Raw genomic sequence first — 72,089 nt, 5'->3', positions numbered from 1 at the left:
TCCTTGGTCTATGGTCAGAGGGGATTCACCATAGGCTTAGTCCATTGGGTACCCTGAAAATATACTTGGGGCTTGTATTCCACCCATAGGCTTCTCCAAACCAGGTCTGCCCAATTAAAGCCCTGCTGCCATTCCCTCATTCAGATTTGGATTTTATTATTTCTAATCCTTGGATCACACAGTGTGGTGTGCTTCTGCTGTGTGGACTTAGCTGACACCTCACTTAGATGGCTGCTTGTTTTATTATTTATTTATCTATCTATTTATTTATTTTTGGCTGTTTGTTTTAAGACTTTTAGACCCCAGACACTATTCTGGTACCATCTTGTTTCTTCACCACATTTTTCTATGGCACTCATATCTTTAGTGATCTCTTCATGAGGCCAAGCATCAACCAGGGCCATGTCGTCAGAACTAGTTAGGTATTCATAGCTTGTTGTCCATGGTATAGAATTTAAAACACTATTGAAATAAGGATAGGCCTAAGAATTGTTGCATCTGAATTGAGGTGCTGAAGAAGAACATTGAAAGTACCATGGACTGCTAAGAGGACAAACAAATCTGTTTTGGAAGAGGTGTGACCAGAGTGCCTCTTAGCAGTGAGGATGGCAAGACTTACATATTTTGGACATGTTGTCAGGAGAGACCAGCTCTGGGGGAAGGGCAGCATGCTTGATAAATAGAGGGGCAGTAGAAATGAGGAAGGCCATCAACAAGATGGCTTAGCACAGTGGCTGCAATAACAGGCTCACACATAGGAACAAGTATGAGGATGGTGTAGGGCCAGGAAAAGTTTCATTCTATCATGTATAGGGTCTCTACGGGACGGAAACAACTCGAAGGCACATAACAAGGAGCCTAATCCTGATCTCTTTTCTGATGAGTTTGGATCCACATTTTTCTCCATCCTATAAATCATGTATTCATTTTTGAACATTTACTAAATGCGGACAGCATCATAAGGAGTATTTAGTGGCAAAGTACTCCCCTACTAACCAAAAGGTTGCTGGTTGGAGCCTACCTAGCAATGCATCAGAATGAAGAGCTGGCAATGTACTTCCAAAAAGTCAGAGCTCTTGAAAACTGTATAGACAGCAGTTCCACTTTGAATTGTATGCAAACCCGATGGGGCAGATCTACAAGGGGGGACAAAAAATAACATGGTAAAAGCCCCACCCAGTGGAGCTTTCATAGCACACATTTTCCCCACTAGGCGAGCATCAAGCAACTCGCTCTGAGTCAGTGCACCCAGTGGCATCACCTGGGAAGGTTCTCTCTAGTCACAGTGAATTTCTTATAAAAGCCGTTTCACTCAAACCTCTTTTTCGGGGATAGCCACTTTAGGGGAAGAGTGTGTGTCTATGAAATTTTGTTTCCTGCTTGGGAAAAATGCTGCAGAAATTGTAATGTTAAACAAAGCTTTCAAGGACAGCACATGGGATAAACTCAAGTGTACGAGTGGTTTTCTCATTTCAAAAATGGTGAAATGTTGACTGATGACAAACCTTATTCTGGACATTCATCAACTTCCCGAACAGATGAAAATGTCAACTTAGTGCATTTGGAGTTGGTTCCACCAGGTCAGACTGTTGATCAAGCTTTCTCTTTAGAGGTTCTAAAAATATAGTATAACAGGTCTGATTTGTGGCAGGCGAGGAACTGGTTTTGACACCATGACAATGCACCTGCTCATGCAGCCATCTCAATGCATCCATTTTAGGCACACACACAAAAATAGCATGCCTCTTTTGCCCCATGCTCCTGACTCACCTACCCTCACTCCATGCAATTTCTTTATATTTCCGCAAATGAAGAGGGACATGAAGGAAAGCTATTTGATGACATAGACAAGGTGAAGAAAAAACTAGGGAGAGGCTGTCAGCCAGCCAAACAGATGAGTTTAAAAATGTTTCCAAGAATGGAATCGCAGTTTTGACAAATGCATTAAGTGTGATGGATGGTTCTTTGAAGGTGATAAGGTTGTTTTGTAAAAAAGAAGAAATTTAAATATATGGTTCTGGGGGTGTAAATCCACATCTTGGGTCAGGGGTACCCCCTCATACTCTGTCCTATCGGATTGTTATGAGTGGGAATCAACTCAATGGCAGTGGGTTTTGTTTGAGCTCATCTTCGTTGGAGCAGATTGACACACCTCTCTCCCAGGAGTAGCTGATAGGCTCCACCTGGCAACCTCTAGTCAGCAGCTGAGCACTTCCCCATTGCACCATGAGGGCTCCCTCCTTGAGGTTGTTTGCACCAACTTTGGAACTGTGTGTTAGTCTGGGTTGACAAAAGAAACAAATGCATAGACACTCATGGGTATAAGAAATAACTTAATTCACATCAAAGAGCAATTGTATATTGAGAAAACAATTCAGTCCAGTCTAGGTCAAGTCCTTAAGTCCAATATTCGTCCATATCGCTGATACTAGTCATAAATTCCTCTTCAGACTCACACACAACATGCTATGATCCCAAATGTAGGAAGATCACAGGCCAGTGGGTAGAAAGTCATGTGGATCCAGCGGCAATAGAAGCATCCCAACCCTGGCGCGGGTCTCCACATGTCTCCTCCAGCTCTCTGAGTGTCTCAACAGCAGGAAAAGGAAGGCAGAGCCTGTGTCCCACCTCCAGGGAGAAAAAGAGAAGTTCCCAGAATCCTCAGGGGAAGGCCATCGCCACACAGAGACATCATTGGCTATGGCCTGATGGACAGACTGGACTTCACCTTTTGTTCAAGTTGACAGAAGAGTATGTAACTGCCACACCCAGTGTCTGGAGTCTGTTCTTCCTGAGGCCTTCAGATTACATCTGAGGGATTATGCTAGGTGACTGGTGGGCCAGAAAGACCTCAGGGAAGGGGTCTGGAGATGGGACTCAACAAGGCAAGCAGAAGTTTCATCAATGACACCTATGCAGGGGGGACTCTGTAAAAGTTCTGGACACCGAATCTGCGGTTTGGAGATAGACACAAAGAAACATGCATGGGAGAAGATGGTGCATCCTCTGAAACATGGAAGCTTAGTTAGAGACTCTCCTAGAGTTTGGTCTCAGTCTCTCTTCACTTATATCCTACAATCTTGAGTATAAAGAGCCCTGGTAACATAGTAGGTTACGAGTTAGGCTGCCGACCACCAGGTCAACAGCTTAAACCTGCCAGCTGCTCCGCAGGCGAAAGGTGAGGCTGTGCGTTGCTGTGGAGAGTTATTGTCTCGATAACCCTGAGGAACAGTTCTGCTCTGTCCTTCAGGGTTGCTGTGAGGTGGATTCAACTCGATGGCAGTGAGTTTGGTTTTCTTTCTTTTTGTTCGGGTTCTTTAACCTTGAGTTCTTTAATGCTTTGCTTAGTTCTGCAAAATTTTCTAGTGTGTGTATGTGCAAGGGACTAATGAAAACACCAGACTCGTAGCCGGAGGTCAGAAGTGAAGTTGTCAGGGAAGCTCCCACAAGCTTAAGGAAGTCGTGGATTTAGTCAGAGTTCATCTGGAGGCCCGTGGCCTTCACCTTGTGAGGTTGAACCCAGTTAGGGTCAGAGAGCGAAGTGCCGTGTGCCGTGCGAAAGCATATGTAGAGCTCGTCTGAGGATTTAGAGTCCGTCTTAGACAACGTGGGCAGAGGGAAACCCTTTACCTGTGCTCTCAGCATGATAAGAAATCAGGAGCAGGAAAATCCCCACTCCTACGGAGAATGACAAACAGCCCAGTTCAAGGTTGTGCAAAAGGCGGTGTCAATACAAGTTTGAGTAGACAACAACACAATACTGCTGCGACTGACAGCAAAGACAATAACAAACCTTCTGGGGAACAACAAGCATGTTAAAAACAGAGTGCCTGTCACTGTTTGAGGAGCACGGCGATGCTGGTGTACGTGCTCACTGCTCACAGAAAGGTAAGCGGTTCATACCCAGCGGTGGCTCTGTGGGAGAAAAGGCCTCTCCATCGACTCCTGCCCATTGGGCAGCCTAGGACGCCTGATGGGGGTGCTCTCCTCTGCCACTCAGTCACACCTACTCACAACAGGGAATAAAAAGCATCCGGGGGTAACTTCAGGATCATCTTTCCCTTTTTGGGGGGTGGGGGTGGGTGGAGAGCTGACTTCATTGCGTTGGCTTGGAAGCTCCGAGTACCCTGGGAAGAGAATTTTCACCTGTTTCTCGCCAATCTGTTCTCACTCGGGGACCCCTGGGACGGACGCAGCCCTTCTCTGCTTTCTCCCCCTCCTGCTGCTCCCGGGCCTGCTTCGTCTCCCGTCTCTGGCACTTAGCTGGTTCTTCTGGACTGACTGTTCAACTGTTTACGCTTCACTTTCTCTGCAGCTCTCTCCCGGTTCCAGTTCTCCTAACCAGTTACGATGCTGTTTGTGCACGTTAGAAAGAGCTCGCCTACGTACTCCCAGAGACATCTCCGCAGAGCCAGTGAAGGAGGAGCCACATTTGAATGATCTTCCCTCAGCCTTGTGCAGCGCCACCACGAAACCACTGCTTCCATCTTTCCCCCAAAATCCAGTTACAGAAATAGTGAAGGGACATGAATTTCTCTCTCTCTCTCTCTCTCTTAATGATCATACATAAAACTGCGTCTTCCTAGGGTAACATCAACTTCCATTTGGCAGCCTGGATGACAGAATCAAGCTCCCCCAACACTGGTGGCCATTAATCACCAACTCTGAGCTTGTCACTCACCAGATTGGATCATTCGATTGCTCTAATATCTGCAATTAGGCAAGGGAGGGAGGGCAGTAGAACACCAGGTGAGCTCAAAGAACACTCTCTCGACTGTTGTTTACCTCAGCCATCCCTGTCATCCCAAGTAACTTCCACCCCAGGGCTCCTCTTCCAGGCCAGACGCCACACCGCATGCTTGAATGTCTATAGCCCAGATGCCGCAAAGAGACACATTGACAAGCCTCTAAAAGTCATGTGTCACTTAGGCTTTTAAGGTAACTTGATTTCAGTGCTCTTACTGTCAGCCCTGAAGTTCGTCCCAAGAAGAGCAGGACACAGTGTCTAAGAGGTTGCTAAAGAGGAGCTCTGTAACAGCACTTGGTGGCCGAGGAGAAACCCCGAGCAAACCACGCATCCCAGTTGAAGCAAGAGAGCAAACCACGCATCCCAGTTGAAGCAAGAGGCGAAGGGCTTGGAAACCGTGAACCCAAGCCGATTACTTCGGGATGAGATGCGTGTGCCTCTGTTTCCGGGGGAAGCCTCCCATTCTCCTGACACGGCAGAGGCAGCTCTGAACACTGCTGGGATGGGCGGCAAGCCTACCTGTGTGATACACTGCGGTCATGTGGTAGCATTCACATTTTCCTTGCAAGGACCTCGTTCTGATTCCTACTGAACACACCACATGCACGGCCACGGCCACCACCTGTCTATCAATGGAGGGTTACGTATTGCTCTGATGACGAAAGGTTTTTATCACAGCTTTCGCACTAAAAAGGCCAGACGGTCTCTTTCCAAAACTCAGGCAATAACCAAACCGAACAAACAAACCATACACCAAACACATAAAACAAACACCAAACACCTGACCGCCACGCAGTCAATTCCGACTCAGAGCAACCCTCGAGGACTGGGCGGGACAAGCCTTAGGGCTGGCGACACTGTAACTCTTGTCGAAACCTTCATCTTTCTCCCTTGGAGTGGCTTGTGGTTTCGAACAGCTGAACTTGAGCAGAGCACATAACCCACTATGCTACCAGGGCTCCTTTAGTGACAAAACAGCTGCCGATGATTCCCGCCGCTGCCGCCACCCACCGGGGCCTCATGACTTGATATGAGATGGCTTCAAAAGGTTCATGGAAAATTAGAATTAAAAGATCATGGATTTTTTTCACAACCACTTTGAAGCACCCTTATATATCATCTCCTCCAACATTACATCCGCGTTGAGGGGTGTGTGTGTGTGTGTGTGTGTGTGTGTGTGTGTGTGTGTGTGTGTGTGTGTGTGTGTGTTCAGGAGACCACAGTACAAGTTATGATATGGCATATCCAAGATTAAACTAACAAACAAACTCGGTGCCATCAAGTCAATTCTGAGACATACTGACCCTATAGGACAGAGTACCCTGTAGACCCTTGTGGCCTACTGATACTATGACACATTACGGGGATAGAGAGCCTCATCTTTCTCCCTTGGAGCAGCTTGTGGTTTCAAACTGATGACCTTGAGGTTAGCAGCTGAATGTGTACCTCCCTATGCCACTCGTCCTCCTCATTGCTCAAGATTAGTTAGTTAAAACCTCTGTGACTTCGCTCTCTTTCTCCTGAGTCACTCTTGGGAACCCCGTGTCAGGAGCGGCCCTGCCATGAGTGCCACAGAAAGAGGCTCCGTGTCAACTCGCATGAGTGAGCCTAGAAGCAGCTCCTCCGGCTCCAGGCAAGTCTTCAGAGATTGTCAGCCTGGCCGACAGCTAGATAGCAACCCCCGGAGAGTGTCTGCGTCAGAACCCCAGGCATGCATGGGAACATTTGGAAGAGGATGTCAACTGTGATTATATCCCAGTAATGAGATTATGCTTGATTGCCCACCTCCCAACACTGCTCCCCCCCTTTTCCTGGTGCTCTGTTTTTCGCTGCTTTGCAATAAGTCTATATTACTCTGAACTGAGAAACAGTAAGACATAAAATTTTTAAACTTTCTACATGGTAGCTGTACACTTTGGGGTAAAGTAAGATAACCCAGTTCGTACAGCTGGTTAGGCCTGCCCCCGCTTCTGAAGCTAGTGTAAACACTTCCTATTTACTTCCCAGTTTATAAGCCTGAGAAAGTCTCCATTAGCTGCCTCCCAAAGCCCTGAGACTTCGAGCCACCACTCACAGCCATCAGGACTACTCCAGCTCAACCTGCTTCTGAAGGCCATGCTCTTCAAGGATGGTTAGCACTTTCTCTGACCTCCGGGAGCGCTCAGCAATGTACTCATATCACAGACCCGCGCGCTCTCTTGAAATCAAGCTAATGGCTGAGCGCTGTGCCGCTTCCTGATAAAACCACTGCCACGGGGCCAAGCCCAACTCATAGCAACCCAAGTGCACCCAGAGCGGGCTTCTCCACAGCATTTCCGAGGCTGTAAATCTTATGGAAGCAAGCTGTCACATCTTCCTCCTGTGCAGTAGCTGGTGGGTTCGGGATTCTAAGACAGAAATTAGTAAGTTGGACTTTATTAAAATTTAAAATGTCTGGTAGTTGCATCATTTCTTGTCGACTTGATAAATAAGTATAGGAGTGGAGCCTAGCCTGTCAATCAGCCCACAGCTTGATGACGCCCTCTTGTGGGCGTGGCCTTCTCATGAAGATTCGTGGACTTCCTCTCTCTGCCTTCATCTTCCAGTGGAAGAGCCACACTCCAAGAGCTGGAGGAGCCACATGGAGACCCATGCTAGTGCTGAGATGCGGCCACCGCCATTGGATGCACAAAATTTGTATCCACCGGCCTGTAATAGTCCTGAATTTAACAGCACTACATGTGAGTCTGAAGAAGGATTTTTGGACTAGTATTGGACTTATGGACTTGATCTGGACTGGGCTAGGATGTTTTATTAATATGCAATTATTCTTTGATATAAGGCTCTTCCTTATACATATGAGTATCTATGGATTTGTTTCTGTAGTTAACCTGGTCTAACACACCTGCTCTGCCAAAAATACTGTTAGAATGAATTGATAAGCCACAGATTAAGGGAAAAAAATTGTAAAACATGTATCTCATGAAAGCACTTGTACCCAAGATACACAGAGAACTTTTAAAATTCGATTGTAAGAAAACAACCTTATTTGAAAATGGGCCAAAGAGCTGAACAGTTACCTCACCAGGAAGATTCAGGCAGTCCTGCCTTACAAACAAGACAGGTTCCTAAGTGTGTCTTAAAGTTAACTAGGGCATTCTCACCCATTAGAACTGGTACCAGTTTCACTTAGGGTTTGCCACTTCCCTTCTAGCGTGGTGCTCACCTTGTCTGATGTCCTGCCTGCTTGACACCCCTGGATCCTTGCTTTGGACAACTGTGCCCTGTTTCATTGACACCCAAAGCATGTACTTACCTTGCTTATTAGATCATCTGTCCCTGCTAAAAATTAAAAATCTGTTAATACCATACCCTACAATAACCTCACTCTTAAGTATCTAGCCAAGAGAAATGAAAACCTATGTCCCTTCCATGCAAAACCGTGCACATGAATGTTTATGTGGTAAAGTGAAGTTTCGTAATGGGTTCTAGTCATGCTCTATAACTGATTGTGCACACTACGAAAATTGGGTGTGTGAGACACTACTTGTAGAGGGGACTAGTCAGTTTGGATTGCCATTCCTTTTAAGAGAGTCATCCCAGAAGCAGAAAGAGAATTCCCTGGACAATCACGGAAGAAGAGACACCAGTGGAGCCTCTTGGAGATCCCTGCCTAAAGTGGCAGAGGCCATGCCATGCTGAGACCAGGGGCCAAGACAAAGAGACATGAGGCAGAGGATCAGCATGAGGCTACGAGACTGTGAGGCAGAGCAACGAGAGGGCTGTCTGGCCTATAGAGGCAGCGGTCAAGGGACCACGTGGCTGAGAGGCTGAGGACTGAGCGAGAGCCGTGTCTGCTGGCTGGGGAGAGAGGTTGCTGTGAACCAAAGGCGGTGTCCTTAATGCTGTCTGATCCTGGCTTGAATAAGCCACCGTGATTGGGAGTTTGGCCTGTGAAGTCCGTGTGGCTATGGCAAGGATTATCGAGCCCAGCAGAGAAGTAGAACATCATAGAAGAGCAGTCGGCATGAGGACAGGATAAAAGAAGGATGGAGGGTGGAGACGTGTCTGATATCTACCTCGTGGCAGTTGGTCTTGGGCTGATGAGGAACTGGATTCTCCTTCTCTGTGTAATCTATTTGTGTAAAGTCATTTCCAGTTTACAACACACTCACTCAGAGTTAGCCAAATGTCCTTCGTTGGAGAAGAGAATGCGGTGCTCTCATGGATGAAGACTACTCACTCAGCACTTAAAAGGAAGACGCTTCTGAGGATGCACACAACAACGTGCGTGACTTTGCAGCGCATTGTGCCAAACGGGAGAAGATGATTCCATTTATATGACGTTCTGGAAGAAGGCAAAACTATAGGAACCAAAAACTGACCCGCAGTAGCCAGGAGCTGTGGGAGAATGTGGGGTGGGGACGGGTTAAAAGCATCAAGCTTATTTTTCCCTTAAGGAAGATCGGAAGGTGTTTGTGTTTGGGGAAGGCTCCTGGGATGAGCGGGAGCTATGACAGAGCTATGAACCAGATTCAGGGTCCGGATCCAGCGGAAGAAGCAAGATAGTTTCTGCACAGTGTTACTTGATACTACGATCTAGGCCACACTCTGAATGAAACCTTCCCGCAATTGTGGCCAGGATACCCCACCCTCTCCTTCCCACAGAGAGCTCATCCTGGAGTTGACCTCTCTACCTGAGATCACATCCTGGGAGGCTCTGGCCCACCCAAGTTGACAGAAAACTTAACAATAGAATCCTCCCATGTGGCTATTTCCCAGGACTTCTCGAGCTTTCTCAGGGGGCTCTTTTTCCAAAGGTGGCCGCCTGTGTAGTGTCTGTGTAGTGTACTTTCAAATCATATTAGGATGGTGGAGCATGTTTACTCTATGATACTTCACCCCACGGAGGTTGGATGTGGCCCCATTTGGTATGAAAAGGATGCAGCATAATTTTGGAAGGTCTAAATTGGTTTCTATTTGCAACGTTCCTTTTCTGCACGGTAACCAGGCTTCCTTGCCTCGGTGGAAAGTAAACCACTTCCTTTTCTCGGTTTGTTTACAGGAGCCCTGGCCATTGAGGCAATTATGTGAGGTGTCTCGAAGGAGGAGAGTGTCTAGTTCTAGGAAGAAGATGCTCTTGAGGGAAAGCGTTCCTCTGAGAATAAAAAGAGATTTTCCCTGGGCTCTGGAGGAAACGGGAAGGCTGTGGGCCCCAGTGGGAGGAGGGTGAGCCTCCCAGTACTCAGCTGACCACTCCCAAGAACTCAAATGTCTAACCTTTTCTTGGCCTCCCCAGCCTCGCTCATAGACTAGCAGTAAGCCCTCAGGTACTTTCCGCACTTGGGTTTTCTACCCTCCCCTTTTGTGTGTCTTTCCCTGCATTCTCAGCATTCCCCATTGGATGCTGCATCTATTGTCTTGAGGGGAAAAACAAACAAACAAACTCACTGCCTTCAGGTGGCTGCTGACTCCTCATCACCCTATAGAGCAGGATAGAACTGCCCCTGTGAGTTTCTGAGATGGTAGCTTTTTATGGGAGTAGGAGTGGGAGGTGGTTTTGAACTTCTGACCTTGCAGTTAGCAGTCCAATTAGTACCCAGTATACCACCAGGGCTCCAGTATTATGACCACAGTCAAAACAGTGACATGTCATAGGAGGAGTGACTGAACGGAAGTCCACCAAAGTCCAGCGAGTGATTGCAGCACTTAACGCAATGCAAACTTTGTCCTCAAACATTCATGTAGCTTCAGGTGTCTCAGTAATGAGCAACACAGAGGAAAGGTGCTATGTTGTTGCTTGCTTTTCTTAGAGAATTCCCCCCACTGGACCAACTCAAGCGTGTCTCTCTCTCTCTCTCTCTTTTTTTCTGATACCAAGTCCTCAGTTGCAGTTGGCTTCTGGTACTTTCCATTCAGCATGGACTTGCTTTCCTTGGTAATTAGCCCACCTACATGTCAAAAAAGACTAAATGCCTGGGCTTTGACGTGAACGTGAGTCAAAGGATTTTCTTGAGAATGCCAAGGAACTTCTTGGTTGGCATCATCACCCTCACAAAGCTTCTCCAGGATACATTTAGTGCCAACTGAATAACAGGCCCATCTGTCCCTTAACTGAGGGACACCAAGTCACCATGTGCTGGTCCAGGGGGTCTCATGGGATAAAAAAAGAAATGATCTCTTTAAAGCAGTTATTGGCCAACATCCCTATCAACAACTTTCCAGTGATTGAAAAAGGGGGGAGGGTGGCCCTCACAAGTCCTCCCTCAATGCAAGAACACTTTGTCCTATTAACAGGCATTTCATGATGCTCACCTTCCCAACACGATCACTGAAGACAAAGCGGATGCATAAGCAAATTGATGAAGAAAACTGATGGTGCCCGGTTATCAAAAGATATAACATCTAGGTTCTTAACGGCTTGAAGATAAATAAGCAGCCATCTAGCTCAGAAGCAACAAAGCCCACATGTAAGAAGCACACCAGCCCGTGTGATCACAAGGTGTCCATAGAATCAGGTATCAGGCATCAAAGACCAAAAGTCATATCATTGTGAATGAAAGGGAGTGGGAAGTGGAGACTCAAAGCCCATCCCTCAACAGGCAACTGGACATGCCCTTACAGAAGGGTCACAAGAAAGAGACAAACCAGTCAGGGTGCAGTGTAGCTCCACAGAAACATACAACTTTCCTGTAGTTCTTTAATGCTTCCTCCCCCCACTATCATGATCCCAATTCCGACTTACAAATCCAACTAGACCAGAGCATGTACACTGGTACAGATAAGAGCTGGAAGCACAGGGAATCCAGGACAGATAAACTCCTCAGGACCAGTGGTGAGAGTGGCCATACCTGGAGGGTGGAGGGAGGGTGGGGTAGAAAGGGGAAACCGATCACAATGATCTACATATAACCCCCTCCCTGGGGGACAGACAACAGAAAAGTAGGTGAAGGTAGACATCAGTCAGTGTAAGACATGAAAAAATAATAATAATTTATAAATTATCAAGGGTTCATGAGTGGGGGAGGGGTGGGAAAATGAGGAGCTGATGCCAAGGGCTCGAGTAGAAAGAAAACGTTTTGGGAATGATGATGGCAATACAGGTACAAGTGTGCTTGACACAACTGATGGATGGATGGATTGTGATAAGAGTTGTATGCGCCCCCAGTATTTCTAAAAAAAATTGGCCCTCAAACATTACCTAATGCCATGACCTATCTGCGCTATAAACCTTCACTCAATGCACAATAAAACGTTTTTAAAAGAGAGAGAACTTTCCAAGCTTTTATTATACAACTGTTTGATCGTGGTAACTTTTCTTCTTCTTCCAGCAGGACTTGAATGCTCTAAAATACCGTTTGGAAGAGATCTCGGGATCATCAGAAGAAGAGATCTCTGTCAGAAATGACAAAGGGCGAGCCCACAGGCATGAGAGGCTGAGACAAGGAGACCGTGAGACAGACCAGAAGAGAAGCGCCAAGACTCTGAGACTACGAGGCCGACAGCGGGCTGGCTCCCACCGAGGCAGAGAGCAAGGCCCCACATGACTGAGAGGCCGAGGTCTAGAGAGAGACGTGGCTGCTGGCTGAGGAGAAGTACTGCTGTGATCCTCGCGTGTGGTGATCTATTAGCTTCCCCAATGAGCCCCTGAACTGTGAAAAGTAAAGTAAGATACACTTTGGAACGACTAGGCAACTTGAAATATAGACTAGGAGATGGTACTGTGAAATTGTAAAGCGCATTGAGCTGTGAGCACGGTAATCTGGTAATGTCCTTATTCTTGGAAGATGTCTACTGAAGTGTGGGGGGCGAAGTGCCCTGATTCCTACATGTTACTGAAGGATACAGAGAAGAGAGGGACGAAACACAGCGCGGCATGATGTTAACAATGGGGGACCCCGGGAAGGGGTTTCTAATGGGAAACATACTCCCACACTGCTGCCTTTTGTTTGAACGTTTCTTAAGTGAGAACTTGGGAGTTTTAAAAACGATTATTTAAAGCTAAGGTCTGGATGCTGTTGTTAAAGCCCTCTCGTTCGTTTTCTTGTCTGGCTCATGTTCAATGTCAGAATGTGTCAAAGGCAGAAACTGTCTTTGAATGTCGTTTAGTTTCTGCTTAGACCCCTGCAAAAGCAAAGGTCAGTGCCTCAGGGCATGAGAGATACAGACAGAACTTTGCTTCCTACACACTTATGTCCCCTGTGCCTGAAAGCATGACCAAGGCCTCTCCTTTACCAGAGAAAGAGCTTTTGTCCTCCGTACTCATGTGAAAAAGAATCTGAGACATAATTCTCTTTTCTCCATTTTTCTAAGTAACGCCATTCTGCCTCAAGGCATTTCTTACTTCAACATGTAAAACAGGAGACGTGTTCAGGTTTGCCTTGTTACCCATTTTTACAATATGCTGCCTTTGACCTGATTAAAATGGAAAGTTTAACCTGAGAAACGTTCAGGCCTTCCTTGAGATGGCAGAGCCTAAATACAGATGAAATGTGTGTTCTATCGTTTTCCTTTCCTAAATTCCCAAACTCGTGAGAATCACTCCCTGCCGTTGAATCCTTCCAACTCGCACAGACACCATAGCACAGAGTTGAGCCACACCTGTGGGTTTTTAAGACTGCAAATCTTTATAGGAGTAGAAAGCCTCATCTTTCTCCCTTGGAGCGGCCGATGGTTTTGAACTGCTGACCTTGCAGCTAGCAGCCCATCTTGTAACCCCTCTGCCACAAGGGGTCCTTTTTGAGAGATAAGAATAAGTAAATATGCAGGGCACATATCCCTATCTTGACTCTCTGCCTTCTAAACTCTCCTTTTTATCTGCTCATGATGTATATATACCTGTACATATATATAAATTAGAAGACCAGGTGGCACAGGGCTTACAAAATGGGTCACTCTGAGTTGGATTTGACTGGATGGCAGTGAATTTGATTATTGGGGGAGGGGTTACATAATTTATGTATTTATAGAAATATGAATAATATATCTGTTTGAAGACAAAAATCAGATGGAAAACGATTATTGTCATTTTATACATGCACAGAGTATTAATTGAGTGCCTGTCAAATAGGGAGACAGGCAATTTTGTTTTTAAAAGTCTGATTCTTGTTGAGACCTTAGACCAATATCCCCTTTCCTATGACTCCCACCTCCCTACCATTCCGTTATCTTAATCAGTGTTTCTCAGAGTGGGAGATGCCATCCCTGGGCGGTGCTGGAATGATCCAGGAGGGCTGCAAACACCGATCATTCACCCCGACTCACTGCCATTGAGTCAGTGCCGACTCAGCAGCCCCGTAGGGCAGGGTGGAAGTGCGCCTGTGAGTTTGAAGACCGAAACTCTTTACGGGAGCATAAAGCACCCCGTCTTTCTCTAAAGGAGAGGCTGGCGATGCCACCACACTTTATCCTGGGTTATGAGCTACAGCACAAAGGTTTTTAATTGATGGGGGATACTGAGGACTTTTTTTTCCCTGAAAAGGAGGCAGTAGGCCAAATAAGTTTGGCAACCTGTGAGCTAAATCTTCCAGAGCATTTCATTCCAAGACCTCTTTGCAAAGATTGTCCCCAGGGTCCTCCATCTTTGAACTGGGACTGAAGTCATACTCAGTCCATCCATTATTGTCCTTCAACTCAACCCGAACCCAAGAATCAGCTACAGAAAACACATGGCCTAACCCATGGTTCCAACGGAATGGTCCATCTAAAAAACACGTGGAAGAAAATTACTCACCACTGGAAGTTCCAAGTATTGATAAGGTGAGCTGAGGGTGGGCAGGGGCAGAAAGGAGTCGGGACCCTGGAAGTTTGAGGGGGTAAAGAAACCCAAGTGCGCCCAACTTGAAGAGTTCTTGGTATTTTTGTAATGAGACCCAAGCTGTACCTTGTCTGTGCAAACAATCAATCCCTTTCTAATACTCTTCCCTGTGTGGTTGACTTTATTTCAATGGGATAATGAAGTAGGACAAGAACCCCTAAGTTGTACGACAATATTATCAGCCCTGGAGGGTCTCTACCTTGCCAGACTCAATGCTCAATTCTTGATTTTCATTTCACTCCTGTCGATGGAATTCAACCTCTTCTTTTCTTCAAACCCTTTCTTTGCTAGGCTTCTAAAACACCCTCCACACCAAAACACCAAGCCGGTTGCCATCTGAACCATGATGATGCCCTCTTCGCTGAGTGAGCCTCCTGGTTTCCCTTTTTGAATTATTTTTCCCACTTAATTTTCTTTTGCGCTCTCTCTCTCTCTCTCTCCCTCTCTCTCTCTCCCTCTCCCTCTCCCTCTCCCTCTCCCTCTCCCTCTCCCTCTCCCTCTCTCTCTCTCTCTCTCTCTCTCTCTCTCTCTCTCTCTCTCTCTCTCTCTCTCTCCCTCTCCCTCTCTCTCTCTCCCTCTCCCTCTCTCCCTCTCTCTCCCTCTCTCCCTCTCTCTCTCCCTCTCTCTCCCTCTCTCTCTCTCTCTCTCCCTCTGTCTCTCTCTCTCTGGCTATAGCCTAGTTTCATTGATTGGCTCCTCCCTTTCCTCACAGGGGTACTCTGGACCATTTGCTTTCTCTATTCACATTCTCATCCTACATGACTCCTTAGTTCCACAGCCTGAAACAATACAGATGATGGTGTCTCCTAAGACAATATCAACAGCCTCTGTTTACTGTGAGCTCTGGATTAGACCACATAGCCAACTGCCTGTTGGGTGTCTCCACTAGGATAGCCAGGAGGCATCGCAAATAGAGCTACTGATTTCCCCTAGGTCCCCATGCTGCTAAACTGTCCCTCCCTCTCTCTTTCTCATTTTAGTGAATTTCATTGCTTACTTGATTGAAAAATATAAAAGTCAGAGGTTATGTTCTGTTGCATGTAATAGAGTCCCCTTTAATGAGAGAGCGGCTATTTGCTTCTACATCACAAGAGAACCGGAAGCAGGTAGACTAAGGCTGGGAAGTGGTCTCTCAAGGGCAACAATATCCCAGTCTCCTTCGCTCTTTCTTCTCCACCATCTTCATAGTTGCAATCTCTCTCCGCCCCCCGCCCCCAACTCCACGAAACAGAATTTATTAGTCCTGGTGGTGCTGTTGAGTAAGTTAATTGCAAGGTTAATGGTTTAAACCCCAGCTGCTCCTCGGTAGAATGATAAAACTATCTGCACCCATAAAGATGTGCAGCCTTTCCGCTTCTTATAGTCCAAGGTGATCTGCCAAAATGGTTTGTGTGGCAGTCACCTAATCTGGTGTCAATTTAAGGATTAAGAGTGTAGGGGTGGAGTCTAGGCTGTCAATCTGGAGATAACCAATGAGACTTTGGTGTGGGCATGGTCTTCTGCTGAGAATTCTGGGAAATCTGGTACTTTCTCCTTGGAGGTGGAAGACATTTCTCTCTCTGCTATTCCCTGGGAGACATTGCAGAAGATAAGCCACATGGACGCAACCAGACCTCAGAAGCCAGAGAAGCCACAGAGAGACCCCTGCCAGCACTGAGATGCTTACAATACCACTGGCTCCAAAGACTTTCCACCCACTGGCTTGTGGGATGTTTTGTCAATATTCAATTCCTCTTGTTTATAAACCTCTCCCTTATGTGTGTCCAAGGATTTGTTTCTCTGTTCTACCCAGACTAACACAGTTTACTACTCACTTGATCCAGAAAAACCCCACAAAATCATGCAAATCAAGAGGTTCAAATCTTCTAGTCTATTTTAAGAACACCCGTGAGACTGCCCAGGCCATCAAGGGTGTGCATGTCCAGAAAGCCACCATATATTTGAAAGACGTCACTTTGCAGAAGCAGTGTGTGCCTTTCCGATGTTACAATGGTGGAGTTGGTAGGTGTGCCCAGGCCAAACAGTGGGGTTGGACGCAGGGTCGGTGGCCCAAAATGAATGCTGAGTTTCTGCTGCCCATGCTTAAAAATGTAGAGAGTGAGTAGCGCTGACGTTAAGGGCCTAGATGTGGATTCTCTGGTTGTTGAGCACATCCAGGTGAAGAAAGGCCCCGAGATGCATGGCTGGACTTACAGAGCTCATGGTCGGATCAATCCATCCATGAGCTCCCCCACCACGCTGAGATGATCCTGACTAAAAAGGAATAAATTGTTCCTGAACCAGAAGAGGAGGTTGTACAAAACAAAAAGATCTCTCAAAAGAAACTGAAAAAGCATAAATGTATGGCTTGGCAGTAAAGGAAGCTTAAAATAAAAGTTAAGGGGACAAGGCAAGGATCCCCTTGTCCCCACTTTCATTCAAGATCATTCTGGAGGTTCTAGCTAATAGCATAAAGCAATGGAAGGACAATCAAAGATGTTCATCTGGGGAACAAAGAAGTGAAACTATTGTTATTTGCAGATGATATGATTCTATATATTGGGAACTCCAAAAGCTCCACAATAGGAGTGTTGGAAGTGAAAGAGGAATAGGATAGGGTAGATAGGATACAGGAACAACAAGCAGAAGTAAATTGGATTGCTATGTACAACTGATGGGGACACAGAAAAAAGAGATAATGAAGGTAGTACCCTTCACAATAGGCAAGCATAATTAAGATGTCTAGGGATGTAACTAACAAAAATAAACAAATAAAAATCTCTATAAGGAAAACTACAGAACATTATTACAAGAAACCGAAAGGGACTTTCACAAATGGAAGGAGATCCTATGCTCACGGATTGGAAAACTCAATATTGTAAAGATGTCAATCCTACCCAAGGCACCATATAAGTTCAGTGAAATTCCACTATAAATACCACATTTTTTTCAAAGAAATGGAAAAACTGACTACCAACTTCATATGGAAAGGGAAGAATCCCAGAATAAGCAAAGAACGCCTCAAAAAGAAGAATGAAGTAGGAGGGTTTGCATTACCAGACTTTAAAGTTTATTATATAGCTATAGTTGTCAAGACAGCATGGTACTGGTATAATGACAGATACACAGACCAATGGATAGGAAGTGAAGTTAGTCAAGCACAGTATACAAACAACTGCTATTCGATAGGAACCAAAAAATATCAAATTGGAAGCAGATGCCCTCTTTAACAAATGGTGCTGGAAAAACTGCATATCTACCTGCCAAAAATGAAGCAAGGCCCTTACCTCACTCCATACACAAGAACAAATTCAAGGTGAAACACAGACCTCAAGGTAAAACCCCAAACTATCAGGATCATCAAAGAATGAACTGGGACAAAGCTAAAAACCTTAATGCAGGGAATACATGGCCTACCAGAAATAAGGAAGGATACACACTCAGAGGAAGTTAAAATAAATGAGTGGGACATACTAAAGGTAAAACCCTTGTGTGCATCAAAAGGCTTCATCAAGAGAGTAATAAGAGCCCACAGACTTGGAAAACATATTTAGCAATGACATATCAGACAAAGAGCTTATTACTAAAATCTACAGTATCCTGCAAGCTTACAATAAGAGAAAAATTAATTGCCCACTGAGGAGATGGGCAAAAGACTTGAACGTAAGATTTACAAGAAAGAAAACCCAAATGGTCACTAAACAAATGAGAAAATGTTCCTAATCATTAGCCATCCGAGAAATGCAAATTAAAACAACTATGAGATACCACCTAACTCTCAAAGGTAGCTCAATTCAAAAAATCAGAAAGCAACAAATGTTGGAGGGGGTGTGGTGAGATTGGAACGCTCATTTACTGCTGGTGATCTTGTAGAAAAGTACGGCCACTGTGGAAAGCGATTTGGTGATACATAAACAAGGACAGGGAATAGCAAGAGCTCTGAAATTGACAGTGAGGAGAGTGTAGCATTCCTGGTCCTGTTGGATCCATTGGAACATATCTGAGAGGAATTACTGAGAGGTGAAAGATGGGTAAACATGATAATGGGGCAGGTGGGAAGAAAAAAAGGAAAGAAGAACAAAGAAAAAATTATATATGTGTGTGTGTGTAAAGATAGATATCTAAGTATGTAAATATAGAAATATAAGTGTACTTGTCCGTGTGTGTGCACATGTGCATGTGTGTAAAGATAGATATCTATGTATGTAAATATAGAAATATAGGTGTACTTGTCCATATATGTGTGTGTGTGCATGCATGTCTATGAAACAGATGAACTTTGCACCTCAATTTGAACTTCACCTCAGTACAAGAACAGTGTGGGGGGAGGTCAGATGCTTACAGACATCTGAGCTGAAGGCAGTCACAGCCAGTCTATAGGGGTGGGCCTGCTCCCTGCTGATGGGGACAATGGATTATTTCTCCCTGAGGCTTGCGACCATTAGCTTGGTTCCAATAGGTGGAGTTCACACCCTACCGATAATGGTATCTATCAGTTGAGCCAGGGAATGGGTCAAACTGGCTCTGTGACATCCAAAGTTAGGCTGCTATCCTGTATCTAGGATCTGCCCATCTTGCCACATGTATACCCCCAGTCCCTCCTCTTCCTATTGCCTAGATGCCCCTAGATCACCCCCTACCATTACTGTATTCCCAATAGCACAACCCCTTCCTATGACAGATGTCTTCCCCTGTAATTAGGGGGCTTGCATGTCCCCAGAGAATATAAAACCCTTGGTTAGCATTAAAGATTCTCTTGCTCTCTCCACATGGACCAACAAGCAAGGCTGAGGTGAGCATGCTACCATGAATTGTGTCTGACTCCATTTATTTCAATATTTCTCTTTTATCTCTCATGCTTTCTATAATTTTACTATAATTTTTACTTATTATTGCTGTACAATTGTGCCTACCGGACCCGTACTGATGTGTTAGTGGCTGACTTCCCCTGGCAGAACAGTTTGTTCTAATAATGTTACACTGTATGATATTCACGTTCCCGACATGATCGGTGAAAACAAAATGGGTGCATTAGCAAATGTGGTGAAGAAAGATCATGGTGCCCAGCTATTGAAAGATATAGCCTCTGGGGTCTTAAAGACTTTAAATTAAACAAGCATTATCGAGCAGGGAAGCAACAAAGCCAGCATGGAAGAAACACACCTGTCTGTGTGATCATGATGTGTCGACCAGAATAGGTATCAGCAATTCCAAAACAAGCAATAAAATTGATGTGAAGGAGTGTGGACAAAGTGAAGACCCCAAACCCACCTGTAAGATAATTGGATAGTCCCTCACAGAAGGGCCACATGCAAAGGATGATATTTCTAGGGTGTGGAATAGCACATCTAGATCTGTAATTGTCTTCCCCCCTTACCATTATGGACTTTGTATTATCTCATTATTCTGGTCAGACCTCCATTTGTATAACTAAGATTATTTGATGCATGAAAGCCAAGATGGATAACCCTTCAGAAACAGTAACAGGAGCAAGGTTTCCCTGAGGATGCAGGAAGGGGTTGGGGGGAGAAAGGGAAGGGGGAACTGATAGCAATGAGGACTGTATAACCCCATACAAGGGAACAATGGATGTACATGTAAAAGGATACAATGAAGGTTGTAAGGTATGGCAAACAATAATAATATATAGTATTATAATTTGGGTTCTTGGGGGTAAGGGGAAAATAAAGAGAAGCTGATATCAAGGAGTTCAAGAAAAAAGAAAATATTATGAAACTGATGGTGGGAGCCATTGTACAATTATGTTTGATCTAATTGAAATATGAATTGTTATAATATTTATCAGCACTCCCAATAAAATGAAAAAGAGAATAGAAAAGAAAAAGGAAGAGAGTTTTTAAAAAATTACAGCCTCCGAAATCCTACATAGAGTTGTTATGGGTTGGGACTGACTCAATGGCAGTGGGTTTACTTTGGCTTTTGTTTATTGCTACCCTCCACAACTCGGGACTTAGATCCGTGGAAGAAAGGGACTCCCCTCTTCCTCACCCATCACTACCAACCCATCACTACCAACCCATCAGGAAGTCCTATCTGCCCTGCCTCCAAAATACTTAACAAATTCAACTGCTTCTCTTGGTTTCTGCTCATGAAATCCTGGCCCAAGCACCTTCACCTTTCACTCCCGTCACCACTGCCTCCTAGCTGGTCTGCCTCTTATATTGTAACCCTTCCTCCACACAGTAGCACAGGGAATTGTTCAAAAATGCATGAATATTATTTGACTGCACACCTCCTTGAAGTTCTCTGAAGGATCTCAATCACTGTTTGGGATTCTACAGATGCAGACCCTAAGGGAAGGGTCTGAGTGCAAGCCAGGCCTTGAGAGGCACAAGAAGCACAGGGTAGGGGCAGTATGGAGGGGCAAAGAGGAGAAGGTAGCCTATAGAGAGTGTGTTAACTCTTGGGATTCCTCGGGGTGCTACTTAACACTAGTTCTTTCATAGAACTAACAAAGAAACCAACCCAATCATAACCAGTGACTCCAGCTCATGGCGAACTCATGTGTGTCAGAGTAGTCCTGTGATCTGTCAATGGCTGATTGTTTGGAAGTAGATCTTCAGGATCTTCTGAGGTGCTTTTGGGTGGGTGGGCTCAAGTGTCCAACCATTCTGATAGCAGCCAGGAGTGCTAACATTTCACAAGACCCAAGGACGCCTCTGATAGGTTCCCAAAACAAAAACCCTTTCTCCCATCAAGCTGATTCTGACTCATCATGACCCTGTAGGACAGGCTAAAACTGCCCTGTGGGTTTCCGAGACTGTACCTTTTTGTGAGAGTAAAAAACCTCATTTTTCACCCTTAAATGGGATAAATAATTCAAAAGACAATGTCAGGTTCACAAATGATTGTCTTTTCAATTTGCCAGGTTTTAGCCATATTTGAAAGTAGCTAATTTTTTGTGATGTTTTGACACGCAAAAATTATGTCTATAACAACTGTAATAATACAAGGAAACTTCAAGTAGGGCGTATATATGATTTATTTGAAATAGCTGTTGGAAGTCAGTACATTAAGGTATATTAGTGACACTAGCAATTGAATATATGTATCGTCTATCATTAACTGGTATTACTCTACCTATAAACCTGAAGAGTACATACAGATGAGTGCTAATTACACAATCTTGGCTAGATCTCATGTTACATTGACTGACTAACATGTTACTAATATAGCTCATTTACATTAGCTGACCACCTGTCTTTACTTTCACTTTTTTTTCAATTGCTCCACAAAATAATCATTACAAGCAACAGTCAGAGCTGCCACCATGACCACAAATTCATTAAAATCCACTTCATTGTCCTTATTGGCGTCCAGGTCCTGCATTATCTTATCAACCAACTGGGGATCCTTTTGGCACTAAAAAGAAAGAGAAAAATGTCTAACTTCTGAGGCTCATGGTGACCGTTAAAATAACATCCTCCTTTTATTTCCATTACACTTTGAATCCCCGCTTTTAACACTTAAAAACATTGCCCACGAGCCCATTTGCTGGGAGGCTTATACCAGTCACACATTCTCACGTTGTCTAGCCTCTGACCCCCCCCCCCCCCCCGCTCATACCATCCTGGCTCAAACCTAAAGCCCAACAAGGATCAAAATGAGCTACTGAGGCTGCATTTGCACAGAGATGTGGAGCCCAGGACATTAGGCAGCAGTGAAGTAGGGGGCAAAGAGAGAGACTTTAAAGACAGAAAGAGTGAGTAGCTACACCATTTACCAATAGGGGAACTTTTCCTTATTTGTAGAAAGGAGAATCTCTCTACCTGTAAATTTGAGGGATGTTGCCACACGACTTTTGAAAACACTCAACCCGAGTGTCGCTAGAGTGAGCCCCTTGAGTGAGTGGGTGCCAGTTCATTTTAATTTCAGATCAACAAGTCGTGTTTTTGTATGAGTATTGCCCCAACTTGGGAATGCTGTCAGGAGAGACCAGTCCCTAGGGAAGGACATCGTGCTTGGTAAAGTTGAAGGGCAAGGAGAGAGGAAGACCCTTGATGAGATGGACTGGCCCCGTGGCTGCCGTAATCAGCCCAAACATCGCAACAACTGTGAGGACGGTGCAAGCCCAGGGGGTGCGCATATGAGTCGGCACCAACTCAACCACACCTATCAACAACCTGCCCCAATTGTTGCATATGAGGCACAGTGTGTTTTATCTGCCAGCCCCACTTAGCACAGGGCCCAACATTTTAAATTTTAAAAAAAGCATCATCGCATGCACAGCCTTAGAAGGCTGACTGCATTTTAAGGGATTCAATGGGTTGGACTGTGAGCACCAAGAAGCCCTGCTAAAATGAGTGGTTGATGACTGTTTCCAAACGATCGTTTCCCCAGAATTCCCCAGAATTCCCCTCTCCTGGGCTGTCAACCACTAACTCAGTGGTTCTCAACCTCCTAATGCTGAGACCCTTTCATACAGTTCCTCATGTTGTGGCGACCCCCCAACCATATTATTTTCACTGCTACTTCATAACTCTCATTTTGCTACTGTTATGAATTGGGTGACCCCTGTGAAAGGGTCATTCAACCCTCAATGGGGTCGTGACCCACAGGTTGAGAACCACTGCACTAAGTGATTAGGAAGTGAGAGCTAATTGATCAAATGAACTTGATGGAAATTTCACTTGAATAAATCAATGGCAAGCCACATACATATTTGTAAGTATATGATTCCGGACTATATGATATAGAAACCAAAATATATTTGAGAAGAGAAACCTTCCTATGGACTTATAAAATGACTTAAAATATATCACGAAGAATTATTACGGTTAATAACTAGCTTTGCTCGAAGCTGTTACCATGGAGAGTGGGGAGAAAAAGATTACTCAAATTAAATTGCTGTAGTCTTAGATACAATGCTAATATTGTATAAAATTCTGTGAAGGTGGCTCAATCAAACCAAACTTACTGCCATAGAGTCGATGTGGACTCATGGCAACCTCAAAGGACAGGGTAGACCTGGCCCGGTGGCTTTCCAAGACTGTGATTCTTTATGGGAAAACTCCATTTCTATACCACCAGGAAGGGTGGTTGGTATATGGTACTAAAATCAATCCAACGCAACTCCATAAAGTTCAGAGAAAACTATCAAACACTAACCTAAGGCTTCACGCATGGATTAATTGAACCTCTTGCTGTTTTAAGATGTGAATCTGGTCTTTCCCCCACTGACTAATATGCCAGGCCCATCCTGGCCATCGATCCCAATCGGCTTGTGTGTGGCTGACTAAGCTCTCTCGGCATCCAGCATTCACGAAAGAACTTGTCATCACGGCAGCAAGCCCCGGGCCTCATCCATGACCCAGCCCATCTCTGACCCAGCCCATCTCTGACCCATTTGCAGACATCTGGACGTCGGTCTAAGCCAGTGCTGAGTAATTGACCAGAGCCTCGCATGTAAGTTTTTAACAATTGGAAACCCTAACCGTGGCAGAAGAGAACACAAGACCATATACACCGGAAACAAAGGTCTCCAGTCTTGGTCCTCAGTAGGAATCATTCTGCTTCTGCGACAGAATCCTAGGAGACTAGGTACAGAAGTTCAGTCCCTGAAGCCCGTACCTCACGCACCTTGGCAGGAACGGGGCAGAGGAGCCGAGACTCACCGAGAGGAATTCTGTGAGCTCAAGCTGCAGGAGCAGTTTCAGCTCCCTCTTGCTGAGCTTGAATCTGTCTCCTTCCTTGCAAGAGTACCGGTGGAAGATGCGAATCATGCTGTCCATCGCCATCTCCAGCTGGGTGGGCATACTGGCCGCAGGACTGACCACACTGGAGGCAGGCCGCCAAACTCCGGCAGGCGACACTGTTTAAAATAGGCAGATGGGGAAACGTCACCAGTTTTCATGAACACAACATAAGAGCATCCCCTAAGGTACCCCACTAAGAAATTAGCCTTGGGCTAAAGAAAATGCTCTGCTCACACCAGGACAAAAGGCAAGTGAGACCTTGAAAGGTGACCATAATTTTCCTCTACTCGTTCCTTACATCCCCATGATGTAACAGGGTCAGCGGGCTCCTAGGTTGGCAAACAGACAACTACAGGGTCATATTAAGACAGGGGATTTAAAAAACGTAAAGCGCCAACCCCGTACCTGTTCAGCCAATCTGCTCGGTCAACAGGTGTTTACAGTGAAGCTGTACGGTTTTATAGCTGGGGTGCCAACCAGGCACACCTGGTCCCTGAGAAGATGACAATTGCCAGTGACAAGAGATTCACCTCGAGTGCTTCTGGGGCTGTTTTTCATCACCAGGATGAACAGGTGTGAGCTGCCACCCCCTTGGGGCAGCCAGGAAGGGCAGGAGCCTGCTGCTGCCGTGCTGCTGGAGAGGAAGCCTCCGTGAGCCCTTCATTAGAGGACTTCGGCTGGAAGTGCAATTAGTTGCTAGGAAGTTGATGACGGAACAAGCGCTAAAATTAGGTGAAGACGCCTGCCTGGAAACTCCTGGAGAAAGGTCAAGGGGAGAAACAGAGCACAGCAACTAAGACAATGCGCCCCAACCACAAGCCAAGCCCGTGGCCATCAATCGAGTCCATTCCCCTCGCAGCAACCCTGAAGGACAGGGTTGATCAGCCCATGGCATCTCCAAGGGTGCAGTCTTTGTGCAAGCAATCCCCAGGCCTTTTCATCCCCCACAAAACTCCTGGTGCGTTGGAACTAACAACCTTGACCTCTGTACATCTCACTGCCACAGAGTGGCTGGAGAGTTCGAATCGCTGATCTTCCCATTGAGTAGGCGAGCGCTTTCACCACCGTACCACTAGGGTTCTCCAAAAAACCAAACTCACTGTCAGGAGTCAATGCTGACTCCCAGTGGCAACCCTGTGAGGGGGGCCTCATCATGTCCTGGTTACGCTGGGCTGTGTGATCAGCAGGTCAGCAGTTCAAAACCACCAGCCGCTCCGAGGGAGGCAGACTGGGCTTTCTACTCCCAGTCTTGGAAACCCACCGGGGTTGCTTTGAGTCTGCGTTAACTTGATGGCAGTGAGTTTGAGCTTTTGGGAGTGACCCTGTAAGGCGGGGTAGAATGCCCCTGTGCGTTTCCGAGATGAACCCTTTAAAGGATAAGACAGCTGTGTATAAAAGGAGGAAGTGCTCTGTGTGGACAGTTGGGCACCATAGCGTGCATTCGGGTTCAAAGTGACCTTGAGGACAGCGGTGATGTCCCACAGGGTTCCCAAGACTCGCACTTTGACAGGAGCAGGTCACCAGGTCTTTGCTCCCACAGAGCTGTGGGTGGGTTTGAACCACCAACCTGTCAGGAAGCAGCAGGCTCATCACCATCATGCCACTGGAGCTGCTTAGGAGATGACTTAGAATGATACGAAAGTGTTTCGTGACAAACAAATCCATCTCAAACAAACTCACAGAAAGATGATACAGGACACTAATTCTCATTATAATTTAATCACAAAGAAGGGAATGAAAATAAGATTACACCAATCTATTTATTTATTTTAAATCATTTTATTGGGGGCTCGTGCAGCTACTGGTACCAATTTAAATGAAAAGATATTGCTACTAACATTCCAGTTCATAGATGCACATGTTTGTCCAAACAAAATGTGTCTAAACGTGTCTCTGGAGCCAGTGGATGGGTACAGGCAGATGCTTTCAGTAGTCTACTTGACCAATCTCAGTACTCACCAACCCACGGCCATCTAGTCAATGCTGGCTCACTGAGACCCAAGAGGGCTTCTGGGGCTGTCAATCTTTTTTTTCCTTTAATTATGGTAGCCATAAGGGGAATTTTCACTTCCTGCCATCTCAGCATTTGTGATTTTTTAGGTGTCCTTCTAGCCTTTATTCTTTTTTGTTGTTAATCATTTTATTGGGAGCTCGTACAACTCTTATCACAATCCAGAAATACATCCATTGTGTCTAGCACATTTGTACATTTGTTGCCATCATTCTTCTCAAATATTTGCTTTTGACTTGAGCCCCTGGTATCAGCTCCTCATTTTTCCCCTCCCTCCCCCACCTTCCTTTCCCACTGATAATTCATAAATCATTATTTTTCCATGTCTTACACTGATTGATGTCTCCCCTCACCAATTTTCTGTTGTCTGATCCCTCCCAGGGAGGCGGTTATATATAGATCCCTGTAATCGGTTCCCCCTTTTGATTCCACCTTCCCTCCACCCTCCTGGTATTGTCACTCTCACCACTGATCCCAAAGGGTTCCTCTGTCCTGGATTGCCCATGTTTCCAGATCCTATCTGACCAGTGTACATCCTCTGGTCTAGCCAGACTTGTAAGGTAGAATTGGGATCGTGATAGTGGGGGGAGGGAGGGCATTTAAGAACTAGAGAAAAGTTGTATGTTCCATTGTTGCTATACTGCATCCTGACTGGCTTGTCTCCTTCCCATGACCCTTCTGTAAGGGGATGTCCAGTTGCCTACAGATGGGCTTTGGGCTCCCTCTCCATACCCTCCCCCCCATTCACAATATGATTTTTTGTTCAATCTTTCTGGGAGCAGATAACCTTAACTTTCTCCCTTGGAGCAGCCGGTAGGTTTGAACCTGACCTTGTTGCTGATCTGACGGTGCTACCAGAGCTTTTTTTAGGCTCTCTAAGGCACCTTAGAAACAAGTCCACTCAAACCAGTGACTTCCAAGGGGATCTGCTGGGCAAGTTCCGTTCAGAAGCAGATTGTGATACAGGAATTTTATGGAAACCGTATCTTACCTACTCTACAGCCCTGCTCTTCCCCCTCAAACTTTAAAAAATAACCATGCCTCAGAGACCTTTTAAAGGAACATGATTTGAGCCCCTCAAAACTAAGTCATATGAAGAAGGACGTGGAATCGGGGTTGGAGGAAGTTCCCTGACAAGCGGTCATGTTCAGATGACAACATCTTGATTGTGGAAAGGGAAGAGGGCTTGAAGCATTTATCAATGAAGATCAAAGATGACAGTGTTCGGTGTGGATGGCACGTTGGTGTGAAGAAAACAAAAACTCTCACCACTAGACCAATGAAGAGCATCGTGATCAATGAGGAAAAGGTTGAGGCTGTCAGAGAATCCACGTCACCTGTGTCCACGACCAATACGCGCGGGAGCCATAATTGCTGCTAGGTCCCACGGACTCAGCTCCGACTCTTGGTGGCTCCCTAGACAACAGAGCAGAACCCTGCGCAGCCCTGTGCCGACCTCGTCATTCTTAGCATGGGTGAGCCCAGGGCTTCAGCCATGATCTTCCACTTTTTTTCTGATCCACTACTTTACTGAGCATGATGTCCTTTTCCAGGGACGAACTCTCCTGATAACATGTCCAAAGCACATGAGACAAAAAGCCCACCAGTCTCACTTCTAGGAGCCTTCTGGTTGTACTTCTTCTTAGACAGATTGTTTGCTCTTCTGACAGTCCACGGCATTTTCAATATTCTTCGCTAACACCATGATTCAAGTGCAGCAGTTCTTCTGTCGCCTCCCTTACTCAATGTCCAACTTACACATGCATGCGAGGTGATTGAAAATACCTTGGCTTGGGTCAGATGAACCTTAATCTTAAAGTGACATCCTTGACCGTCAACATTTTAACCACGTCTTGTGCAATAGATTTTTCCAATATAATATGTCATTTGATATTTTGACAGCTGCTCCCGTGAGCCTTGGCTGTGATCTGAGGAAAATGAATTCCTTGACAACCTCTGTCTTTTCTCCGTTTGGCGTGATGCTGCCCATTGGTCCAGTTGTGAGGATTTGGGTTGTCGCTACCTCGAGTTGTAATCCATACGAAGGGTGCAGTCCTTGATCTTCACCAGCAAGTTCTTGAAGTCTCCCTCACTTTCTGCAAGCAAGGCTGTGTCATCTACATATCAAAGAATGTTAATAAGTCTTCCTCCAAGCCTTAGCCAAGTTCTTCCTCCAGCAATCTAGTGACATATAAGTGTCTCAGCATACATATTGAAGAAGTATGGTCACAGGATAAAACCCTAAGGCACAACTTCCTGAAGGAAATCATGCAATATCCCCTTATTCCATTTCTATGACTGCTTCATGGTCTACAAATAGGTTCTGCAAGAGCATAATGACTTGTTCTAAAATTGCCATTCTCTTCCGTGTTATCTGTGATCTGTTAAGGTACACCCAATTGAATTATCTTTGCATAGTCAATAAAACATAAGTAAACATCTTTCTGGAATTCTTTGCTTTCAGCCAAGATCCATCTGAGGTCAGCCATGATATCCCTTGTGCCACATCCTCCTCTGGATCCAGATTGAATTCCTGACATGCCTTGTTGACGCATGGCTCCTCTGCAGGTTTTTCTTGCATGTGAGAGCAGTGGTTTTGTTCTGCTGGATCGCCTTTCTTTGTAATGGGCACGAACATGAATCCCTTCCAGTTCATTGGCCGAGTAAATAGCTCGCTGTCTTATAAATTTGGCATAGATGAGTGACTACTGCCAGTGCTTCATCGGGTTATAAAACATTTCAATTGGTATCCCTTCGATTCTTGGAGCCTTTTATCCATAATGCCTCTTGTGCCTCTTCAACTTCTTCCTTCAGTGTCATTGGTTCTGGATTCTACGCTACCGCTGATGTAGGTGAATGTCAACCAGTTCTTTCGAGTATTGGGACTCAACGTCGTCTTTCCATTGTCTTTTTTCCTTTTCTTCCATTTGCTTTTGACGTTTCCTACATCATTCAGTATTGTGTTCATTAGATGCTTCAACATTGCAACTCAAGGCCTGAATTTTCCTTCAGTCCTTTCAGCTTGAGATATGCTCAGCATGTTCTTCCCTTCTTGCTTCAAAACAGTTCAGAAAACATTCTTTCTTGGAAAACCTCTCCCTTCTCACCTCCCCAGAGCAGGTGGTCACACCTGTCCTCGCTTGTCCCCAGTGTAGATCCTTGTCTTTTTATCTTTGTACTGATCACACCGCACACATCCCAGTAATCATGTATGTTCACATGCCCCCCCCTCCCCCAGACATTGAACGTGTCTTTGACGGATGAGTTGGTATCTAGTTCATCTTTGCATTCCAAAGCACTTATCGCCGGATCAGGCATATGGAAGTACTCAGAAATCTTTCCTGACATAGAATTGATACATAAATGTATCAGAGGGGGAAACTGTATGATTTCTAAAACTTGCCTAGTTTAACTGTCCAAAGAATTTCTTGATGACTAAAACATAATGATTTTTCAGCTTCTATTTAGAATGCACACACACACAAGCATTGATTTATCAGAGACAGAGAATGAAAACAATCATTATAGTGACTAGAGAGAGCTTGAGTTTGGAATGAAACAGTATCCAGATAAGCTACTAAAATTCCAAATACACAAAATAAAATGGGTAGGTTTTGTTTTTGGGGTTTTTAAAATAATTTTATTGGGAGTTCTTACAGATTTTATCACAATCCATACATATATCCATTGTGTCAACATTTGTATATATGTTGCCATCATAATTTTCAAAACATTTTCTTTCTTCTTGAGTCCTTGGTATCAGCTCATTTCCCCCTCCCCTTTCATAAACCCTTGACAATTTATAATTTTTTTGCCATGTCATACATTGACCACTGTCTCCCTTCACCCACCTTTCTGTTGTCCATCCCCCTGAGAGGGGTTATATATAGATCATTGTAATCAGTTCCCGCTCTCTTTTCCCACCTTCCCCTTCCCCTCCTGCTATCACTATTCTCATTCTTGGTCCTGAAGGCTTTATGTGTCCTGGATTCCCTGTGTTTCCAGCTCTTATCTGTACCAGGATGCATCCTCTGGTCTAGCCAGATTTGTAAGGTAGAATTGGGATCATGATAGTGGGGGGAAGGGGAAGCATTAAAGAACCAGAGGAAAGTTGTATGTTTCATCATTGCTACACTGCACCCTGACTGGCTCATCTCTTTCTTGTGAGCCTTCTGTAAGGGATGTCCAATTGTCTACAGATGGGCTTTGGGTCTCCCCACTCAGTACTCCCCCTCATTCACAATGATATGATTTTTTTTTTGTTCTGGGTCTTTGATGCCTGTTGCCTGATCCCAAGGACACCTCATGATCACACAGGCTGGTGTGCTTCTTCCATGTGTGCTTTGTCGCTTCTCTGCTAGATGGCCACTTGTTTATTTTCAAGGGCTTAAGACCCTGATAGCCAGGCACCATCAGCTTTCTTCACCACAATTATTTATGCACCCATTTTGTCTTCAGCGATCCTGGTGGGAAGGTGAACATCACAGAATGCAAGGTTATTAAAACAAAGTGTTCTTGCATTAAGGGAGTACTTGGGTTGAGACCCAATGTCCATCTGCTACCTTAATACTGAACATATAAATATATGCACATAGATCTATTTACCTATTGTTATATATAAATGTATTTAATATGTACATGCCTGTATTTAAATGTCTATAAATGTCCTTTGCCTCCCAGTTCTTTCCACTATTAAAATGAATAGGTTTTACAGAGTACATATGTCTCAGCAGTATTGTATTTAAATCACTTTCAACCACAAATTTACTTAAAATACACATAGAACCACACATGTAACCATATAAATTATATATTTGTTTAAAACTAGTTCACATTAAAATTTACTGTTTTATAATATCATATCTTAATATACCTTTAAAAAAAGAATGGCTTTTGAGTAGAAGATGTTAATACCTGAGATATTTCTATTTCTACTAGGCTGACATGATAAAACACAAATTAATTTTTTCTCCCTCAACAACAATTGTACTGGCATCATTCAAATCAAGGTATGAGAATCTGATAACTTTAGGAATTTTTTTTAAAAATAAGCAACTCCTACCAAAGCGATAAAGATGGATTTATAAGCAGGGGTTATGTTTTTGCATTGTTTAATTTTTAGCCTTGGTTGCACAAGGTCAGCATTTCGAAACGACCGGCCGCTGCACGGGAGAAAAATAGGCCTTTCTACTCCCCTACAGGGTTGCCAGTCACAGAAATCCACAGGGGCAGTTCTTCCCTGTCCTATATGGTCCCTAGGCGTCAGCATCAACCCGACGGCAGTGAGTGTGGTTTGGTTAATACAACTACGCATAGGGGGGAAAAAGGCCTAGTTTTTATTTAAACTAAAAGCTCACAGAACTCGTTCACAATAGTTGGATTACAAATGATTTTCATGTTTTAAACTTATTTTTATTTTATTATTTCCTCCAGGAACCATTATAATTGTGCTATGATCGAACATAAAGGCACATAATAAAACAGCTCAACGTCGACACGCCTGTTTTGGATGCTACTCATGCTTGAAACACTGGTTGCGACCAGCGCATTAGCCTCTGCGTTCTGTGCTCTCGGAGTTTTGCTTTTGCTCAGCTTAAGGGGCGCTAGAAGCTTCCTTTGGTACATGCTGCCCCTTAGTGTCCGGCTCCGGGACTACATCTGGAGGCTCTCTAATTCCCAGAATGCTCTGGAAATTCTTCTAGGACTTGCTTTCTGCAGCGAGTGCCAGCCCCGCCCTCTGCTTTCACAAACAATCCTAAAAAACTCCATGAGGCCACACCATCTGCCTTTGAATCCATTCTAACTCGGGCAACCCAGAGTAGAACTGTGCTCTACAGTGCTTTCAATGGCCGATTTTTTTTTTCAGTAGACTGCCAGGCCTTTCTTCTGAGATGCCTCTGGGTGGCCTTGAACCTCCAACCTTTTGGTTAACCTCTGAGACGTTAACCATTTGCACTACCCCAGTCAGGCTAAGGATTTGATTGACAGGCGACCGGCAATCCCAGAACGGGCAGAGGTGACACATGAGGATGGCATAGAAGTGTCCCATGGCCTGGTGGCACCTTGCTTGCTCTGATCATGAGTCAACTTTGCTTCTCAGCTAATGGCTGAATGGTACGAGTAGTGTCCAAGAACGGGGGGAATCAGATTGAAAGGTAAGGGCTAAGTTACATGAAGACAAAGAGCTAGCACGCATCCATGAGAGGAAGAGCAGAGAGAGTAGCTAGAACTCATTGGAAAGTGAGGCTTTGGCCTCAGGGCCTGAAAGAAAGGAAATATGTGAAAAATAGGCCACACTGCTAACTGAGATCAGTCAAGATTCCTTCCTCAGGCCGAGGACACTCCCAAGGCGTCCGTCTGGGGATGCCAAGAATTCCCAGGAAGGTCCACCTCATTGGGGTCAGCGTCAAAGTCTTACCTCAAACTAAGCGGCTTCCTTTCAAAGTACCTAGCTTTTTTTTTAATGTTCTTTTATTTAAATGTTCTGTCATTTTCATAACAGTAACAGAGGAATCTCAAACAAGGGTGAGGAGTGGGAGGAGGGTCTCATTTGGTTGAGGAAACTTTGGGGAGGGAGGGGGTACATATGTTTGTTGCCTTGACGCTGGTGGTAGTGTTGTGGGTACATAAATGTGTCCAAAGTTAACACAGTAGACTTTTAAATGTGTGCACCTCGTTGTTTGACAGCCGTTGTGGTTAGGTGCCATTGAGCCCGATACCTGCTCCTGCGCCCTCCTCACAGTTGTTGTCTGAGCCCTTGTTGAAGCTGATCCATCAGCCACTTCCTTGAGCCTTCCTCTTTCTCGCCGTCCCTCTACTTCACCAAGCATGGCGCCCTTTCCCAGGGCCTGGCCTTTCCAGGGGAAAGTGTGTGAGCTAAAGTCTCACCACCCTCGCTTCTAAGGAGCATCCTGTTTGCACTTCCTCCAAGACAGATGTGTCTGTCTGTTTGGCAGTCTGCGGGACTTTTAAGATTGTTCACCAGCACCATAAGCCAAGTGCACTGATTCTTCTTCAGTCTTCCTTGTTCAGTGTCCAACTTTCACATGCATATAAGGTGATTAAAAATCCATGACTTGGACCTGGCACATCTTAGGCCCCAAAGTGATCTCTGCTCTTTAAAGATGTGTCCAATGCAGTACTTGGTTTGATTTCTTGACTGCTGGCTCCATGAGGATTGACTGTGGGTCCCTCCCAAACGATGACTCTCTCCATCCTCCGCTCCACATCCGTGTCCGCAGATCCAGGTCTGCATCAGTCTCCAGGCATGGGCCATACTGTCGTTGCTAAACACTTTTTAACGCTGAATTTCTTACTTAAATTGTGTTATTTAACTCTGAACTTAGTTACTTTGAAGTTTCTGTGTAATGTTTTGTAAAAAGAGGCAAGGTTAGGGTAAAATTTGATGCTCAAGAATGGATTCATCCATTTTCAGTTATTTCTTATGGGAAAAATTGATTCGGAACTCGGCTGCATCACATCTCGACGCTCCTCCTAGAGTGGATTAGCGCTGAGGTCCAGGGTTCCACTGTCAAAGCCTGATGCACACCTTCCTGATCGTAAACCAAGCAGCATTCTCTTGTTCTATTTGAAACCCTTTTTCTTGGTCCATCTGAGGCTGACTAGCTAAAGAAACTCCATTTTTTAGCTGCTGAATGACCTGCCTCCTTCCCCCTCCCATCTCGGAAAGTCCCACTAGTGATTGATTTTAGAACGTACTCATGTTCCCAGGTTCAGGACACTACAATTAGTTTAGACTATTTATGATCTGGATGGTGTAGTTTATCTTGTTATGGTAACCAGGATGTAATAGACAATTTTGGCATTGTTTCTTTTATGATAAGGAATGTACCTTGTAATGAATGCGTGCTCTTCTTGGGGTTACCAGATTGTTATAATCAATGCTGTTCCCTGTAACGCTTCCTAACCCTAAAGAATAGTAACATTAATTTTGCTTTCTGCTTCTGCCCACACTTGCTTAAATCTTAAAGAAAGGATGGTTGAGTATTTTGCTTTAAAAGATGGACCGAAATGTTGACTGGGGACTGCAACCAAAGAATGACTTTTAGATTCTAGCAGTCTGGTTATAACCAAGTAAAGACTCTTCTAAATTATCAAGACATTAAGAAAAGAAGAAAGAAAGATATTACAGGGGCTGAAATTTATTTGAACCCATAACACCATGCGCAGGTTCCACATGAACAATCCAGTGTTCTGGAATTTCCATTCTTCTCAATGTTATCCATAGTTTGTTATGAGCCACCTGATCGATTGCTTTTGCAATTAATAACACACAAGTAGACATCTTACTGGTATTCCCTGCTTTCAGACAAGCTCCACCTGACGTCAGCGATGCCAGCCCTAGTGCCACGGTCTCTCCTGAATCTGGCTTGAATGTCGTGCAGCTGTCTGTCCAGGTGCTGCTGCACCCGTTCTAAAACTATTTGCAGCAGAATTTTACTCGCGTATGATACTGACAGTTCTGTCCAATCACTCCCGCATTCTGCGGGATCACCTCTCTTTGGAATAAGCACAAGCAGGGACTTCTTTCCAGCAGCTGGTCTGGTAGGCATCTTCCAAGTTTCTCGGTATAGATTCGTGAATGCGTGCAATGACACATCAGTTTGTTGAAGCCTCACAATTTTGGGGAACAGTGACTCTGTATTCCTTCCATCTTTTCTGATGCTTTGTCATTCGATATTCTGTGTCATTCGATATTTTGCCGCTAGAAACCTTCACTATTTTGATTTTTTTTTCTTCAGTTCTTTCAGCTTGAGATGTGCTGAACACGTTATTCCTCTTGGTCTCAAACTCCAGATCATGGCCTATTTCATGACAATTACCCTCTGTCCGGCTCTTTTACTTCACCATCTCCTCCATTCTCTGTAGCTCTAGCTGTAAGTTTCAGATCAAGTTTTAGAGTTTCTTTTGACATCCACCTTGGCCTTTACCTTTCCTGTCTTTTGAACGACCTTTTGCTTTCTGCATGAATGATGGTCTTGATGTCCTCCCACAGCTCCTCGGGCCTTCTGTCATCAGTGTTGGAGGTGTCAACTCTGTTCTTGAGATGTTCTCGAAATTCGAGTGGGATAGACTCAAAGTTGTACTTCCACTCTTGTAGACTCATTTTAAGTTTCTTTGGCTTCAATTTGAACTTCCATCTGTTCTGCTCCACAGTCAGTCCCTAGCTTGTTTGGGACATTCCACAGCCCTGGCATCTCTGGTGTCTTTCTTTCTTTCTTTCTTTCTTTCTTTCTTTCTTTCTTTCTTTCTTTCTTTCTTTCTTTCTTTCTTTCTTGGTAGGTGTGGTGCACATGCTCGTGTGTGTGTGTCTGTCCCTATCAGCATGAGGGGGAAAAGTTAACAACACTGGAATTCTTTGGCCCGATGAATTGCTGGGCTGAGACAACAGTAGCATCAAGTGTAGGTAGGATGATGGATGGAGGACAGGCCCTTACTCTTACTCACTTCTACAGTCAGAGGAAGTCACACGAGTGGAAGAGAACATCCTCTACCAGGAACGCTGCTGACTCAGCTAAGAAAGTTCTTTCTCTAAAAAAAGGAGCATGAAGCGGAGCTTATACTGATGATGAAGAAGTGGAACAGTAAGAGTTGCGCAATGAATCGACTCTTGGGGCAAACGAAGGGGATGCGTCTTCCTTTGCTCCTCAGCCAATTATGTCAGTCAAACAGAAAATAAGCAGGCAGGATGTGTAGGAGGAGGTCATAAACCTTTGTCACAGATGTGAGCCCCATATCGTGTTTATTGTTGGGACCAGTGATTAGTGAGTCCAACAACTATACTTCCATTGTCCCCTAAAGCCACACCTGTTGTCTCTGATGAGGCCTAAGTAAGGTCCCAGTGATAATCAGCCTTCAAGATTGCCCCTAATGAATCCTGCCTCCTGATAATCATCCGCAGGTGTCGTGAGCTCCAAGGATCCCTGGTCGTACAGTGTTGAGTGTTCACCCACCAACCTCTCTGAGGATGATGGTGCAGTCTGCTTCCATAGAGATGACAGCCTCAGGAACCCTGTGGGGCAGGTCTGGTTTGTCTGACAGGGTCATTGTGTTAGACCAGGTTCACTAGAGAAACTAATCCAGAGGCACTCATATATGTATAAGAAAGAACTTTATATCAAAGAGTAATTAATTGAATATTAAGAAAATATCCCAGCCCATTTCAGCTCAGGTCCCTAAGTTCATACTAGCCTATAAGTCAAATACTAGTCCATAAATCCCTCTTCAGACACATGCAGCTATATGTAATGATGGAGAATGGTGGAAGATCACAGGCCGGTGGGTGAAAAGTCTTGTGGATCCAGCGGTAGTGGAAGCATGTCAGCACTGGCATGGGTCTCCACGTGGTTCCTCAACAGGAAGGTGAAGCAGAGAGAGGAGCTTCTTACAGGTCTCAGCAGGTCTCTGTGTGGCTTGTCAACAGAAAGATAAGGCAGAGAGAGAGAGAAGTTCCCAGAATCCTCATAAGCAGGCCACGCCCACAGGGAGGCATCATCAGGCTGTGACCTGATTGACAGGCTAGACTCCACCCCTGCACTGACTTACCAAGTGGACACGAAGTGAGGCGACGACCACAGTCACTGTGAGTTGAATGGAGTCCACAGCAGTGGGTTTGGTTTTGAGTTTTGTAGTAAGCTCCCACACTGAGAGCTTGACCGTGTGACCAATGAATGTTTTGTAAACGATGTTGTGTAACCTTGGGGCTTGGTCGTCGAGACATAACTGTGCTTGCGGGAAGCCAGCTGCTGAGTTTTGGGGTCTCTCTATCGATGAGGCCTTCTGCCAACAACCAGCCCCGACTTGCCAGGCATCTGACTGAGGGCTTGAGAAGCAGGCTCCCCAGGCCTGGTCAAGTCTTCAGACAACTGAAGCAGAACCTTTAAAGGAAACCCTCGGGCAGTGAGCCCGAGAACTGAAGGTCATGACACCACTCGTTTCAAGGGCGATTGACTCAGAGGGGAGGGGGGAGAAAGAACATGTTCTGAAATTGATTGTGGCCGTGATTGGGCAATTCTTCTTGATAGGAGTGAACTATTGAATCGTATGATATATGGATTAAATGCCAATAAGGGCCAAGAGAACTGTTAGAGAGAGAGGGCGAAAGAGAGAGAGAGGGAGAGAGAGAGAGAGAGAGAGAGAGAGAGAGAGAGAGAGAGAGAGAGAGAGAGAGAGAGAGAGAGAGAGAGACCACGCCAGAACAACACGTTCAACAACTCTGCATTCCAGAAGCAGCTGCTGGAGTGGACGATGTATATTCTTGTTTTAAGCGAACGTGGAGGGTGAAATTGTCAGCAGCGAGCGAGTACTCCAGAGTCCGGTGGCTGAAAGGATCCTTTCTTGGTGAAACCATGTCAATAAAATGCCGATCTTCATTTAGGACTTCTGGAAAATAAACAACGTGGGGAGGGGCCTTCTTTGTCCTCAGGAAGGAAGCCCCTGCCAGTCTGACAGAAGAGGGCGCTGCTTCCTGTTTCCTCACCACCAACCAAAGCAACCGAGCAGAACAACAAAAGCCATTGTTTCTGATCCTAAAAAGCATCCCTTGGCTTCACAAAGTGGCACCACTGCCCAGCGCCCCTGAGCCGTGCTCCAGTTACTTCCACGGTTGTTGGAAAGCCATTGGCACTGATTGGGCCTGTTTTCATGATGCCGCCGTTGAGGGCCTTCCGTGGGGTCGGAATGAGAAGTCGGCAGGAAAACCGGTTTCTCCTCAGTAAATTAAACACAGACAAAGATAAACTCCCTGCCAGGGAGCCGATGCACCCTCGCGGCGACCCAATGGACAGGGTGGAGCTGCCCCGGCAGGTTTCCACAGCTGAGACCGTTTATGGGCGTGGACAGCCCTGTCTCCCCCTGAGCGGACGGTGGTTTCGACCTGATGACCAGATGGTCAGCAGCCCAACTCTGCTGCGGCCACCAGGGCTCTGTAAAGGAGAGCCCAAACGTTTGCTGGGCCTGACATTTAATCTGGGGCAGGAATCCACTTTCTCCCCATCTTCTGTCACAACTGAGTCTGCGCAGCATCGTTTTCATGACTGACTGGAGCAGGGCCCAGCAGAAGTCTGGGGGTAAGGGCCGAGCCACCAGGCGCTCAAACAGAATCTTTTCTTCTTTGGAAGCATAAGCAAGCAAAGTGAGTGCGGTGGAAAACGCCTGTCCCCGCCCCCCACCAAACCCCCAGGCTGGGCCTAGGGGGTGGGCAGAGAGGGGGTGGTGGTGAGGGGTTTGCTTCCTGCTGTTGGGGAGTGAGGGGCTTCTTGGTTTCGTGTTGTGAAGTGCCATGGCGTCTGACTCACAGTTACCCTGGGTACAAAGTTCTGACTCACAGTTACACTGTGTGCAACAAAACAAAGCGTTGCCCTCCCTGGCCCCTTCCCCCAGGCCCTGAAACTTCAGGGATTGACCCGCTGATGTGGAGGAGATAAACCAGTGACCCTTTGTGGTAGGACGTGACTTGTCTTCAGAAGGCACGGTGACTTTGAGTCAAACTTGACTTCTTAAGCGTCCAAGATTAAGAAAGTTTGGGTTTCAGCTGGAGCTGGTGGGTGCTGGAGGCTCCGTAGCCCCCTCCCTACCCCACCCCTCCCTCCCCTCACCATGCCAGGACTCCCCCTTAAAGACAAGCTGCTTTTCTGCTCCATCCTCCAAGCTGAGGATGTGTACTGCTGCTGCTGTGAACTGTTACATCCGTTATCCTTCATTCCTTCCCTCTGATCTACATGCTTACCATATTTTAGGTGACTGATTTTGTTTTTGTTTTTTTTTTTAATTTTGGTCACATTTACCCTATCTTCTACTTACTTGTGAGTGTTTTTAAAACTTTTTGCACCCCACCCCCACCCCCAAGGGGACAAACAACAGAAACGTGGGTGAAGGGAGACAGCGGATGACGTAAGATATGAAAATAACCATTTCTAATTTATCAAGGAGTCAGGAGGGTAGGAGGGTGGGGAAGGGAGGGGAAAAAAGAGGAGCTGATATCAAGGGCTGAAGTAGAAAGAAAATGTTTTGAAAAAGATGATGGCAACATATGTACCAATGTGCTTGACACAATGAATATATGGATTGTTGGTAAGAGCCCCTAACAAAATGATTTAAAAAAAACACTTTGAGTGTCAGTGAGGTGAAAGTATCCAGAGCGGTCCATCTGTTTACATTCAACAGGGCACACACATGCTGATTCAGTGCATCCATTGAGAGCCTCTGCTTTTCCCCTGCCCCCCCCCCCCACCAGTCTCCTGTTGTCATGGCTCCTCCTCTCCTGACCCCTCTGGACTTTGTTCTTGGGTAAAGGCTACCGCTTTTATCTGAATTGCTGAGTTCAGGTCCAGTCAATGTAGGGTCAGGGCTATAGTGTTGGGGAGTCCCATTCCTTTGATGAGTTTTCGCTTTAACCTTTCTAGCTTGACCATTGAGACTAGACTCGATGGTTGTGCCTTATTTCCTTTGCTATGTGGATTTCAAACAAGAGTGAAAGCAGAGAGAGTTTTCTAATGAATCTGTATGTACCCGGGCTGGACACGCTGGTGGGGTGACTTGGGTTGTGGGTTGTGTGCCCTGACACACTCCTCATCCCCCAGCGTCCACGATCTGGCTACGTCACACCCCCTCTTCCGGAATTATTTATGTTCATTTTTAGTCCATTTCCCTTCACTTATTCCAGGCTATTATTCATTTTCCCCCTTTGCTCTTACGTTGGCCTGGCTTTACTTTTTTGAAATTTTATTATCTTTCTTCTCCTTCTCCTTCTTCTTCTTCTTTATGATTTTAATAATGTATCTTCCCATTTGGGTGGCAAATATTGTCTGTGGCTCTTAAAAACCAGCTTTACCCTGGGCTTATGAAGACCTAGCACAACCCGGAAATCAAGAGGATGGTGTGGGAAGGCCTGCTCCCTCGCCTGACACCAGACGAGAAGTGTGTGTGACCCTCAGGCCTCAGCAGAGCCCACAGTTCCCTTCGGGGAAACAACCAAGGTAAGTGAAACTGCATGTAGCCACACCAACTGCCCCCTCAGCACAGCTGACCAGGACAGACTGAACTCAGATAGCCATCTGTCCTAACTTGCCTGTGGTTCTGGTGCCTTGCCTGGTTAACAACTTTCCCTGCTTCTGTTTCTCGACGTTTTCAGTTCCACGCGCCATCAAGTGGATCCCAGCTCATGGGCCCAGGTGCGTCAGGGTGGAAAGGAGCGCCATCCGTAGGCTTTTCCGTCGGTGGTTGATTTTTCAGAAGCGCATCACCAGGACTTCCCCCCGAGGCTCTGCTGGGTGCCCTCGAACCATCGACCTCACACCACTAGTGACTCCTTTATCACTTCTCATTGCATTACCATGAGCCAGTCTTGGCTGGTGGACATGCCGGGCCAAGGAGGAGCGCTTACTTGTGGCTGAACATGAAAGGCAACCACTGCAACCCTGCCATCCAGCTCCCTTTCAGGGAGAGCATGCAAAGTGCTTGCTCATGAAAACAAGGAGCAGGCGCTCCCTGCTGGCCCAGGTGGAGGAGGGAGAAGCAGTAGGTGTTGCTGTGGCCAGTGGCTGTGGGAGGCCCAGGCCTTTGTCGCTGAGATGCGCCATCTTCAGGCTACAGTGGAGGGGTTGGGGGGAAGGTTGTAGTGAAAAGCTGTCAGCTTTTGAAATATGGATGCAAAGGAAAGGCTGGGCAGTCCTGATGTGCAGCAAAGAGAGGAGTCCGAATGCTCTTGTGACGGGGGATTCGCTGTTTCCTATGTGGGCAAACCTACAGCCAGCTCGTTCACTGCTTGATCAGACATTTCTATTTTGTAGTCAACCCCATTAGCAGTACTGAAAACACACACACACAGTTCACTTAGTTAAAAACCCAGGAACTAAATGTTTGTTTTTTAAGAGGTTGATGATGAAGGTATTACTTACATAACACTCTGGGCAATATTTACCACCGAGCTTGAGAGTTTGGACATGTGGTGCAAAGAGCCAGTCTTGGGAGATGGGCATCGTGTGGTAAACTAGAGGGAGGCCCTTGATCAGACGGACTGACGCAGTGTCTACAAGGATGGGCTCAAATATGTCAACAACTGTGAGCATGTGCAGGATCGGGCAGGGTTTTGTTGTGTTGTTCGTGGGTCGGAACAGGCTCAACCGTACCCGGCGACAACAACAACAAGCTTGAGATGCGTAGGCGATTACTAACCATATAAGATCAAAGAGATACATATTTGCCAAAGAAGCATCAGTATCTCCAATAAAAGTTATTCCTTCCCCAGACACACTTATAACCGGAGAACTTGAGCCAGAAACACATGATGTCAGAGGTAGAAGCAGACAGCTGTACCAAGAGTGGTGTACTGTTGGTTGGCCAACAAATAGGGTCTTGGTACATCAACGCATTAAGACACGTATTATCCCAGCAACCCTGTGACGGCCAGTCTGTTGTATTTTGCTTATGCTTGTTTATATTAGGGTCTATCTCAGAGGTACATCACCATTGGGGCTCACCCTCTTGAAACTGTTATTTGTTGCCTTATTGTTCAGTAAATGTACCCCAGGAGTGTTGAGCTACAGAGAAAGAAACTATAACAGGGGTTTGGGGAAAGGGGGATATGGGGGTGGTGGGGCGGGAGGGATAAGAGGGAGATGATGTCATGAAGTCCAGGAGGGGAGGGAGAAGTACAAGAAGGAAAACTATGTTTTGTAAACATGTATGTTTATGGAAGAATTCCACAATTATGCTTGACATGATTGAATTATGGAAGGATATGATTTACGTATTGGCTTCCAAGTTATGGCAAATTGAAAAAAGAAAAAAGCATAACTCCAGGAATGGGTTTGGGGCTTGCACTAAATCCTAGCTCCAACTTAGAACAATTAGTAGTTCTTATATCATGACCCCACATGCTCACCTCCAGGAAATGATCACTAAAGATAGTGGTGCCACAGCAAAGTGTAGTGAAGAAAGCAGATGGTGCCCATCTATCCATCAGAACAGTGTCTGAGTGTCTGGGGTCTTAAAGGCTTGTATTCAAACACACAGCTATCTAAGGGAGGAGTCAGCTAAATCCACATGGAAGAAGCACACCAGCTTGTGTGATCCAAAGATGACAACTACAACATTTGAATATGGTGAAGAGAAAGCGTCAGAGCAAAAATCATGAACACCCAATTTGTGGAGGGCTAGAGGGGACGGTGGGAGCCCCAAACCCATCTTCAGAGTACCAGGTCAGACTGAGCCCCCGGCAGATCCGCTCTAGCCACAGACAAGGAAGGGTCTTGATCAGCCTGATTATCAGACAGAGACCGTTGTAATCTTGATTATGCTGGATGGAATTTCGTCTGTATACTTCATGTTTTACCCTTCCACCTTAGCGCAATTTTGTTTCCTATTGCTTTCTATTGGGTCTCCCAGCTGTGAAGCACAGGAGTGGGGGCATAATGATACAAGGGGATATAGGGGATACAGGGGGATATAGGAATACAGGGGTGTGGGGGTAGATAGGGCAGGAAAGGGGATTTGGGGAGTAACTAATGAAGACGGGAGGGGAGAGGGAGCATGAACTGTGATGGCATGAATCATCTTAAAGGTGACTTGACATGGGAGAGGGGGAATGCTCTAAACTTGATGTGATTGTACAATTCTCAGTGATATGATTGAACTTTTGAATTATATAATATGTAAATTACTTGTGAATAAAATAGGGGTGGGGACTTACTCGTCCCTCTAAAACTCTACCCAAAGCTGACAATTTGACTTGCAACCACAGGAAGTGTGTTTATATTATCACTCCATGGACGATGAAAATGAGTCCCGGTGGCGCAGTGGTACGGTGCTCGGCTGCTAAATGAAAGGTCATGGGTCTGACCTATCAGCTTCTCGAGGGAGCCAGATATTGTGGTGTGCTTGTAGGAATTTCCCAGCTGTGGAATCCCTACAAGGCAGTTCTATGTCCCCTACAGGGCCACTGTGAGACGATGAATTGGAATTAACTCCATAGGAATGGCTCGTGAATCATGACTTTTCATTTTGATTAACCTCTGTTCTTCTTAATTAATTATGCTCATTATTGATTTCAGGTTTCCTCATAATAACTTTAATGTGTGGGAGCCCTGGTGGCATAGTGTTAGGCTGATGTGTTAGGCTGAAACCACAAGGTCAGCAGTTCAAAGCCACCAGCCACTCTGTGGGAGAAAGAGGAGGTTTTCTACTCCCATAAAGAGTCACAGTCTCTTTAGGAACCCAGAGGGACAGTTCTACGCTGTCCTATAGAGTCGCGATGAGTCAGAATTGATTCGATGACTATGAGTTTTATTAGTATGAATGTGTGCTCTTCATTAGCAAAAGCACTTCACGGGGACCCTGCTGGACAAAGCACATCTGTCCCGTGGACTTTCTCAGCATATTTACAGAAACAGATGCAGACTGCCTCATCTTCCTCACAGGCTTCCTGCTGGGGCTGAGCCCTTCATGGCCGAGACACTAACCATTCTGCCGCCAGGGCCCTCAGTAAAACAGTAGCCGTTTTACATCAGATGAGCCAATAGGAACCAAGTTAAAATGTACTCTAATTAGATCGCAATTTTTACCACCAAATTCATGAAATCCAAGTAGTCTCAAAAGCATTTTAATGTAAATGCTTTGTAAAATCTTCTAAAAGTGAATATGGAAAATGCAATCATTCATTTCATGAGACTAATACAATAAATTTAATTAATTAAAATGGGTTTTTTCTTTTTATCATCATGTAAAAATTAGAAATATGCATAATTATGTCCAAACAAGCTACCAAACAAAGTAGAAGACAGAGTGATCCAAATTAACACACATTTTAACATACTGTTTATAAATATACTGAACTGGAAGCTTTTGTGACAATGCTGATACATAAAAAATACTTCAGCATGACAAGTCTGAGGTTTCGGTCTTGGAAGGGCAAAACTTTCTGTGGACAAATAAATATTCCAAACTTGGGCTGCACTTTCTTTAAGATCAGTTAGAATTCCGTCATTAAAATGCTGAGTAAGCGGTGCACCAAAATCCTCAGCTTTGTGGGTGCTAAACAAATGGCAGCTTTGGGAGGAGGACAGAACCAGGACACGGCGATCTTGAAGTTGCTTTGTGCAAAAGCCAGACAGAAACTAATCACATCCCTTCAGGTGGGCTCACCCCAAGGATAAGGAGCCCTGGTGGGGTGTAGTGGGTTATTCATTGAGCCGCTGAATGCAAGGCCAACAGTTTGAGAGAAAGATGAGGCTTTCCAGTCCCATAAAGATTTTCAGTCTCAGAAACCCACAGGGGCAGTTCCAGTCTGTATAATCGATTTTGAAAGTATAGAGTGTCTTTTTGAATCTGCCTGCTCTTGAGCAAAGTTGAGACTGCAATGGAACGCGTTGGACATGTAGGAGAGACCCGTCGCTGGAGGACATCACTTTTGGTGACGCGGAGGCAGTGGGAAGGAAGGCCCCGCTGCGCTGCGTTGACAGGGTGGCTGCAACAATGGACTCCAGCTTCCGAATGGCAGTGAGGGCGGGGCGGGCGGGCAGGGTTTGGGTCAGAACGGGTTGCATGGCGCCCAGCAGCAACAGTTTCCTCCAGCAAAAGGAAGGAAGGAGAGAGTGCGAAGAAAACGAGATGAAACGTTCCTTCCAGTGAATATTCCAGTGGTGTGGGAGCGGGAGGAGCATCGGGTTTTGCATTTCCATATGGACCTGTTCTTTTTCATTCTTTCAAATGGCCTTCCGTCTTCTTCCAGGTCGCATTTTGTGATTGACGCCCTCACCGGTGTAGAGGGAACACTTAGTCTACAGGGACTGACAACAGAAAAGATCATTCTTCAGAAAATCCCAGTGACGCAGTGCTGAAGACAGATGCAGTGTAAGAAACCAGTTAAAGTGTGCAATTCTCCAAGAAAATAAATCTACTGATGTTTCTTCCCTTTAACAATTGTTTTACTTTATTAGAGAATTTTTTTATTAAATCATTTTATTGGGGGCTCATACAACTCTTATCACATTCCACACTTCCATCCATTGTGTCAAGCACATTTGTAAATTTGTTTCCCTCATCATTCTCAAAGCATTTGCTTTCTATTTGAGCCCCTGGTATCCGCTCCTCGTTTTCCCCCTCCCTCTCTGCTTCCCCCTCCCCCATGAACCCTTGCTAATTTATAAATTATTATTATTTTGTCATATCTTATACCATCTAACGTCTCCCTTCACCCACTTCTCTGTTGTCTATCTGATTTAGTTAATTTATTGTGCCAACCTGGCTGATAAACACATGTGGGCTTAATTGAAGGGCGGAGGGATAAATGGCTCAGTGAGCTTCGCCTTTCGAGTTTTGCTTTGTGATGGTCGGACCAGGGTGCAACTGCCTTGGCCAGTTCCCTGCTTTAGCTGGAAAGGCTCACTTCCTGCAAGACATCCCTTAGGAGAAGCCACATGAACCTACCCCGATGTATTCCTGGGTGCTGGAGCAGTCGTGTGGAGACCCCTGCCAGCACTGAGATGTTTACACATTCACTGATTCAGTTTTCTTCCTGCAGTCAGCATCATAGTGTATGTTTGTGAGATGGAGGAGGACTTTGTGGATTGGTGTTGGACATATGGGCTAATGGGTTAATGTTGGACTTGTGGGCTTGGGCAGCACTGGGTCAGGATGTTTTCTTGATGTGCACTTAATCTTTATAAAAAACTCTCTCTTGGGAAAAAAAGAGAAAAAAAAGGAAACCGAGCTGATTCCAGGAACCCAATTTTGAGACTGACAAGGGCAACAAATGTATAAGGGTGCTTTGCTCAATTGATGTATGTATGGATTGTGATAAGAGTTGTATGAGCCCCAATAAAGAGATTTATTAATTTAAAAAAACCTCTCTCTTATACATGAGTTTCTGTGCATTTGTTTCTCTAAAGTACCCAGACTGACACACCGTCTCCCAGGGAGGAAGTTATATATAGATCCTTGTAATCTTCCCTCAATATTTCAAACATACATGACAGGAAGTAACTCCCCTTCCTACCACACAAGTCTAGCAAATTCTAACCCTTTTCTACAGAAACATTTTTTCACTTCTTTTTCTCTGAAGAAAAAAAAAAGATTCAAGTTCCTTAACTTCTCTTCCTCCCACCAAAGAAGTCATAGCTGTTGTGAATAAGATATTTCTGATTACCTCATGTGGCTGTATACAATTATTCCATGTGTACATTTATCAATCATTTATGACTTTCCATATATGTATTTTCAAACTATAAGCTTTTTCTTTTTCTACTTTTAAACTTAATTGACATAAAGTTACATAATTGACATAAAACATTGACTTAATGAACTTAATTGACATAAAATATTGGTTTTGCTTTAAATGAGACAACCAGACGTTTTATTTTTAGGGAAAAAATTAATTTGGAAAGCATATTTTAACTAGAATGTCTTTATAAGGCTATCAGTATAATCAAGCTAAGTTTTCATCAGTAAATACCTATTCCAATTGATGTAATTTAGGTGACTTCTCAATGTCCCTTTCATTTTCAGAAGTGTCTTACCAAAACCAAACCAAACTCACTCTCACTGAGTCAATTCCAACTTATAGCGACCCTATAGGAGGGATGGAACTGCCGCCCCTGTGGGTTTCTGAGACTGTAAATCTTTACTAGAGTAGAAAGCCTGTCTTTCTCCCAAAGTGTCTTACAAGGGGCAATAAATGATGTGGTCATTCTAGGCATGGGGGAGTCACGGGCTCTGAAGTGGGATGGCAAAGAGCCCACCCTTCAAACATCTCTTGGGGTGGGGGTGAAGGGAACCCCAGTGAAACCTGAAAGATGATGCGTGCTGTCCCTCCTGATTTGGGGAGCCCAGTGGCTCAGATCAAGGAGCCCTGGTGGTGTAGTGGTTCTGTGTTGGACTGCTATCCGAAAGGTCAGCAGGTCAAACCTACCAACTGCTCCTTTGGAGAAAGAGGAGGCTTTCTACTCCCATGAAGGGTCTCAGAAACCACCTGAGGCTACTCTGTCCTTTGGGGTGGCAATGAGTCAGATGTGACTCGATGGCAGTGAGCATATGCTGGCTGGAGAAGAAACAAATCTGTGTTGGAAGAAGTACAGCCAGAATGCTTATTGGAAGTGAGGATGGTGGGACTTCATCATCGAGCATGCTATTGGGAGAAACCAGTCCGTGGAAAGGCCAACGAGCTTTGTAGGATAGAAGGGCAGCAAAAAAGAGGGAGACCCTTAACAAGATGGATTGACGCTCAGACATCACAAATGGGAGGATGGAGGTGGACGGGACAGTGGTTCCTTCATGGGGTACCAAGAGTCAGGACTGACGTGAAGGCACCTAGCACCAACAGTGGGTCAGAACGGACTCAGCAGCCACGGGTTGGGTTTTTTTGTTTCAGTTGGCTGGTGAGTAACAGTTACCAGTCTGTGTCCAGTTGATGCAGACTCATGGTGAGGAGGACGATACTCTGCAGGGCTTTCAGTCACTGATTTTTCAGGAATAGATCTCCAGGCCTTTCTTCCAAAGCACCGACCGTTTAGTTAACTGCCACGCACATTAACTTTTGGCACCAACTGGAACTTGACTATGGGAGTACTAGACTGCTGTCTGACCACATCCTTGTGCTTCCTCCCATCCCAACCTACCTTGACGTTGGCCATCTCCTTCAATGGAACAGAGGTTGGGCTTGTTTTATCTTTGTACCGTAACTTCAAGCGCTTCGCCCAGAGCCCCTTGATGCTGTCCCCCTGCAGTTGTCCTGTGGGACAGTGCTTCCAGCCCCCCTCACCCACCCCCGACTGAGTCTCTTGCAACTTTCAGTGAGCAACTCACCCCTGCACCACCGAGGCTCAGGGCCACCGTTAGAAGTTCATTTGTCTGACTTCCTCTCCACTCTGTGTCCTAGCCAGATGGAATCTTTGCTGTGGTCGTGTGCCCGCGAACCCTGCCTCAAGGAAATAATTTTAGACACAGGAAGCAAGATATTGAGAATTCTAGATGCAACCATTTCAGCTAAAAAAAATAAGGAAGTTGTGCTCTCTGAGTTTCTGTTTAAGGTGATAGAAAATTTTGTAACAATTGCTGGGAATGATTGCAAACAAACAAGCAAACAAAACAAAACGACCCATTCTAACTCACGTCAAGCCTCCATAAGCTTTCTGGGGCTGTAATTCTTTACACGAGCAGACAGCTTCACTTTCCTCCTGAGCTTGCACCTTGAGGTTAACAGTTCAACGCTTACTCAAAGGCACCACCAGGGCTCATGACTAACAGTAGTAATGTCACTGAGTTCTACATGTGAAAAACACCCAGTAGGCAACTATCTGACATACATATGTTTACAACATGAAAAATCATGACCTAATAGTTGATGTGATTAGGTATGAGAACATTATCTAGTAGTGGGTCTAATGCCTACTATAATTTCAAACTAGTGTAAATCTAAAATAAATGTTAAGGTTACCCAACACCCCACCCCCATGCCTACCTAATTCATAATTTTAAAATTTAAAGAAACATGAAGGTGTCTGCAACAACTCTAAGATTTAGTAACAAAATGGCATATTTACAGCAGAGAAGTGGGTGAAGGAAGACGTCAGGTGGATAAGATATGACAAAATAATAATAATTTATAAATTATCAAGGATTCATGGGGAAGTGGGGAGCGGGGAGGGAGTGGGAAATGAGGAGCTGATACCAAGGGCTCAAGTAGAAAGCAAATGTTTTGAGAATAATGAGGGAAACAAATGTACAAAAGTGCTTGACACAATGGATGTATGTGTGGATTGTGATAAGAGTTGTATGAACCCCCAATAAAATTATTTAATTATAAAAAAGAAAGAAAGAAAGAAATACTACATGTGGGAGTTATGTGGGCAAAATGAAAATAAAGGCTCTCGTCTCCTCCAAGTTCTTCAATACCTGGAAGATCACTACCCACTCTCCCTAGCCATACAATTAGGCAGCCAAAGAGAGCAGAGACTCGGCTTGGTAGGAAGTCACGGGTCTGAGAACAATGAATTACCTCCACTTAGAAGCCATTGGTAATAACTTAGGTTACATGGCCACATCTAATGATAAACACGAAACAATTAAGAACAACAAAAAGCCCACTACACTGTGGCTCATGGTGACCCTACAGGACAGAGTAGAGCAGCTGCTTAGAACAGCTGCCGTTGGGTGTCACCAAGCCATTCCAACTCACGGTGACCCTACTGTGCACAAGAAAACGAGACACTGCCCGGTCCTGGGCCTTCCTCACACTTGTCCCTAGACTCGAGCCTGCTTGTTTCAGCCACTGTGTCCATCCATTCCGCCAAGGGCCTTCCCCTCTTTCTCCGCCCCTCTGTTTGACCTGGCACGCTGGGTTTCTGAGACACGAAATATTCACAGGAGCAGGCGTCCTCGGCTTTCTCCTGGGGAAGACCTGGTAGGTTCAAACAATGGACTTTTCCAGGAGCTTGCCAGTGCTTAGCCCGCTACCCCAGCAGGGCTCCTTCTAATTACAAAAGCCCCACTGCCATCAAATCGATTCTGGCTCCCAGAGATCCTCTTTAGGGTTTCGGGGGGGGGGGGGCCGTAAATCTTTGTGGGAGAAGAAACCTCAGCTTTTTATTGATGAGTGGCTGGAGGGCTTGAACCAGTCACCTTTGGGTTATCAGCCCAATGCCTAATCCACAAAGCCGCCAGGGCTCTGTCATACCCAGTTCTTCCAATGTGATTTCATGACAGACTTCCTGTGTGTCCCTCCTGCTGAGGCTCAAATTCCCATGTCTGATGGCCCTCTCCCCAGCCTATCGTGCTTGGGGGTGGCACACAACCTGTGGAAGCCCTGTCCTATGTCTAGAGACTGGTCTAAGAGCTCCACCTCCTGAGAGTTCTCCCCAGAAAGAATATGTCCCCAGCCTCCTCCACACCTGTACGAGGCTTCTTCGAAAAGTTGGTGGGAAAATGGAACTAAATGGTAATGGAAGTCTCCCAGGAACGTTGTGAAGCCCCCTCAGCTATGAGCTGGGCCAGTCTTGCTCACCAGGAAGAGGCTCCCATCTGGAAGTAAGCTACCTGTGGGGGTGCGAGGCTCCCCAGTAAGGGCATGGCGGAGAGAGAAGCAGCCACCAGCTTGCAGCGGTGGAGACAGGCAGAAAGGTCCGTTTCCTGGTGTAGAAGCAGCACCTCTGCGGGCTGCAGCCACAACTGCTGTGAAGTTGGGTCAAGGGCAGCCTCCAGTGTGGGAGCGGTTTCCTCGGCGGGCCGATTCGGAGGTGTGGTTTTAGACATCATTCCTGGAAGATTGGTCTGGAGCTTTGTTTCTGCATAGCTTATAATCTGTAACATTTCCAGGAGCCACCCGCATCCATTGCGATGAGTTCTTTACGTGCTTCAGTATTTACAGTCAACCTCCATTGCTCACAGTTAAGAACCCTGCCTGATAACGTCCAGTCAAGATGACTTGGCTACACTGGTTGGATCTCCATGAGACCTGGCCTCGGTCCAGAGAGTAGCTGCCTCTCTCTCCACACAGAAGTGGCCTTGATAAACTGGATCTGCCAGTTTCAGGTTAAGTTACAAACCTAATTTATTTGCAGTCCCAGAATTACAGAGGCAATCATGGCTGCTTCCTTCTGGATAACTAGATACGCTGGAGTTTAGTGTTTGCCTCCTTCAAAGTTGGTTGGGGTCCTGATGTAACTATTCTTTATTTGCTTCTTCTTCTTTTTTTTTTTTTACGGGACTAGGAAGTTTTAAAACTATATGTCTTCTAAAGCTTTAGACTCTGTTCAAATACTGGGAATGATAAGTATGGATGTGGCTCTAGTTAGTCCAATGGACTAATGAACTACACAAGCATCAGACTCCATGACCCTGAGACCAGAAGAACTAGATGGTGCCCAGCTTCCACTGCCAACTGCTCTAAATAAAACTGCTCTTCAAAAAATTACATTGAAGGCCCTGGATAGAGGGGAGGAAAATGTAGAACAAACTCCAAAATCATAAGAGACCAGGCTTACTAGAGACCAGTGGGACACTTCCCTGCCAAGCTATGACCCTTAGTCACCTTTCCGGAACAGAGCGGAGCTGACCCCTCACCCCTGTGTTCGAATAGTCCACCATTTAAGACATTAGGCAATATTAATGAAGGACAAGGTATGGAGGATTAGGAAAGGAGGGGTAGAAACAAGAAACAGGGAGAGGGATAAGAGCGGGAAGGGAATTGTCCTCAGAGAGAAAGGACTGCATGTCCAGATGGGTGGGGGTGGGGTGGGGGAAAGAAGAATTGCTCAGATATTCAAACCAGAGACGACACTGTGAGAGCGCTGGCGGTACACTGGGCTGCATTCAGGCCGCTTGCCTCAAGTAAGCACTTTGAACCACTAGTTGTTTCTTGGGAGAAAGATCAGGCTTTCTGCTCCTGAAAAGATTTACAGTCTCGGAAACCCACAGGAAGAGCCCTACTCTGTGCCATGGGCCCTTATGAGGGCCAACTGATTCCAAGGCCATGAGTGTGTCAACACTGGGTTCCAAAGTTCATGTGCTTATTATCCTGATCTGGATACAAGCTCCCTATCTTGATTTGGCTCCTGATGAGATGGACATGGTCTGCTTAGTGTTTCATTTCTCTATCCAAGGCAAACCATTCCAAATTTTTATAGTCTGTGTATCTAACAAGTTGAGACATTTTTCTTTGGAGGTTATAATCTTGCTAGAAGGGTTGTATCTTATGTGTTATCCTTTTAATGAGAGATGAGTGTATGAACAGATGCTTATCCTTAGTCATTGATGAGCATAATTCAAAATTGTGGAATAAAATTTCAGAGGCTAATTCTGAAGACTTGGGGATTTAACTACTTCAAATCATCTTTCGATGATGGACATGTTGGAATTCAGATCTATCAGTCATTTAACTTTCATATCCCTTTCACTTTTTCTTTCTCCTTGGGATAATGATGTACCTAAAACAACATCAATAATGTAACATATTTTACATGCTCCTGTCCATGGGATGTCATTGCTGATGGGATAGCATTGTCGGTGTCAGATGGATCTTGGCTCAAAGCAGAGAATACTAGAAAGATGTTTGCTTGTGTTTTATTGACTATGCCAAGGTATTAAACTGTGTGGGTCATAATGACCTTGGATCACCTGGAGAAGAAAGGGAACTCCAGAACACCTCATTGTGCTCATGCAGCGCTGGTGCGTGGATCAAGAAGCAGTGGTGTGAACTGAACAAGGGACTACTGCATGGTTTTAAATCAGGGATGGTGTGTGACAAGGTTGCGTCCTCTCACCATACTTATTCAATCTGTAAGCTGAGCAAATCATCGGAGAAGCTGGATTCCATGAAGAAGAGTACAGTATGGAGATTAAAGGAAGGCTGATTAACAACCTGTGATATGCAGATGACACAACCTTGCTTGCTGAAAGTGAACAGGACTTGATGTGCTTACTGATGAAGATCAAGGTTGCAGCCTTCTTTATAGATTACAACTCAATGCAAAGACCAAAATCCTCACAACTGGACCAACAGGTAACATCATGATAAAAGGAGAAAACTTTGAAGTCGTCAAAGATTTTATCTTATTTGTAACCACAATCAATGTTCATGCAAGCAGCAGTCAAGAGATCAAGATCTGCTGCACAAGAGCTCTCTAGAGTATCGAAAGCGAGGATGTTACTCTGAAGACTAAGGTGTGCCTGACCCACAGGCCATGGTATTTTCAATGGTCTCATATGCCTGTGAAAGTTGAACTTTGAGTAAGGAAGACTGAAGAATTGATGCATTTGAACTGTGGTGCTGGAGAAGAATATCTAAAGTATCATGGACGGCTGAAAGGACAAACCAATCTGTCTTGAAAGAAGTACGGCCAGAATGCTCTTTAGAGGCAAGGATTGCTAGACTCCATCTCCCATAGTTCGGACATGTTATCAGAGGAGATGGTCCTGGAGAAGGACATCGTGCTTGGTAAAGTAGAGGGGCAGCAAAAAAAAAAAAAAAAAAGGAAAATTCTGGATGAGATGGATTAACAGTGTTTGTAACAATGAGCTCAAATATAAGAACAATTGTGAGGATGCCACAGTTCCAGGCAGTGTTTCACTCTGTTGTGCATAAGATTACGGGTTAGCTCCCACTTGATGGCACCGAACAGCAACTCGCCCATAGTAACCACCAGTAAACGTCCATCTCTGTGCATTTTCCTGCCCATAGTAACCACTAGTAAATGTCCATCTCCGTGCATTTCCTGTTCTAAATGTTTCATGTAAATAGGATTATACAGTATATGCCTTTTTATGACTGACTCAGTCTAACGTTTGCAAGGTTCATCTATGTTGTACACGAATCAGAATTCCATTTCTCTTTATAGTTAAGTAAAATGCTATATGGTGTACATCTACATTTTGTTTATTCATTCATGGACAGCTGGGGTGCTTCTGGTTGGGGGTTATTGACTGCTGCAGTGAACATTGGTGTGTGTATATATCTGTTTGTGTCCCTGCTTTCAAGTGTCTTGGGTGTATGCCTCCAAGCAGAATTGCTGGACCACCTAGGAGCCCCAGTGGCACTGTCAGGTAAGCTTTGGGCCAGCTGCTTCGCAAGCTACGAGCTACTCCAAGGAGGAGGCCGAATGGATTGTCTTTACTGTGCTAAGGGAACAAGATAGAGGAAGGTGTGTCTTAGATCAATAGCTTATAAGATAGAAAAGAGATTAATGGAAAGAATGATCTATAACTTATCAAAGGTTCCTCAGGGAGGGTGGGCAGGGGAGGGAGAGGGAAGAAATGGGAAGCTGATATCAGGGGCTCCAGTGGGAAGAGAATGCTTTGAAAATGATGATGGCGGCAAATATGCAAATGTGCTTGACACACTGGGTGAATGAATGGATTGTGATAAGAGAGGTAAGAGCCCCCAATATTATTTTTTAAAGAAAGAAAAAGATTATACAAGCACTTGAGAGAAGATGAGTTGGGGGAAGACACACACCCCATCACCTGAAGTTCACCCAGAAGCACAAGCTCAAAAGAGACAAAGACCTGTCTCCAGAGTTAACAGGGGAAGGAACCCTTCCTGGGAGCTGGCTTCCTAAACGGTGGGAACTGCATTTCTGCTTGTTAAAGCCACTTGCTTATGAACTGTCTGCTGTAGCAGCTCTAGAGAACCAAAACACCATGCTTGCTGGAGTTGGCTGGGCTATTTCCATCTTAGCCGTCCTGGGGGAGGTAAGGTCAGATCCCCTGGTCTGGGTTTGGATTTCGGTAAGGACTGATGATGTTGAGCATCTTTTCCTGGGCCTGTGGGCCACGCGTGCACCCTCTGTAAGGAGCCCTGCTGAGGCAGTGGTTCCACATTGGTCTGCCGTTTGAAACCATCAACCCCCCCTAGGGAGGAAAGAGGAGACTTTCTACTCTCCGAAGGAGTTACAGTCTCAGATGCCCACAGGGGCAGTTTGGCCCAGTAGGGTTGCCATGAGTTGGAATTGATGAGCTGGCAGTGAGTTTGGGGTTTGGGCTTGGTGACATTGGACCTCTGCCTTCAAGGTTGGAAACCAGGGTGAGCAGTTTGAACCCCACAGCTGCCCTCCTGGAGAAAGCTCCTGTCTCGGACTCTGATAAAGAAGTCCAGTCTTGGGAATGCCCGGCTCTGCTCTCTCCTCGAGGGTCTCAAGGAGTCAGGAGTGACTGGCTGGCAGTGAGCTTGGAGTTTTAAAATATCTTTTTTGGTGTGATATCTATGAAATCTTTTTGCCCATGTCCCCCTCAACTTACCTCCTTCTCTCCTCTCTCCCCCTTTCGCTCCTCTCTGTCTCTTTATCTCCTCCTCCTCCTTTTTCTTCTTCTTTCTCTCTCATTTTATCAAGAACTTAATCTTTCCTAAGGGCCCTATGAATTTTGCCTTAGGTCTGAGGGGCCCAGGTGGGCTCACTGATGTCTGCTCGGCATAGCCAGGAAAATGAAGTGGAGAAAGAGGGAGCAATGCACGATTGGGAGGCAGAGGACAGTTTCTGCCACATGGACTGAACTGTGAGTTCATACAGACAGCTCTCCTGCCCCATTGTTAGCTCCCACTTAGCTCGTCACGGGATGAGCCATTGTGCTCTGTTCCCCAAGTGTACAAGACACACCCGGCGCACTTGCGGCTAGCAGTCTGCCTGTCATTTCTGTCCTTATCAGCAGGGCTATGTGCTTACCAAGAATCAGCTGAGCTGGTTTCCAAATGCTTGTCAGTTATACTTAAGATGATAATTATGTCATTTAAGCAGCATATAAACATTCCTCATAGGAGGCCCGTCAGAGAGTTCATGGAAAAGCAGACTTAAAAGGGAATGGAATTGTTTCTATGAACCTTCTGAAGCCCTCTTGTAGAAGTGTGGGAAACAGTTACTTCTGTGAAAAAGAATTTGAATACTGAAATATTTACTAAAAGTAAGCCGCTAACAATAATGTTATGCTAGGTGTGGGCCGAACTATTGTATCCCTGTAGAACAGTGGTTCTCAACCTGTGGGTCGTGACCCCTTTGGAGATCGAATGACCCTTTCACAGGGGTCGCCTGATTCATAACAGTAGCAAAATTACAGTTAGGAAGTAGCAAGGAAAATAATTTTGTGGTTGGGGGGTCACCACCACATGAGGAACTGTATTAAAGGCCCACGGCATTAGGAAGGTTGAGAACCACTGCTGTAGAAGATGATAAAATCTGACAGAGCTTTTAGGTTAGACTGGCTTTCAGGTGATTTAAATACTCCCTCCACTGTAGGAAATGGATACCAGAAGAGTAGACAAGGCATTGTGGACTTGGTGCCTGCAGAGAAACAACGTCTGATGGCCATCAAGAAACATATTTACAGGAAAAACATATTTACAGGTCCTACTGCAAAGAGTGGGAGAATCATATATTTTAAGTGAAATATTTTAGGGATGAAGGTGCTCTTCTTTACTACTCTACTCTTAACAAGCTGTTATTATTATTGACTTCCTACACCTATTCCAATCATCCCCGATAACAGCTTCTGTGTACTGCTCAGAAAGGCGGCATCCTTAAACTTTGGACAGAGCTGGAAACATTTTCCACCCGGGAAAATATACTTGTGTTGCTTCACAACCACCAGTCTAATAAAATTGTTTCGCTAAGTATCTGATGGCGCTTCTGTCTGAACCTGAGGCATGCCTTCCTGCAGACGCCAGAGGGACGAGCATTTTATGATGTGCCGTCTGAGAGGGCCAGGAGGACTTTGAACCAAGGACGAAGCCCGCTGCTCTAGTGGTGCTCACAACACCCCAGAACAACATAAAGCTGGTGATCCCTTTGGCAAATGTCTCCCGAACCCTTAAACATTTTGTAGCTAATGGGTGAAGGACTGTGGTTACCTGGTATTTCACCTAGAAACCCTGGTGCCATGGTGGCTAAAGGGCTTGCCTGTCAACTGACAAGGAGGAAGACAGGACTTTCTACTCCTGTAAAGAGGCATCGTCTCCGAAAAACACACAGGAGCAGGTCTACCCTGTCCTATAGGGTTGCTGCGAGTCAGAATTGACTCGATGGCAGTGAGTCTGATGTTTGGTTCATCTGTGGTCAAGATTACAGCCCTGGAAACACTATGGGGCAATTCTGCTCTGTCCTATGGGGCCTCTAAGAGTCGGAATTTACTAAGGTGGATTTTTTGGTTTTATTTGATCATATTTTCATGTTTGGTTCTTGGTCCTGTGACTTAGACTTTGTTATGATACCCAAAAGAATGGTAGGTCAAACCTAGCAGCCACTCCGCAGGAGAGAGAAGCCTGCTCCATAAGATGAAGATGTACAGAGATCCTGCATGTGCGTGGGCGTCAGCTCGATGGCAGTGGTTTGGGGTTGGGGGAGGGGTCTAATAGCTGGGTAACAAGCCAGGAGCCCCGGTGGCATGGTGGGTTTCCTGCGGTAGTAGAGCTGCCAGCAGCTCCACTGGAGAAAGAGGAGGCTTTCTACCCCCACAGAGACTGTCCTACAGGGTCACTGTGAGCCAAGTGGCCTCCATAGCAGGGAGTTTTGTTTAGGAACAAAGGTGTGCTAGGTTGACGTTTCCTTTCCTCCCAACTTTTTATGGGTAAGACCTGGCCTCATTATAATGGTCTTATTTTCCAGGTTTGATTCATTGGGGGCATATTATTCAGCGAAATCTTTGAGGCCTCTAAAGCCCAACTGAGGCAAGGTGGCAGAAAGGGACAATAATTTTCTGCGGGCTAACTCACCTTCTGGTGACTTGAGTGGCCTGTCGCTTTCACAGTAGCCTCTAAAGCAGCTGCTTCTATGAGCACCTGGCTTGGTTAGCACCAACAGGGCCTTCTCGCGCCAGCAAAACCGAGTAGCTACATCGGCAACCTCCAACTAATTGCCCCTGTATGTCAGCGAAGAAAATCATCCTCACTGGGGAGTCGTGGGGGAGCCCATCCAGTGCTCCAGGCTTTCTGAAATTCCTATTTTAAGTCAGTTACTGCTCTTGAATAGTCTGCCGCTGCCACTCTGAGTTATCCTTTGGGGAACTCTTCACTCACGATTAGGCCAGAAGTCGTCTTAAGAGACTCAAATTTACTCTGTAAGTTGTTTGAACGTATCATTCTTTCTTTATGAAGACCCAGGAGAAAGTGCTGTCTGGGTTTTGTGTTGAGAAGATTCCAGAGCTGCCTAAGTAAGCCTTTTATAGGCACTCTGAATTATTTTTAGGGTCATCATGCATTGATTGTGAGAGAAAGCTGGGGCTGTCTGCTCTTTTTTTATAATCATTTTATTAGGGGCTCATACAACTCTTATCACAATCCATACATACATCAATTGTGTAAAGCACATTTGTACATTCATTGCCCTCATCATTCCCAAAACATTTGCTCTCCACCTAAGCCCCTAGCATCAGATCCTCATTTTCCCCTCCCTCCCCACTCCCCGCTCCTTCATGAACCTTTGATAATTTATAAATTATTATTTTGTCATATCTTGCCCTGTCTGCATCTCTCCCTTCACCCCTTATCTGTTGTCCATGCCCCAGGGAGGAGGTCACATGCAGATCCCTGTGACCGGCTCCCCCTTTGGGGCTGTGTCTGCTCTTGTAATGATGTACCGTTTCTGAAACCCCGCGGAGTAGTTCCACGCGGCCCTCTGGTTCTCTCTATCACTGAGGCAGAGTAGACACCACAGTGAAGAGCTGGGTTCTGCTTAAGTGGTCTCTCCTCTCTCTCTCTCTCTCTCTCACTTTCTCTCTCTCTCTCTCTCTCTCTCTCTCTCTCTCTCTCTCTCTCTCTCTCTCTCTCTCTCTCTCTCTCTCTCTCTCTCTCTCGTTGCTAGAAGGCCTTGAGTCAAGTCTGTAGCCCACCTAAGCCAAATGCGTAATCTTACCTCCTGTTGTAACTCAAATACCCTACATCAGGGGTCCTGCTGAAGCTACCGATCAGCATCTACAAGGTCAGTCCTCCACGGGCCAGGCAGCTAACGGGACACACAAAGAAGAGGGAGAACATAAAACAACATTGGGCTCTCTCAATTGATTTTTGTTTTATCACATTTAATAAAGATGTGAGTTCAAAGAAATAGCCCCCAATGACACCCCTGTGGCCCAGTGTTGGGGAGACAATTGGGATTGGAGAAGACTGTGGAGGACTGGTGAGCCCATGTCCTCTCAAGAAGGATGCTGTGGTAGTGACATCATTTCATGTCAACTTGATAAATAAGTGCAGGGGTGGAGTCTAACCTGTCACTCAGGTCACAGCCTGATGATGCCTCCTTGTGGGCATGGCCTTCCTATGAGGATTCTGGGAATTCTCTCTCTCTCTCTCTCAGAGAGCTGGAGGAGCCATGTGGACACTCACACCAGCGCTGAGATACTTCCTCCACCACTGGATCCACAAGACTTTCCACCCACCTGTCTGTGATCTTCCTGCATTTTGCATCATTGCATGTGACTGTATGAGTCTGAAGAAGGATCCGGGGACTAGTATTGGACTTAAGGGCTAATATTGGACTTGTGGACTTGATCTGGACTGGACTGGGATGTTTTCTTAATATGAGTGTCTCTGGATTTGTTTCTCTAGTCAACTCGGATTAACACAGATGCTTACTCCTCAGATCCAGGTAACAGTTTCCGCCTGGATCTGTGGTTCAGAGCACCCAGAACTTACTATGTTCATTCTTGAAAAATCCCTTTCTGCTGAACTTACAGCAATTGTTCTGACAACATTTTTAGGATTTCAATATTTCAGGAATTGCTAATTCACTCATAACATCCCATAGAAATTTGGGACTGAAAGGAATGACAGCGCGTCACCCTCTGGCTGTTTCCTCTTCATATATAAATCTTTTTCTCTTAAATGTTTGTTTACTGTAGTGGCAAACACAAAGGAATAACATGTGGTATTTCATCCAAAGCATAATGAGCTTTATGAAATGACTCAATAACGATTACATGCATAGTTCTATGTAATTTTTTATATCTGTGGATCTAATGATCATTACTATGGGCACTTAGAATATGTTGCTGCTCAGACAAATTTTAAAAAAGAGTAAGGAATGTAAACTGTGATTTCCGCATTGAGGGCCTGCCCAGATGCCCACCTGAGAGAGAACCCTGATTACAAATGCCATGTTAACAACCAGTTCACTGAATTTGACCAAAAATTAGGTATTGGTTCTATCGAACTGGTGCGAACCTGCTGATTCTCACCACTGCTCTTAGCCATCACTTGGGGGAGGTGCAGGAGCTCTCAGGGCCACACTGTTTCTTGCCAGACTCGGTGCTTTTTAGCTCTTTGTACTCAGAGATTTATGGGCTACAAGTCATAAATGATAGTTCTTCCTAAGCATGAACAAACACTCCTGCAATGCCCTGGATCTACACTGCACCCAGCCACAGGATGTTTTCTCAGAAAGGTGCTGTTCCCAGCCAGGACTCCCAGCTCTGAGAGGAAGATTACTAATCCCATTCCTTCAAAACAAGATGAAATTATTCTCCTTACGCCATCTCCCCACATGCCAATGTGAAGGTCAAAGAAAACTCTTTTTATAGAAGATTCATGGTTCTAAATCTAGGAGTTGAGATTGCACCAGGAGGCTGGGGGAGAGTAAGCAAGGGTGGGCCAGGAGGTCCTTTCCTTTGCTCTACAGTTTTGACTCTGGTTTCTTGTGAGTATCCTGACTTGCTGCTCGGCCCTGACTCACTCTGAGAAACTCAAGTATCATGTTCTTGCCCAGGCCTAAGCACCTAGATGGAGCTCGGAGTCTTAACTTGGCCACTCTGAGCTCCGTCCAGTGGATTTCACATAATATTTTGCTCGACTCTTCCCAGGAGCCAGTTGATAACCATTCCCAAAAGGAGACACAAAGTCACTCCTCATGTTGGACAGTGTCGGACACCCCTGGGCCGTCAGCCCTGGAACTCAAGGTTACAGCTAGTCTAGTAACCGTGGTTCAGACCAGAGTCCAAAACCGTCCCGAAAAGACAAGATCTTGAAAGAAAGAACTCAAAGATGGAGTCTCAAGACTGAAACATCTCTTTCCAAAAATAATCACTCACCTGAGAACTAAGAAGATCATGCTGTAGAATGACGTACAACAGTGCACGCTCTGGGGGGATGAAGAGAAGCTGAAGTTGTGGGAGCAGAAGGGTCCAAGTTGAATGTCACCCTTGATGGCTTCATTTATGAGTCCTTTCGGAGTGTGGCTCCCGGGAAAAGCAACAATCCCAGGGACTTTAAATTTAAATTATGCTTTTAAAATTTTCCGTTCTAGACACAATCAGCAAAATCCAAACTGGAAAAAAATATCTACCCAAATATTATTGATGCTGATTTTTTATTTGGAGGGGAGTGTTGACAAAGAAATTGCAAAGGGGAAAAATGATGACTTAGGAAATTTGCAAACATCCTTCAGTCAAAGCTTATAAGTTTTATTTGGATTCTGACTAATTAAACAACTATAAAAGAAACCACTAAAAAATAACACTTATTCACTTTAGTACATTTGAGAAGTGGAAATTCAAATACTGCCTGGGTATTGATAATAAGAGGTGGTTTTTTTTTAAAGTTTTTTTAAAGTTTAAAGAGTTTTTTAAAGTGGTATTTTTAAAAATCCCTACACTGAAATATGTACACGAGAAAGAAGATGATGTCCGGGACCTGTTTCAGAATACACAGGGACAGGAATGGGCTAGACTAGACCAAGCGAGAATGGTGGCTGGGCTGAGTCATCCGTCTCTGAAGGTTCATTTTGCCATTCTGTCCATTTCTTTGGGACTTCAATGTTCTCCACAATAGCGTTTACAAAAAGTAAACAAGTACGTCTGGTTTTAACTGAAGCCACAGTAGTGAGGTAGGCTAAGTGTTGGGCTACTAACCTCACGGTAAGGGGTTCAAACACACCAGCTACTCCACAGAATTAATATGAGGCTGTCTGTTCCATAAAGATTTACCATCTCGGAAATCCCCAGGATCAGTTCGCTGACCTAGAGGAGCCATGAGTTCTGAGTGTTAGACTCTACTCATTGGCAGTGAGTGTAAATGACATCATTTTTCTCCTTGCTATACATTCTTAGTCATAAATTCTGATAACTCAGTTATGAATAGTTACAATGACATTTCTAAAGTACGCGAAGCTCTGCTGAAGGGAAAATCTCTTTCACTAATGAGAACTCGACACAAACCCCTTAAGTGCCCTGGTGGCTTCTGAAAGAACTTGGAACACAAACATTGGCTAAACCTGCTACCTCGGGATTAAGTAATTAAGTCTCTCCATGCTGTATAGAAACTATCACTGAACGAACTTAAATCACTCACCCTAGGCTACGTGCTGGAGCTGGGGTGACGAACCCAGACCTGAGCCAAGACTCATCAATGTTGAAAATTAATCCCTCACCTTCAAGTGAGCCAGCTAAGGCTCAGGGCGCGGATGCCAAGCTCCTAGGTACCAGCGGTACTATATGGTACCTCTCGTAGTACTGCAGCCGTCCCCGCGTACTGCCCACATAAGAACGATAGAGGGCTTTCGAGAACGACGCATGTTCCAAACGGAACAGAAGGTTTTTGTAACCTGCACAAAAAGCTAACTTCGCTTCAACTAGCCAGCATCTGTCTACTTCTCAGCCCACTGTCCCTTCTTGCCCTCCCTCCTCCCTCCCATAAGGCCCTCATTAGGGGAAGTCTGGCTCTGTTTTATCCTGTACATCAGAACTGAGATTTTGTTTCTTTAGAAAGCATTCCTGGCTTTTCAGTATCAAAGTCTCCCCCACTGACTTTCACAATCCAGCTCTTGGCTAGTTTCTCTTCAACTAGGAAATAAACTCACTGAAAACAGGCTTCTCGTGGGTTTCATTCCCCACAATGTTCCTCAGTGCATGCAGCTTGGCCCAGAGTGCAAAGTGAATGGATACTGAACGCACGCTTTTGAAAGATCCGCAGATACAAGTAAAGGGAAACAAAAGGGAAACAGCCTAAAGTTGGAGCCTTGGCAGGCTGTGTTCAGCTGCTAGTGACAGGTCAGCATTTTAAACCTACCAGCTGCTCCTCGGGAGAAAGATGAGGTGTTTCTACTAGCATAAAGATTTTAAAAATCAATTTATTGGGGGCTCATACAACTCTTATCACAACCCATCCATCCATCCATTGTGTCAAGTACATTTGGACATTTGTTGCCATCATCATTCTCAAAACATTTGCTTTCTACTTGAGTCCTTGGTATCAGCTCCTCATTTCCCCCCTCCCTCCCCACATCCCACTCCCTCATAATTTATAATATAACCCTTGATAATTTATAAATTATTATTATTTTGCCATATCTTACACTGACTGACATCTCCCTTCACCCACTTTTCTGTTGTCTGACCCCATGGAGGGGGTTATATGTAGATCATTATAATCGGTTCCCCCTTTCTCCCCCACCTTACCCTTACCCTCCTGGTATCCCTACTCTCATTATAGTACTGCTCCTGAGGGGTTTATCTGCCCTGGATTCCGTTTCCAGTTCCTATCTGTCTAAGTGTACAGCTCTAGTCTAGCCAGATTTGTAAGGCAGAATTGGGATCATGATAGTGGGGAGCATTAAAGAACTAGAGAAAAGTTGTGTTTCATTGTTGCTACACTGCACCCTGACTGGCTCATCTCCTCCCTGCGACCCTTCTGTAAGGGGATGTCCAGTTGCCTACAGATGGGCTTTGGGTCCCCAATCCACACTCTCCCTCATTCACAGTGATATGATTTTTTGTTCTTTGATGCCTGATTCGTGATCCCATTGACACCTCGTGATCACACAGGCTGGTGTGCTTCTTCCATCTGGGCTTTGTTGCTTCTCAGCTAGATGGCCGCTTGTTTACCTAGCGTAAAGATCTACAGCCACGGAAATCAAAAGGAGCCGTTCAGCCGGGTCTCTAGGAGTAGCAGTCAACACAGTGACAGTGAGTTTGGTTTTAAGGGGTTCTTATGGCAAAGTGATTACTAGTTGGGCTGCTAACCACAAGATCAGCAGTTTGACTCCACCAGCTGCTCCTCGGGAGAAACACTTGGCTTTCTACTCCTGTAAAGAATCACAGTCTCAGAAACAAACAAGGGCAGTTCTACTCTGCCCTACAGGGTTATTATGAGTCAGAATTGACCTCACGGCAGTGGGGTTGGTTTTGAGTGGCACAGCGATTACTCATTAGGCTGATAGCTGCAAGGTCAGCAGTTCAAAACCACCAGCCACTCCTCAGGAGAAAAATGAGACTTTCTCCTCTGTGGTAGTCACTTAATCTGGTGTCAATTTAAGGATTAAAAGTGTAGGGCTGGAGTCTAGGCTGTTAATCTGGAGCTAGCCAATGAGACTTCTGTGAGCATAGCCTTCTCCTGAGAATTATGGGAAATCTGGGACTTCCTCCTTGGAGGGGGGAGACACCTCTCTCTCTGCTACTCCCTGGGATACACTGCAGAAGACAAGCCACATGGATGCAACCAGACCTCGGAAGCCGGAGAAGCCACAGAGAGACCCTTGCCAGCACTGAGATGCTTACAACGGCACTGGACCCAAAGACTTTCTACCCACTGGGTTGTGATCGTCCTGCATTTGGCTTCATTGCATGTGTTTTGTGAGTCTGAAGGGGACTTTGTAGATAGATATCACACCTATAGGCTAATATCAGACTTATGGACTTGATCTGGACTGGGCTGGGATGTTTTCTCGATGTTCAGTTGCTCTTGTATATAAATCTCTTTCTTATACACATATGTGTGTCCATGGATTTGTTTCTCTAGTGTACCCAGATTAACACATACTCCTATACAGAGTCACGGTCTCAAGAACTCACAAGGGCAGTTCCTCCCTCTCCTGGAGGGTAGCTAGGAATCAGTGGACTCAATGGCAGTGAGTTGATTTGAGTGGCATAGAGGGTTACATGTTGGAATGCTAACCCAAGCTGAGTCATTTGAAGCCACCTGCATGGAGAAAGAGGAGTCTCAATTATGGCTCATCAGTGGGTATGTGGCATCAGTCTATGAAGGCTGAAAGAACGCCAAAGGTGGGCTCATCTGCATAAACTGGTGGCCTGGGCATGCTCTAAGATGTTCTCCAGTGATCCCGTCTCTTGGTTTTTATGCCCTTAGATAGTCCCCTCACACTGAATTGGAGCCAGTCTGTGTGACCAATAAAAGAAAGGGAAAAAATCCCGTAGTGAGACCCAAACTCACGAAAAACACTGCCATCGAGCCAATTGGAACTCAGCAACCCTGTAGGACTAGAACTATTCTGAGAATGCAAATCTTTTTTTCTTTTTAAAATCATTGTATTGGGGGCTCATACAACTCCTATCACAATGCATACATCCATTCATTGTGTCAAGCACATTTGTATATTTCTTGCCATCATCATTCTCAAAACATTTGCTTTCTACTTGAGCCCTTGCTATCAACTCATTTTTCCCCTCCTTCCTTGCCACCCCTCCTTCAGAAACCCTTGATAATTTATAAATTATTATTATTTTTCCATGTCTTACATACTGGGTGACATCTCCCTTCACCCACTTTTCTGTTATATGTAGATAGTTATATGTAGATCCTATGTGTAGATCCTTATACGTGGTTATAGGTAGATCCTTGTGATCAGTTGCCCCTTTCTACACCACCTTCCCTCCACCCTCCTGGTATCGTTACTCTCATTATTGGTCCTGAGGGGTTTATCTGTCCTGGATTCCCTGTGTTTCCAGTTCTTATTTGTACCTGTGTTCATGCTCTAGATTAGCCAGACTTGTAAGGTAGAATTGGAGTCATGATAGGGGGTGGGGGGTGGGCGAGGAACATTAAAGAACTAGAGGAAAGTTGTATGTTTCATCGGTGCTATACTGCACCCTGACTGGCTCATCTCTTCCCTGCGACCCTTCTGTAAGGGATGTCCGGTTGCCTTTGGGTCTCTACTTCACACTCCCCCTCAGTCACAATAATAGGATATATTGTTCTTTGATGCCTGATTCCTGATCCCATCAACACCTTGTATTCTCACAGGCTGGTATGCTTCTACCATCTGGGCTTTATTGCTTCTGAGCTAGATGGCCACTTGTTTATCTTCAAGCCTTTAAGACCCCAGACGCTATATCTTTTGATAGCAGGGCTCCATCAGCTTTCTTAACCACATTTACTTATGTGCCCATTTTGTCTTCAGCAATTGTGTCGGGAAGGTGAACATCATGGAATGCCAGTTTAATAGAACAAAGTGTTCTTGCATTGAGGGAGTGCTTGAGTAGAGGCCCAATGTCTGTCTGCTACCTTAACACTAAACCTATAAATATATGCACATAGATCTATTCCCCATTGTCATATATAAATATATTTACATATGTACATGCCTGTATTTAGACCTCTATAAATGCCCTTTTCCTCCTAGTTCTTTCCTCTAGTCCCACTATCATGCTCAACCTTCATTTGGGTTTCAGTAATTCCTCTCAGTTACATTGACCTTGTTCGAGCCCTGCCAGGCCTTCTACACCCTCCTCACCATCAATTTTGGATCACTTGTTGTTTTCTTGTCCCTAGGTTTGTTAACACCCACGTCCTCCTCTCTCATGCCCCCACAAACTGTCAGTCCTGTTGTTTTCTCCTCCAGATTACTTATCCCACCTATCTTATCTAGATAGACCTGCAGAGATAATAATATGCACAAAAAACAAGACAGAGAAAAGAAAGCAACAAAAGAAAACAACAACAACAAAAAAAACCAATGACAAAAAAACAAAAAGAAAAGCCTGTAAATAGTTCAAGGTCTGTTTGTTGACATTTAGGAGTGTTTTCTGGAATCTGATGGAGTGACACGCCCTGGCCCCAAAGTCTACTTTTGGTATCCCCTGGGGACTTCCTTGCTCTGCTCCCCTTGCTGTTCTGTTGCATGCCCTTAGTGTTTTGCCTCAGTGTGGTGGGGTTAGATCAGGCGCAATTCCTGCAGACCCACACAAGTTTACTGTTGTTAATACTTACTGCAGATTGGACCAAAACCTGCTGCCATCAAGTAGACCTAATTCACAAACAATCCCATGTGTGTTGAGGTCAAACTGCTCTACCTAGTTGTCAATGGCTTCATCCCCTTACCCCGAAATAGATCTCCTAGGCCTTTCTTCCAAAGTGCTTCTGGGTGACTGAGTCTCCAAGCTTTCAGTCAGCAGCCAAACATATGGTTTGCACATTGCAGTTTTCAACCACTAAGTCTGGAAATCATTTGTTCTACATAAATATTAATTAATGTAGTATATGAAGCCCTGGTGGCACTGAGGGCGAAGCATGGGGCTACTAATCCCAGGCTTGGTGGTTCAAATCTACCAGCACTCTAAAGGAGAAAGATGAAGCTGTGTCTGCTCCAATGACAATTTACAGTCTAGTGTCAAGGTTCGCTTTGATGTCAACCTAATGGTTCAGCGGTGTGTGTGTGTTCGGGGCGGGGGTCAATCAGGTGGTAGCCTGGTAATGCCTCCTTGGGGAGGTGGCCTTTTCTGAAAGGACAGTGGGAACTTCTCTGGATGGCTCTTGCCTTCCTCCACGCTGGGACTTCCCGGGGACTCTGTGTCTGCTTCCCACCCGGAAAGCTCTCAGCTCCTTCCAGGTTTCCCCTGATCTTGGATCCTGCAGACTCTCCACCCACTGGTCTGTGACCACCCCGCTTCTGGCTTCTCTCTTCTGCACCCTTGGCCTGCAGCTACTTGAGCCTCAAGAGGCCCCCAGCTAGCATCGGACTGTGGACTTGAGTTACACTGGGTTGGGATGTCTCTTTGATCTATTACTTCTTGGTGTACACTTCCTTCTGATGCATTTGAGTGTCTCACTGGTTGTTTCCCTAGACAGAAAAAACGCCTCGCTGCGATGGAGTCCACTCTGACTCAGAGAGCCAGATCAGGACAGACTGCACCTGCCTCCTAGGTTTCTCTACCAGACTGTCAGGTCTTCCTCCCAGTGTTGTCACCTGCACAGAGCCAGCTCTTCGGTTAGCGGCCGAGCCTGACACCAAAGCTCCACAGGGATCCTCTGACTCCATCATACATGCTCTCCTGCCATACAGACATGTCCAGGCTGGGGTCTGAATGGCCCCGACGATTCATCCTCAAGAGTCTAACAACCATCGTGCCGGGCTCGACCACATCAACAAAGGCTTGGAGCCTTTGTAAAATGGAGAGATTTGACCTCTCAGAACTGGTTTGCTTTTTCATCCAAACTGGAAGGGACCAGCCATATTTGCCTCAAAATAGTAAGGAATCTGAAACTTCCCTCTCTAAGAACTCATTTAAACTTCACAGAGCATACCAGTGTTTTTAACCAGGAGACTAGGATCGCAGTAATCAATGTAACCTTTGATTCTGTGATATATCCCAGTCCCTCAAGGGCCTCTAGAAGGTTAAAGTTCCCAGAAGAATGTCATCATCACTAAACTATGCATACTGATTAGACGACAGTCCCCGGATTTACGAAATCTTGATCACCAGGAGATTGCACGTTTGAAACTGGAGTGCTCAGCAAGAGAAGGACAGCAAATCTGCATTCACTTCCAAACGAAGTAAACCGAGTCGACAGGGTGCAAAATAGTCAAATATTCAAGCTGGTCTAACCCAGCTTAGCAAAACCAGACTACAATAAGACATGGAATATGAAGGTAAAAGGACTTACACCCCAGGTATGTACTCATACTTCCCAGGGCTGGGCCAGAATACGTCCTACCTCTGGTAGACTAGGACCCTTCACAAGCCACCTCTAAAAGGCAAGTGAAATTATTTGAAAAGCTTTTGCTTTCAGCAAACATGTCTATGATAGTATTTCTCAAATAATTGCTTTCATATTTTTTAATATAGGCTCAAAGACTTGGTGAAAAATGAGCCAAGACAATTACTTATTACCAACCATTTAAGACTTTTTAAAAAGGGGCATGGGAAGCATTTACCCAGGGACAAAATTCAGAACCATTAGGAAAGAGGAATGGAAGCAGGATACACAGGGATGAATAGCCAATGTGTGAGCCAATGGTTGTAAACAATAAAATCCAAGACGGGGGAGGGAATGGGATGAGAGCTTGAATTCTGAGCACCTGGTTTGCAGAAGACAGTGGCTGTCAGTGAAAGTCCCAAATTCATTTGTGGGGTCCCCACGTGGATTTAGCCTCTGGTGAACCCCTGACCATGGGATAGGGACATGCTTAGCCTTGCTATCTGACAGAACACTGGAATGTGCATTTATGCAGATGTAGTTAGGTTTAAATTTAACACTTTTGAATAACACTGTCATTTGTTCTCCCTTTTAAAATTTGTTCTATTTAAAATTTGCTCTAGTGTTTCATCCCCCCCCCCCACTTTCTTTTCAGTTAGAGTCTTTCTGTTTTATTCTGTTATTGCTGTTGGGTTATTTTATTTTCTATGTTTTTCTGTACACATAACTCCAGGCTAGGTAAATCTATAGAGACAGCAGCTGGATCAATAGTCTCTAAGCATTATGGCAGGAGAGGCTGGGAGAAATGGGAAGTTAATAAGCACAAGAACAAAAATGTTTAAAAATTGCGGTGGTGATCGTACAACTCTTGATAATATAATTAAACCATTGTGTTGCATGTAAATTTTTTAATAAAGAGGAAGTGGGTAAGTAATATCAAATTGCAACAGGAAGAAACAAAAATGTATACTAATTGTTGAGTGGAAAACCAATGGTCTGCTCTGTAAAACTTTCCTCAATTTATGACAAAGTTGGGGCAAAAACAATAAAAGAAATGAAAATACCTATATAGTCTTATAGGCAACAAGTTTGGTTATGGATTTATTAGAGATCAAGGAGTGATCCCTGGTAGTGCAGTGATTAAAGCACTACCAACTAACCAAAAAAATTAAAATTAAAAAAGGTCTAAGGTTTGAACCCAACAGCCATTATGTGGCAGTCAGCTTCCAATGAGCCCACCGGTAACCCACGCCGTGGCCCACGCAGGCATTGCTGCTGGAGGGGTCGTGGGAATTAACTGCTTGGCAAGAGGTGCTGAAGAGCACCCTCACCCACAATGCCCAACACGTGGCACGCGTGAAGCTGACAAAGCCGCAGGTGAGCGCCAAGTCCACCTTTGTGCGCTGGCACCCAACTGTGACGAGTCCATGGGTGTCAGGTGAGTGGAGGCCCTGTGTGCTGAACGCCAATCATGACCGTTGATGACAGCAAACACTAGGAGTGGGTGGGCCTCTGCACAATTGACAGAGAAGGAAACCCCAAAGCAGTTGGTGACAGCTGTGTGATTGTGAAGGACTATGGCCAAGAATCTCAAGCCAAGGATATTACACAAGAATACTTGAAATGGAAAAAAGAGAGCAAATAAAACTTGGCTAATTGTTAAAAATATATATATAGAGAGAGAGCCTTGGAAACCCCATTGGGCATTTCCAATCTGGCCTAAAAGGTTGCTATAAAAATGAGAGTCAAACAGCTAGCAACAGGTTTATTAGGTGTCTGTGTTATCATGGCGATGTCGTGTAGGACAGAAACACCGCCGAGTCCCGCACCACCTTCATCGCTGTTTGAGCCCATGCAGCCTTGGAGTCAATCCACCTTGTCCAAGTTCACCTTCTTTTTCTCTGCTCTTCTGCTGGTTGATAGATGATGTCTCTTGTCCAGGAATTGGTCCTCTCCGGGTAACATGTACTAACGGGGCACTAATTAATCATCCATGTATGGAATACCCTGTGCTTTTAAAAACATGAAGGGGCTCTGGTAGCCTAGTGGGTTTTAAAATATGATGGAAACACACGCAAACTTCCTTAGAAGTTAATGCATACATGCATATGCTTCCATGTGCAGATTCATTTTTATTTCAAGTATATATTCTCTCTCAACAAATTATAAAAGCTGGTTTTCACTGCAAGATGAGAATGGATGCATGTAGCAAGAAGGAATTTATTTTTTAACCTTTATATTTGGTTTGAACACTCACTGCCATTGAGTGGATTCTGACTCAGTAACCCTAGAGAACAGAGCAGAACAACCGTCCCTGTGGGTTTCTGAGACTATATATCTTATGGGAGTAGAAAACTTCATCTTTAAAAAAAAACAAAAAACTTTATCTTTCTCCAAGTGTCTGGCTCATGGTTTTTGAACTTCTGACCTTGTAATTAGCAGCCCAATGCATAACCCATTACACAACCAGGGCTCCCAATTTGACCTGGTCTTTTTAATTCTGGGAATTTATTCTACTGAAATACAAAGCTATCTGCACACAAATGTTTGATGCAGCAGGGGCAATAGTGAAAGGAGAGAGAGATGACTTAAGAAATGTCAAGACTCAGAAGCAACAAAGTCCACATGGAAGAACACACCAGCCTGTGTGATCGAGTGGTCCCAAAGGGATCAGTTACCAGGCATCAAAGAACAAAAAATCATATCATTGACTGCACACCTCCATGATAGGATCGCTGAAGACAAATGGGTGCATAAGCAAATGTGGTGAAGAAAGCTGATGGTGCCCGGCTATCAAAAGAGATAGTGTCTGGGGTCTTAAAGGCTTGAAGGTGAACAAGCGGCCATCTAGCTCAGAAGCAAAAAAGCCCACATGGAAGAAGCACACTGGCCAGTGCGATCACGAGGTGCCAAGGGACCAGGTATAAGGCATCATGCAAAAAAAACAAAACGATATAAGTGTGTGTATGTATGTGTATATATGTGTACATGTATATGTATATATATATATATATACCATATTAAATGAAGGGGGAAGTGCAGAGTGGAGACCCAAGGCCCAAGTGTCGGCCAATGGAGATCCCCTCATAGAGGGGTTTAGGAGAGGAGATGGGTTAATTAGGGTGCGAGGTAGTACCGATGAAGAACACAGCTTTCCCCCAGATCCTGGATGCTTCCTCCCCCCAACTACCATGATCCGAATTCTACCTTGCAGGCCTTACACTGGTACATATGAGGGCTGGAGGTACAGGGAATCCAGGGTGGATGATACCTTCAGGACCAAGGGTGTGAGGGACGATGCTGGGAGAGTGGAGGGTGAGTGGGTTGGAAAGGGGGAACTGATTACAAGGATCCACATGTGACCTCTTCCCTGGGAGAGGTACAGCAGAGAAGGGGGGAAGGGAGACTCCGGATAGGGCAAGATATGACAAAATAACGATGTATAAATTACCAAGGGCACATGAGGGGGGGGGAAGGGGAGGGAGGGGAAAAAAAGAAGAGGACCTGATGCGAGGGGCTTAAGTGGAGAGCAAATGCCTTGAGAATGATTGGGGCAGGGAATGTATGGATGTGCCTTATACAATTGATGTATGTATATGTATGGATGGTGATAAGAGTTGTATGAGTCCCTAATAAAATTTAAAAAAATAAAAGAGGAGAAAAAAATGATTAGGGCAAAGACTGTACAGATGTGCTTTATACAATTG

The 72,089-nt window shown here is 45.2% G+C and overlaps 1 protein-coding gene across 1 annotated transcript; it reads right to left on the bottom strand.

The window, feature by feature from the left end:
- Positions 1-21,752: 21,752 nt before the first annotated feature.
- S100Z (S100 calcium binding protein Z) lies at positions 21,753-24,298 on the bottom strand. Its single transcript, XM_075543047.1, has 2 exons — positions 24,158-24,298; positions 21,753-21,905 (listed from the first exon to the last, which is right to left on the bottom strand). Exons 1-2 carry the CDS (start codon positions 24,296-24,298, stop codon positions 21,753-21,755), a joined length of 294 nt encoding a protein of 97 aa, XP_075399162.1.
- Positions 24,299-72,089: the final 47,791 nt, after the last annotated feature.

Source organism: Tenrec ecaudatus, chromosome 2 (genome assembly GCF_050624435.1).
Source record: "Tenrec ecaudatus isolate mTenEca1 chromosome 2, mTenEca1.hap1, whole genome shotgun sequence".
Taxonomy (NCBI): domain Eukaryota; kingdom Metazoa; phylum Chordata; class Mammalia; order Afrosoricida; family Tenrecidae; genus Tenrec; species Tenrec ecaudatus.
This window is presented reverse-complemented; position numbering and strand designations above follow the sequence as displayed.

Bases quoted from the DNA above. Each gene is read 5' to 3' on its own strand.
- S100Z (XM_075543047.1), bottom strand. From the start codon at position 24,298: ATGCCCACCCAGCTGGAGATGGCGATGGACAGCATGATTCGCATCTTC. The intron at 21,906-24,157 runs GTGAGTCTCGGC...CTTTCTTTTTAG, and splicing joins AGCTCACAGAATTCCTCTCG to TGCCAAAAGGATCCCCAGTT.